A 67,121-nucleotide genomic window follows, 5' to 3' on the forward strand; every position below is an offset into this window, starting at 1 on the left:
GTAAGAAGTTCTTTTTTGTGCTCAGAAATTGTGATGTGACATATTCCGCCTTTTTTTTTTTTGAGGTTGGCGATCATTTTTTGATGGGGAAGGAGCCATAAAATGTGGTTGTTGTTCGGCCGCGGGGCCAGCCGCCAACCATGGAGCCCAACAAGGGGACGGGACAGGAACTTGGAAGCAAGTCCTGCCCACGCCCTGTACACCGCCGCTATAACCCAATCTGAAGTAACTCAGGGTAGTTACTCACACAGGGTTAACCCTCGCCGCCAGGAAGAAGGAAAAAGTAATTAACAGAGGAAAAGACAGGAGAGTTGTGAGAAAGAAGATAGGAAAGTGAAATATAGGGGGGAGGACAGGAAAAGGCGACTGCCGATTTCCCCCGGTCGGGTCAGGCCGGAGGTGCCGCTTACAGGAAGCTGGGGCCAAAGTGGTGTGTTGCCTCCGCCGAGGGGCCTTAAGGGTCCAAACGCTCGGCATCGGCTCAACCACCAGGAACCCCTTTTCCCCGGACACGGCGATGCCACGCACGGCGAAGCGCGGGTGCTCGTGTCCGTGGTGATGCACTGTTCACCATCATCCCCCTGCGGGGATGTCCCTGCGGATGCTCGGCAACCCGCGGTGTCGCCACTCACCAGCGCCTGGAAGCTGCAGACGCCCCCCTGCGGGGATTAAGCTAGTTAGGTGAAGAGCAGGCGAAATAGCAGGTAAGTGATCTAACGCCCGGGTCTATTCTGGCTGGCAGGTATAGATTTGCAGCACTCATTTGTGAGTTAACCAGTTTAGACAGGTAGTTATTCCTTTTCTAGGTGATCGGTTTTTGCAGTAGGCAGAATTTTATTTGAGCACGTGTTTGCAACAGGTTTTTTCTTCTAGCATTTCTTTCTAGTATTTTGTGGTAGCAATACTAGAGTGCTGCTAATATGGACAGGCAAATGAAGGTTAAAAGCAAGGAGTGTGAGGCGTCTGTGGATTTGAAGGAAACGCTGTTCGAATCTGTAGAGTAGGCCGAAGGCGCGGATTTTATGTGCAAATGCTGCGTATTAAGTGCACTCCCCTGGACAGGGTCGACGAAGCGAACACCAACCTAGCGTTCCGTATGGATGTTCTAGAGAGAGAGCTACAGGTAGAGAGGGAAGACACGCGCAAACTTCAAGAACAGCTTAGTAAATTGTTGGAAGCAAAAATGGCTGACACCTCCAAGCGAAGCCACATTGGGGGACATTCCAGCGCCAGCCACGTGGATGGGGCCTGCACTGGCATGGACCGCGACAAGGAAGTAGGTCAGGCAGGTTCAGACAGGAACAGCTACGCAGACGTGGCAGCTAGGAAGTCTGGAAATGATGGAGAAAGGGGAGCAAGCTAACCACAAGGAATGAGGTCATAGTCAGTGATAAGAGGCAGCAAATCCAGAAGTTAAGAGGGAGGAGAGAATACCCTAGTTCTTATCGCTGGCGACTCAAACATGAGGAGGTACGTGCAAAAGAACTATAATGGAGCGTGTGAACGTTGATAAGCGGCTAGCAGTCGAGTAATTCCCAAGCGGGACAATGGACGCAGTACTGAGAGAGACAAGACGCGAACTTTCTAAAAATGTTGCAGAGCGCAATTTGGTAGTGGTAGCGGCGGGGCTAAATGATGTCCTGAATGGTGAAGCCGCAAAAGTAGTGGAAAGGTTAGCGGATGGAGTTGACGATATAAAGGCGACAGTACAGCATGTTCAGAACGTAGTGTGCAGAGTGCCGGAGGTGCAAGGACGGAACGGAGAGGTTGCCAAGGACGTTGTAGCTGTTAATCGAGAGATACGGAAGTCAAGCCAGGAGAAAGGCTTTGAAGTGGCAGACATAAACACGTAAGTGCATAGAGCAGGCTTTGGCAGAGGCTTTACACAAGATGGCATCCATTTTAATGGAAGGCTATAGGAGCAGCGATCGGCTGGCACCTGTTAGGCCGAGCAGTAGCTTCTTTAGGGGGTCGCTGGGGCTGAGAACGTAGGGGTAGGTAGAAGCGAAGTAGGAAGTGTAACAATGGCGGCTGAGCCCAACAAAATTACCACTAGGAGGTCTAGGAAGAAAACTACTAAAAAGAAATTTAACACCAGGATCAGATACATATAAATATGCAAGGCGGTAGAAAGAACGAAATTGTCAGAAATAGAGCAGCAGTCACGGGACGAAGAAGTAGGTGTGTACGCGCTATGCGGGGGAGGGGGCACATCTCAGGGATCTAGAAGATCTACCGTTTATTGATGGCTACATCTGGGAAGGGAGCAACAGAACAGCAACGAAGAGGAAGGGAGAAGAGGCGCGTATGCTGACACATCAAGGAACAAATTGGCAAAGAATGAAGTCAAGTTGCAACGAACATGTCTGGGTATCAGGTACAATTGCCGGTAAAAAGACATGGCTAGTGGTACTTTATTTAGGGATAGGGGAGGAATGGAGGCAAGAAAACAAGGATCTAGTTAAGTGTCTCAATGACGATATAAAGAAGTTTGGAGGCGGTGCCGATATTATTCTGGTGGCTGAAATGAATGGCCACATCGAGGATCTGGATGGGTGCACAGATTGTAACGGGAAGTTAATGCTAGACTTCTGTGAGTGACACAACCTAGTTATTGTAAGTAGAGAAACTAAGTATGAGGGACAAATCGCGTGGGAATCCCGTAACAGGCAGACGACCATTGACTACTGCTTAATGCCGCAGGGTATTTATAGCAAGCTCGCAATAATGGAAATAGACGAAGAGGGGATGCACAACCTAGAAAGGGATCATAAGCGCATTAGTCTACAGTTGGTTTAGAAGAACAGTTGCAAGCCCTGAACAAAAGAGAAATGCAAAGAAGTCAAAAGAGAACGCAAAATTATATGACGAACAAATAGCGCTAAGAGCGGCCGGAATACAGGAAGCAATAGAGAAACATCCCATGGACAAGTGGGATTATAATTAGTTAGAACAACTCATTAGTATAAAAGAAATAAAAGAGTAAACCGCTTGACCGGAAAGAGGAAGCCACGAAGTTGGTGGAATAAGGAAATTCGGGAGGTCATCGAAATGCGACGGTTGGCATCATGGAAATAGAGAGAAGCAAAGAGGGCGCAGTTATATGTAGAGGAAATAGGCCAAAAATGGGAATCGTATCGAAAAAAAAACAGCAAGTGCAGCTCCTCGTCCACGCTAAAAGAAAACAGTCCTCTCATCGCTGGCTGGCTGAAGTTCGCAATGCAACTTGAGGGGGGTCAAGAAAATTCTGGAATCGTATAAGCTGGCTGGGTAAAGCGAATCAAAGAAAGCAGGAGCAGATTCATGAGGCCGAGGGAAAATATTTAGAGGGAGACGACGCTGTGAACTACATTGCATCAGTTATAGCAGAGTCATTTAGGAAAGACGATAGGGTAATCTCCCCAAATGAGAGTGCCACACAGGACAGTACAACAGGAAACAGCTTAGAACTGGCCAATCTTAACTAGAAAAAGGCGGAACCAAACATTCCAAAATGCACGTCCGCAGAGATAGACGAAATTTAAATAAAGTTAATTAATGAACTTGGCCCAAGAGGGAAGGAAACGCTGATAAAAGCATTGGAGACAGTCATAAGAAATGAGCAAATTCCGCACAGCTGGAAACAGAGTAAAATGAATTTGATGTGTAAAGGAAAAGGCGATAAGACGAACGTAGAATCCTTCCGACCGATTACGATAACATCAGTTATATACAGGCTGGTGATGCAGGCGGTGAAATTAAAAATGCAGCCATGGGTAGAAGGTAATAGAATACTCGGAGAACTTCAGAACAGGTTAAGAAGTGGTAGGCGCTTAGATGATAGCCTGTTTGGGCTTACCCACTGCACAGAAATAGCTAAGGAGGAAAACAGACCTTTGTATTTAGCCTTCCTGGATACAAGCGGTGCATACGTCAACGCGAACAGGGAACTCCTGTGGAACACATAAAAAGATGAAGGTATACGTTATGAGGTAATTGATTTTCCACAGGAAATATATCGAGAAAATAAAGTTGAAATAACATCGGAAGAAACTAGGAGTACGACAACTGTCGAGGTACACAAAGGATTAAGGCAAGGTTGTCCTGTATCACCGCTGCTGTTCATGCTTTATATGATAAGTATGGAAAGAAGGCTACAGGGAAGCAATCTCGGTTATAATCTGTCGTACAGATTAGGCGGAAAGGTTGTTGAGCAACGACTACCGGGTTTAATGTATGCGGACGATATTGTACTGTTAGTAGAAAGCCAGGAAGAAGTGCAAACTCTGGTTAATTGCTGTGGAGATGGAGGAGACACTCTAGGTTTCGATTTCATTTCATTTAATTTCATTTTATTACCTTAAAGGCCCCAAAAGAGGGGTGTTACATAAGGGGTGGCAACAATTAAAAGCGCGTATTCACAATAACAGGAAAGTTTTTACATTTTCAGCGAAAAGACTTGGGCAAGTGATGATGGCAACGTTGTTTGGAAGGCCGTTCCAGTCTGCGGCTGCGCGAGGAAAGAAGGAATTAGAAAAGGTGACGGTGCGTGAGCGTGGACGGGCAACTTGTAGGTGATGGCTGGTGCGATGAGATAAGCGTGCTGGGGGATGAATATAAGGTGCGATGGGCATTGGGCTGTGGAAGAATTTGTGAAATAAAGACAGGTTGGCAATGCGACGGCGGAGCGATAAGGGTGATAATCCGAGTGCTGTCTTTAAGGAGGAAACGCTGATGTCATAAGAGTAGGATGAATGAATGAAGCGAGCAACGTGATTTTGAACAGATTCGAGGGCATTAATGAGGTAAGCTTGATGAGGATTCCAAATGGGCGATGCAAATTCTAGTTTGGACCTAACGAATGATTTGTAAGCTAATAACTTTACATGTTTTGGAGCATGGTGAAGATGGCGCTTGAGGAAACCTAGCGTCTTGTTTGCTGACGATATTATGTTAGTAACATGCAAGCTCCAAGAAAGATCGCTAAAAATTGTTATGCCTAGGTACTTGTATGACTGAACTAGTTGTACGGGAACTTCTGATATTTTGTAAGAGAAAAATAGAGGATTACGGTGGCGGCTGATGGACAAAAGATTACATTTACGTGGGTTAAGTTCCATTAGCCACTTATTACACCACTCCTGAACAGCATTGAGATCATTTTGAAGAGAAGATTGGTCAGCAGTGGTGAGAATAGCACGATAAACACTGTCGTCAGCGAACATGCGTATGTTAGATGTTACGTTTGAAGGCAGATCATTAATGTATATGAGAAACAGTAGTGGGCCAAGCACAGATCCCTGTGGAACGCCCGACGTTACTAGGAGTGAGTTAGAGTCTTATTGTTAACGGAGACAAACTGCGAACGATTAGTTAAAAACTCTTCAATCCACTTCAAAATATGGGTGGTGCAAATTTAATTGGGAAAGTTTTATCAGCAGGCGTTTATGGGGTACTTTATCAAAGGCTTTTGCAAAATCTAAAAATACGATGTCAGTCTGTAGACTACAATCATGGTTAGCATGCAGATCATGAATGAACGTAGCAAGTTGGGTCTCGCAGGAATAACCCAGGCGAAACCCGTGCTCTGCAGGTTGAAAAAAGTTGTTCGAATCAAGGAATGCTATGATATGGGTATAGATGACGTGTTCCATGATTTTGCAGGGAATAATAGTTAGAGAGATGGGGCGGTAATTAAGAGGGGGGGGGGGGGGTTCTTGTTACCTGATTTGCAGACTGGAACGACATTACCAATTTTCCAGTCTATGGGCAGTTGACCTGTGAATAGTGACTGAGCGAATAACAAGCACAACAGAGATGAACATATATCCTTGGTATTAATCATTATTTTAGCGTTGATATTGTCAGTTCTTGCAGAGGATGAAAGTTAAATGTTTTCAATTAGTGACGAAATTCCTGCTGAAGAAAATGTAAGAGAAGGCATAGTATCTTGAATAGCTGGGGCGTTTGGAGGAAATGACGGATCTGTTTCATTAGTAAACACGGAAGAAAAGGCTGCGTTGAACATATTGGCGCATTCTGTTTCGCATACAGTTTCACCCGAACCATCGGTGAGGGAAATAGTGCGTGTGTGCTGGGGGTTAATGACTTGCCAGAACCTACGGGGGTTAGCTGACAACATTTTAGGCAGATCGGAGTTGCAAAAGGTGCGCTTGGCTTCTCGAATACATGATAAGTACGTTTTTTCGGCTGCGTAATATTTGTTCCAAGCGTTCTGACTAGAAAGCAACTTGGCCGATCGGAAGAGGCGTCTGAGTGTATTTGTGAACCATGGGTTTTGAGGGATAGTTCGCATATTTATGTTCGGAATAAACCTGTCGACCAAATCGTCGATTTTCCTCTTAAACAAGGACCAGTTATCATGCATGGATCTTTGATTAAAGTTAGATTGAAATGCTGGCAAAAATGCGCGAAGTTCATTATTTATTGCTGTATAGTTTCCTTTATCGTATAATCGGATAGTTCTTTTAGTTGTTGCGCGTAAGGATGGTTTAATCGTGAAGCCAGCATGTATGACGTGATGATCGCTGACGCCTGGTAGATACGTGATAGAATGAACGCATTCAGGGTTATCCGATAATAATAGATCTAGAATATTTGCGCAGTCTTCGGTTACACGAGTTGGCTCGGATACAGTTTGAATGAGGTTAAAATTAAGGCAAACGTCTAGAAATTCATTAGCATCCTTATTACCTGTAGCGGTTAGATTATTCCAGTCGATACTCGGAAAATTGAAGTCTCCGAATAGGAGAGTGCATGTGTTAGGGTGTTTAGCTTTAATTCCATTCAATGCGTTATTAAGTTTTCGAGGGAAATCCGGGCTGTTAGGATGCCTGTAGCAAACGCCGATCACAACTGATTTGGGTGAAGCGTGGCATAAAACCCATATTATTTCTATATCTGATGAAATGTTAATGGCTGAGCATGATAGGTCTCGAGCGGTGGCAATCAGCACCCCTCCTCCCCTTCGATCTGGGCGATCTTTGCGAAAAACGCAGAAATTGTGCAAGTCAGCAAGCACTTCACGATCGGAAATATCGCTGTTAAGCCACGTTTCTGTCAAGACTAGTATGTTACTGGCAGATGAAGTGACGACATGTGAAACGATGTCGCGCTTTAAAATGAAACTTCGCACGTTAGTAAAGATTGCTGACAATGAAAGGGCTTCTTGGTGTACGTACATGCCTAGAACGATCTGTCGACAGGGGCTGAGATGGTTGCTATTTTATCTCTTTGACTGTTTGTGATGATTCATCGGATATGTAGCGTTTAGGACCAATATGTAACGCTTTGAAGCGCAAAGAGAACTCATCGGATACCGATTTGGCAAAGGTTACAAGATGTTTGCGGGCGTTACGGACGGGAAGGGATAAGTCTTCGCCAATACTGTAGTTGGTGCCTTTCGGCTTATTGCCTAAGGAAAGGATGCTTTATTTGGTTTTCGATGACGTGAATTTAACGATGATTGGCCTGGTGCGATCAGTAGAGCGGCGCCCGAGGCGGTGAGCACGCTCGATTAGATTGGGTTTGATGGCAAGACCTAGTTGAGTGGAGCAATGGCGAATGATTGTTTCTTCCGAGTCTGCATACGTTTCAGTGGGGTTAGTGTCAGGAATATTGTAAAAAATGAGATTGTTACGTCGAGACCGATTTTCTGCATCGTCCATACGTGCTTCCACTTTATCGACCTTGCAGGTAAGTTCAGTGTTTAACGTTTTCAGGGCGTCCATTTCAGTATGCAGAGTAGAAAGTGTGGCGCAGTGTGATTCTAGAGTGTCCATGCGCTTGTTTAAGTCAGTCATGGTTGTTTCGGTAGTTTTCAGTTGGTGTTTAATGTCCTGCAGATCTTAAATTATTGTAGCTTGTCCGGTAGTTAGTTTCTGGAGCTCGGAAAGTATGCTGTCGTAACGGTCGGGGCCTAGGTTAGTGTCAACATCGCCTTACAATAGTAAAAGAAAACGAGAAGACGAAGAACACGTGAACACCCGGCAGCAATACTACAGCAGCACTGAGGGCTCGGCAGCTGCATTAAAAATTAGTTACTGGTTTTTTTTAGCAAATAGGGAAAACTTATTACTAACCTGCATTGTGAAAAGTATCGGATTAGTAGCCTGCGCTGATGCACAGCTACCGAGCCCACAGAGCGGCGGCGATGACAGCAGGGGCTTTATATGGCTGATAGAATTATCAGATGATGTTCTTGATGATGGGACTGGCCACTGATGGTCCAAGATGACGTCCTCTGGCGGCGATGAGGGTAGGCGATGGGGCAGCAACGGTGATGGGGCAGGCGGATGAAAAACGCCTTTTTCAAGGAACTTCGGGGCGGCGGTCAAAACTGATGAACAGGAGGCAGATGGTAGAGCGGTGAAAAGCAGTTGCACAGCGAAGGCAAACACCTGCATTGTGCAAAGTATCGGATTAGTAACCTGCGCTGATGCACAGCTATCGAGCCCACCTTTAGCGCAACTAAGTCAGGTGCGATGATTTTGAACTGTACAACTAATGAGGTGCTTGCAATACAAGGCCATGGAATACCCCGAGTAGCCTAATACAAATATCTCGGGGTATGGGTATACGACGGGCAGATGTACACGGAAAAGCATGAACAGTCTCTTATAGCGAAAGGGCGAAGAGATGCAGGGATAATGAACATAGAGCATTATGGGGGTAGAAAAAATATGAGCTACTGAGATGTATTTGGAAAGGATTAACTGTGCCGGGGCTTACTTTAGAGAATGCGGTTCTGTGCTTAAGGCCAGAAGCTCAGTCGATATTAGAAGTAAATCAGAGAGCTGTTGGAAGATTAGAACAAGGTGCCCACGGGAAAAACACAAACGAGGCAGTACAGTGGAATATGGGCTAGGCATAGTTCGAAGCCCGGGAAGCTCAGAGTAAAATTCTATATGAAGAACGCCTGAGGAAATTGGACAACAGGTGGGCAGTTACGGTATTTAAATACCTATACAGAAAGAGCATTGACTCCCAATGGCAGGAAAGAACAAGGAAGCTAACCACTAAGTGTGCCAGACATGAGGACGGAGAAAGAAAGAGCATTAAACAACATGTTAAAAACGCGTAAGGTAAAAATGGGATAAATTCAATGGAAAAGAAGCATAATGTACAACTATATCGATACTGGAAAAGGCAGATCAGAAAGGAATTGTTTTATGGTAACTCAAGAGGCCATGCCCTACTCTTTCAGGGTGTCTTAGAACGCACTGCTACAAAAAGAAATTTAATGAAGAAGATGACACATGTGCTGTGTGTGGTAAATCTGTAGAAACAATGCAAAAACCTCACACTCAAATGTGATGGTATTCATCCCGATTTCGATGCACGCACAGTCACTCATCCTGAGGCACAAGAGTTTAGAGATAATTATAGCCATGTAAATAAATCTATGCTGGAAATTATCAAAAAGCGATTGGAAGATTGGTGGCTAAAAAGCAGAGCGGTTACATAAGGCTATAAGGGTAGTGAGACATATTTATAGAAAAAGGCGAGTTTTTTTAATAACAACTTACAGCACAGTTGAACAAATAAAAGGGAAAAAACTGAGCATGGCGGCAACTGCCATCACCCCGTTTCAAAGGGGACGCTCCATCCATCCATCCATCCATCCACCCCAGATATTTCAACTTGGTCGCGTTGGATCAAAATCGATGTCAAACCATAATTGAACGTGCCCGACTTGATGGCAACCTCCAAATTATGCCCTGCCATTGCCATGCTTTGTCCCAACCCACCCCAGAAATTTTACCTTGGCCCATTTGAACTAAAACCGAAGTCCAACCTTAATTGTGCGCGCCTGACACGATGGCCACCTCAAAATTTTGCACTGCCATTGCCAAAATTTGTCCTGAAATTTTAAATTGGCCCATTTGAACTGAAACTGATGTCTAACCACAATTGTGCGTGCCCGACACGATGGCAACCTCCAAATTTTGCCCGGCCATTGCCAAACTTTGTCCGAACCCACCCCCAAAATCTTACCTTGGCCGATTTGGACCAAAATCGATGTGCAACGATAATTGGGCATGCCCAACGTGATGGCGACCTCTAAATTTTACACGGGCTACCCTCAAATTTGACCTCAGCCAAGTTGAACCAATATCAATGTACAACCATAATTGCGCGTGCCAAACACGATAGCAACCTCCAAACTTGGCATGGGCCATTGCCAAAATTTGGCCCAAACTACCCCCAAAATTTTACCTACTCAGATTTGGACGAAAATCGATGTACAACCATAACTGGGCATGCCCGACGCGATGGCGACCTCCAAATTTTGCCCAAGCCACAACCTAAATTTTACCTTGACCGATTTGAACCAAAATCGATGTTCAACCATAGATTATCATGCCCGACATGATTTTGACCTCCAAATTTGACCCGGGTCGTTTCGAAAAATTTGGTCAGGGCCACCCAAGAAAAGTTGGTCACAGCTTTGAGATTTGCACCATCTTGCTGCTGGCTTAGGGGGCTTAACATCACAAACCGGCTCAGGTTATGAGGGACGCCGTGTGAAGGGCTCCGGAAATTACGAACACCTGGGATTCTGCACTGGCATCGTACAGCACACGGGCCTCTGGCATTTCGCCTGCATCAAAATGTGACCAGCGCGGCCGAGATTGAACCCGCGTATTTTGGGTCAGCAGCCGAGCGCCATAACCACTGAGCCACAGCGGCGGCTCCAACTCATTGCTATGGTGACGCTTGTGCATCACCATTTGCGTCACTTCGCTTTCACACCTCACACATCAGTTTAAGCGGAGTTAAACGTGGGCATTTTTTTTTTCTGAATTACCATTCACCTACTGGTCGATACGTCCGATAGGCCGACCTCGTAACTTCAATTAGCGCAAAATAAAAACAAAAATGTCGGGATAAAGTTTGCATCGAGGACGCAGCGGCCGCCATCTTTGGGCCCAGAAATCGCAGTTAAAACCTGGCTGCTTTTCTAATCCGCTTCTCGCCAACCGAGTACTTTGTATAGCAATGAGGCAGAGGCTATGCAGGAAAGGGGAGATGTTGTTTTCTGTCCTGTGCTTGGGGTGTGCAATGTTAATAGTACTGACTAGTGGTGCCCAGGAGTGAATGGCAGTGAATGGATGATGATGGAGAGGTGTGCAAGGCCGCTCCGAATGCCTCGGCGCATGTGACGTCATGACACAACTACCTATAGTCTGGTCCCAGTCCGAGGCGCAGCTGGCGCCGTGAGAGAGAGTGTACACCGGTGACGAAGTCTCGCTGCTTTCCTTACGTATATGCCACACACGAAACTAGCGTGCTGTTGATTACATTTTAACGCCCGCGCATGCAACTAGTTGACGGCACCCTGCTGAGAATGGCATCCCGTGTTTGGGAATCGGGAGACGTGACTCGATCCCCGCGTGATTGAGCCAGTGGGACAAGTTTTGTTTTCATGATGCCTAAAGTGTGCACGCGCTCTCATCAGCTTTTCTTTTATTTGTTTAGCGACGCCCCAATTCTCTGCGGTATTTTCTTTGCAAAAATTGACAACCTCAATTGCACATCTTTCGTCGATGATCGCGTGGTCGGTCTGTTTAGATATGCATGAGGATTCATAGCGCACAGAATACACAGGACACAACACAAGCTCCTAACTTCAAGGAGTGTTCAGTATTAGGAAAAAATAGCAATCAGAAAACAAGGGAAATAATTGAAGCGGCAGAGATGGAAAAAGAGGGACTGGGAAATCGTATCAGTGATCCTTCGGTGTTTTTATCAATGAAAGACTTAGCTTTCTTAGGTGCAAGGCAGAGGGCGAAAGTGTGAAACTTGTGCACTGTTTGGTAGGTTTTTATTGTTTTTGTTTTTTATTTTTTATTTTTTATAATTTTAAATGTTTTTATTGTTTTGGTTTTCTTCTTTCCTTGACACATCATGACCTTGAGAAGATAATCATTGTTAGTTGTGTGTACGTGCGCAATACCTGACCTTTATAAGGCTGTCAGCGCCAAATAAAGACCATTCAGTGGAAGTAAGCGCTTGTGTTGTGCCCTGTGTATTCTGTGCGCTATGAATCCTCATGCTGATTACCCACTAGCCCGAACCCTGACCCTTCTGTTTAGATACGTTGATATTTTTATCTTACTAAGACTTCGCCAAGGGAAGGCGTAAAGAGAGCTGCATCTGTTTTCAAGTCCCGTTGTCGCGGTTAAAAGTTCATTTATGGACTGCCAAATGGCAAAGCCATTAGGTTCTTCGACTTACAACTAACCTTTCATGACAGTGGCCATGAATGCTGGATGAATCACCCTGAGCTGGTCGACAAGGGGCGTAGCATTCGGACGCCTTCTGGACGCAGAGCTGCCGCCGCCACATAGTCTGACCCAGCAGGTCGAGAGCACGGAGCTGCTGCGATACATTCGGCCGGCGCGATTGTGCTGCACGAACACCCTCCCGGCGCGCTTCCGGCGGCGCTCAGCGTTTGGCTGTCTCTCCCTCCCCTCGTGTTCGCTGGTCGACGTGCTTTTATGCATGCTTTCTCCAACGTTTTTAGATGGGGACAGCTCGTAAACTGCGTTGACGCTCCGGGCAGCAGAGTGGACCCGCCGCCTAGGTGGTTGGCGCTGCGGTCGCTTTAGGACGGGCACATCGTCTGCTACTCCCAACTTGAAGAGTGTCTAGCAGGCGTTGGCTCGCGTGCTTACAAAAACGTATTTAAGGAATAGAAACGTAGCTTTCGCCTTCATCTCTTTGGTATTAATTAAACAAGACTGTTTAGCAGCATTTATAACCATAACTTTAGCCGGGCACGTTAAAGACGCGTTGCAAATGCCCTCATTTTTTTTTTCCTCCCTCACCCTCACTTTTGAATCGATAGCCCTCCCTCACCCTCGCCCTCATTTTGAAAAATTATCTGGCCCTCCCTTACCCTCATCCTCGCTTCGCAAAACTTGCTGGTCCTCCCTCACCCTCGCCCTCATTTTGAAAAATTACCTGGCCCTCCCTCACCCTCACTTTTTCGCAAAACTTGCTGGCCCTCCCTCACCCGCACGTCGTCGACCCTCCCTCACGCTAACTGCTAGTTATTTTAAATCTCGTGTTATTTTTTCCAGCCAACAACTTCTGACCATATCGCTGAGTAATAAACATATAACAAAATCCCCTCAAGGCACTAAAGTAAATGTTTACGTGTAGCGAGGCCTTCCCGACCTGAAAAACGAAACCCGAGATGAGGTTAACGCATGCTTCAACAGTGGAGCAATCAAGCGTTTTTCCGCTCCACCGAATTCGTTAGTCATCCTTCTTTGAGGGGTCTTGATATCCGTCCAGCTTTGAATGTGCGTATTTTCACTCGGAAAATGTAATCAACGAAGAAGACTCCTCAGGCATTCGCAAAAAGAGGACATGGCATTGCTCCTCCAAGGCAGCAGGCAAGCGCAGTGGCCGATGCAGTTAAGAAAGATGGCGCTATTTACTTAAGGTATTTTTTTGCCCTGGAATAGTGAGAAAATTCGCTTTCCGCGGTTCATACGAAATTTTCGCAGCGCAATATGTGCCGACCTTTTCAATACAGTGGAGCCTGGATAAATCGAACCCTTATATATCAAATTTTTCGCACTATTGAAGACACACATTATTCCCTTGAAAATTCAATGTAAATGCATAGGAAAGCCTCGTCGTATATAGATCTGCAATTTCCGGAATCACAGGTCGTTCCATATACTATATGAAACGCGCACAGCACCCGTCCCAGGACCGCATCTCATAGCGACGCTGTTGCGTCCCTTTTTGAGCGCGAAGCCGGGCAGACTGCGGCGCCTCTGGTACTGTGGAACTGCGTTAAGAGGTGAACGTGGGGGGTGCCTAAGGGGGGTGTCGGGTCTTAAAATGCGAAAAAGAATAGCGAAAACGTCGGTTTTCCAAAATCACATTTTCGGCTTGCTTACGCGTTCAACCTGTGTCCAGAAAAGATCAGCTGATAATGTAATCTAGCAATACAAAAAAAAAACAAGTTCTATGCGCCCACGCGACCAAAAAACGATTCAGGATGGCGGGGCGAAGGCGTGCACTGCTCGGTCAGCTGCTCCGCTTTCACAAGCCGCCAATTTTGACTGCTTGGGAGTGCACCACCGACCACGGCTGTGTGTGAACGCAGTGCTCCTCCTCCGGTCTCGCGCAGTCCCCGTGCGTGGGATTCCGCGTCGTCCGCCTCGTTCCCTCCGTTGATTCGCGGGCTTTGGTAGCGAGAGCTACACTGGGCTACCAGTCGGGCATTTCGCGGTGCATGGGAGAGGCCAGCTGTGCGCATGTACCGTTACCATGGCAACCGGAGAGGAGCCGCGCGCCCGCTCCACCGTCAGAGCCGAGCGTGACGTCACGCGGATGAGCATTTGTGCACATGCGCCGATACCATGGTAACCAGAGAGACCCCACAGTTGCGCTGCGTTCTTCGTCACCGCCTCGCCGCATGCCGCTCTATCACCCGAACCGTGCGTCGCATGCGCAGCATTGTGTATAGACCGTTTCAGTGTTTGCAAACAAACAGCGCTTGACGCTGATTGGTTGCCCTCCGGCAACTTCCAGCAAGAGATCTGTGCTTCCGGCTGTGCATTTTCAAGGAGTGTGCGACGTGAGACCAGTGTGTTGGTGTTTCTGAGCGCTGCTGTGGGCTGATTCTGAGCGTTGAATGTAATTATCGACATGTCGAGCGACTACTTCAAGGCACTCAGCACCGAAGCGAAGGATCGGTATCTCCAGAAGCTAGTATTTAGAAGCGCAGAGCTGCCCGACTCGCTGGACGATGATGTGGTGCGCTTCCCGTTTTCATACGGCTCCAAAAACCTTCCGCCAGTCACTGCCGCGGACATTTTTGTCTATCTTGTGGAAGGTGTGTGCTTTTACACAAGAGAGCAGTTTAAAAACTACAAGATCACCGAACTTTACAATGCATTTATCGGCGTAAAAGTGAAGTGTCTTGCGTCTTTCAAGTCCGGCAAGCGTGGGGAAGGCATCGTCGTCGTAGTGGCAACTGTAGAAGCGAGCCAAGCTGTGTCCAAAACTTATCGCCCACGGTGCGTTGTCAACGACGACGGAACCGTGGTCAGCGCTCACTGCACCTGCATGGCTGGGCAATGAGTAAACGATAATCGCAAAGGCAACCGTTAACTGCTTGCATGTGTTAACCTTTGTAGAGCGCTCGTGCGATCTGCTGCGAAGCTAAATAATCGAACTAATCCAAGAATTGATCTCCTGTCTTTTCTTCCTATCTCTCTCACCTTTATTTCCTTCTGTCCTCTTGCTGTCCGTTTTCCGTCAGCCATAGCTCGCGTGTGGCAAGTGCAGATGGCAATTACCGCGGCTGCCGGCAGTCGTTTTCTTTCGTACGTGTTGTGAAAAATAAATAACCCCCACAGAGAGACAACGGATGGCAGCTCCTTTCAGAGCTTGCGCATAACAAGCAAGGGAGTTGAGGGACTCTAATTCCCAGCTACTAAACATGTGACATCAATTAGTTTCCCACATTAACTAAAAATCCCCTTTCACATCCATGGCATCAGATTTGTTTCTTTGATTTTCGCTTTCAACGGCTTAGGCATAACAGCGATGCAAAGCCCAGTATTCTGGCTATTAGCAGAGCAGGTGCGTTAATACTTGTCCATTTTTAATGTAGTACAGCACTCTCGACAATCTTTGCAATGGCTACTTGAATTATGGACTAGAACAGTAGTGCTGTTACACCACACCGCTTGAAACTTTGTGTTTACGGTGTAAATGTGAGCAATGAGTGTTGGTGTACATAAACATAGTTTTCAACTATCGAGGGATGTTTCAGTACAATTAAATTGTTGTGACTGCACTCTTGAAAATTTCAGACTAGGAGAATGCTGCACTCACATTTGCTTCCACACTGCTATTCAGTGTGGAAGCAAATGTGCAATATGGACTACACAATCCATCGCCAACTGATGTTGCGTGCAAGTGGATCGAGGTATCAAGGAAAAGCACAGTAAGCCCGAACAGTTTATTTTTTTTCTTTTGTCATCCTGTCATACCATGTAAGTCCTCATCGTAAACTGAGTTGTCAAAATTTGATGCTGGCGGCACCAGTCAGCGACATGATATCTTTCCAGCCGAAGACAGGTCAGCCAGTGCCCCAACCTGTCCCCAGAGCCGAAAATAGTGCACCAACCTGGACCGATCAACGAGTTCAAGCTTCTTGCAGCAAGCCAAGGTAAAAAAAATCTTACTGAAGCACATGCAGGCAGCTTGCACACATTTACCTATGAGTTGTACCTTGACAAAGGTACACGCAAATAGGGCTTGTGTGTTCACTTTGACACTTGTTGTAATACAAGGAGAATGCATTTATGCACGCCTTCTGTTATTTTTTTCAGGTACTATTATAAATAAATGCTAAATGATGTTTGTATTACTGTGTTACCCAGTTTACGCTGCGTGCCATGAATATGCTTTAGCATTTATTTTACTTCCATGTCAACAGGCATTCGCACCTAACACCCTGCTGCCATCATCAGTAACAGGCATCGAAGACACAGATTCTTCACCAGAAGCAGCTGTCCAAGAAGAGCAGATCAACGAGTCCCCCTCGAGTGAACAAGTGCCACAGTTTCCACTTCAGTCTATGTATGAAGGCATGGATATACAAGCAGCTACAAAAGTACAGCTAGCAGATGCATGCTGCAATGATATCGAAAAAGCAACACGGGGGCAGTCAAAATCATTGACGTGGGCGTCAGAACGAAAGGGACGAATAACAGCATCATTAATGCATCGTGCGGTGTCATGCAGGAGTGGCGCAGATGGACTCGTAGCCGAGATTATGGGGTACATAAAACCACCTCATACTTTTAACCTTCGCTGGGGCTGTAAAATGGAGCCAAAAGCTAAACAAGCATTCTTGGCTCACGAGTCAGCAGCACATCAAGACTTTCAGATCCACGAGTGTGGTTTGTGCATCATTGGGAAACAGCCATATCTAGCTGCATCTCCTGACGGCATTGTATCTTGTACATGCTGTGGAAAAGCTGTACTGGAGGTGAAGTGTCCTGCCTCTGTGAAAGGACAACCACTGAAATCTGCTTTAAAGCAGTTGCCATATTTAAACGAAAGTATGCAGCTAAGGAAGTAGCATGCCTACTTCAATCAAGTGCAGGCCCAAATGACAGTAACTCAGCTCTCTCGAGCGTACTTTGTGGTATTTACAGGTTGTGCTCTAACTGTTGAAGTTATTTCTTTTGATGAGAGCTTCCGGTCTCTTGTGAAATCAAAAGCATAAAGCTTTTTTCTAATGCATTTTCTTGAGCTCGAAAACATGAACATCCTGAAACAAATGCAACATGCCATGACGACATGTATCTGCCGAGGTGCCAAATCTGACGGCGTTGTGGACCGCTCACAGTGCAACGACACTTTTCACCTCAAATGTGCAAAACTGAAGCGCACTCCTGCATCCTGGGTTTGCATAAAATGCCAAATAAACACTCAATCTGCTAGCAACTGAGTTGAAGTGCACATCCAGTCATAGACAGACAATCTGACAAAATGGAAAGCAAAAAATTTTATTGTTAATGATAGGAAATAATGATATTAGATTTACAAACTAATAATTAGGTATAAAAAAACTCTGCTACATACAAAACTACTTATTTGCTTGGTTGCATCTGTCTTTTGTTACAATTCGTAAGACACGGATCACTGTGTACTATCCTTCTACAGAACCTCATTTATTTTTTTCTCTTGTGCTGCTGTGGTTTGAACCACCAAACACCTGTGACGACATTGGTCAGCATAGGTCATGCGAAGCAAGGAGGAAATACTTTATAGTAGACATTTTTTAATAGCTGTCATTGTGGCTATTGAGAGAGCCTGCTTTAGTGTTGTAATAAAATTAAATGGAGCATCAGTACCAACAATGACTTTTGATGTAAGTTATTGTATGGCTGCTCAAACTGAATTCATTATGAATGACTTATCTGTTGTAGACAGATATCATCTGACGACCCATGTGTACCAATTTCTTGTGTACCTTTACAAGCATTAAAATAGGCAAACAAAAATTGCATTTTTGCAGGCATTGAAAAAAGCACAGTACATATCGAACCAAAGGCATATGCTAATAAATTTTTGTTTACGCCAGCATGGTCTCATTCCATACAACGAATGGTATCACTTCGCATTCAACTGTGCAATGCTTATGCATGCAAAAACGAGCCATCTTTCTAGCACGCAGTTACTCATGCTGGCTCTTATCTATAGGAGTTTGGAGGTTGATGAGTGCACTACGCGCAATGAGGATTTTGTCAATGGTTGCTTGATCACTATCTCCAGCTCTCTTCACAAAGCTCACTGGAAGTACTGTCTGGAAGACCATGAAGACTTTCAGCCGCTGTAAGGCCCGTTCCACATGTATTCGTACACTGGAAGTCTTTCTGGATGCAGTAACTTCAGCCCCTGGTAGCTGTGTCCTTCGCTTAGTCAGGGAAGGTGTGGCGACACACTCTGCGCGTATTTCCGCGCAGCCTCCACCTTGTCATCATCCGGCCCAGCGTAACACGGCCACGCGCTGGACTGCGTTACCGATAAAGCACAGCGCCACCGCTGCGTCACCCGAGGCACGCGTCACCAACGGCGGCTACAAAAAAAGCTGCCCGGCTTTGAAGAGCGGCTGTTTTCCTTCCGCTACCCGGACGAGCGTAGCGTGGCATGCTCGTCCGCTGCCGTCGCTAATAAACAGTTGTTGCGTTTTATGTTGGGATTCGTCCTCCGACAGAATATCATCCCACAAAGGCATCCGAATTGCGGCACCACATGCAGCAAACATTTCTGTTTCTGGTGTTTACCGCGCCCAGAAAATTAGTGAGCCTTTGTCACGAAATGAATAAGTCGAAGAAAAAATCGGCTAACACTTGTGGTATCGCACACCAAGAAAAGTTCGTGGAATGTGCCACCGGTATAGTGCACAAAATTCCCCTGTCATGTGGCATGAGCTACATAGGTCAATCAGGGTGATGTCTGAACACCAGGTTGAAAGAGCACAGTAATAACTTAGGAAGAATAACGAATCCTGGAAATCTCGCCCCCCATTGCGCAAATCACAAATGTTCACCGTACTTTGATCAGACAGCAATTTTAGGTCGGGCAAAGGAAAAGAAAGAAAGGGAAATAAAAGAAGCCTTTGAGATATTGGAGGCCGGAGAAGAGTGCGTAAGCGCACCTTCGGTGTTGTTATCAAGTGAGGAGGTGCATCTAATCAAAAAACGAAGGAGCGTGCGACACAGCCGTTGGCAATGAATTGATTGTTTCAGCATGTTCGTGGAATGTATTTATGTACCCTCGTACCAGAAAAAATTTTAGTTGTTAGTGCGCACTTGTCCTGTGTCCTTCGCTCCGGTGTCGTTTTGTTAGTGTGTAGCGCGTTATTCAAACCAAAATTTCTTCACATCGGAACCCCCTGTCTACTAAAAACTAGTCTCCTTCTTCGAGCTTGTTATTTAGTCCACTTTTCAAGGTCAACTCTTTGTCAGAAACTCTACCTCCCCATGCTTTCGAAACAAAACATATGGCTCCTTAAGGTGTGATAGCGACAAGCACTGTCACAGTGTTGTGGTGCTTACAGTTCGAACAAGTCTTGCTTCTGGCATCCATGTTTGTGGGCCTCTGAATAAACAAACACCTCGGTGCAGTCAATTATCCCTCTCAGGTGATCAAATATTTTGTCTTTGAACGCTTTAGGCAGGTGTGATTCGAGTGCACGTCGAGATGGCCAAATGACAAATTTCTGCATGTTTGCTGCCAGCACGTCGATCCATGAGTGAAAAATGACACTTACACTGCTGACAGAAATTCGAAAATCGAGAAGCCAGGTCATTAGTCCCAAGACCGAGCCGTACACGCATCAGCACAAGAATGAGCTGCTGTTCGGCGTCAAGTGAAGTCCTGTGGGTTGGCGTCCAGACGGACAGCGCCAGCTTAAGCAGTGCTTTCAACATCTCTATTGAAACAAGGCCTGTATGAAATTTCACATTCTCATCCGACTGCATGATTGTATCCCTTGTCATATTCGAAATGATTGGTTGTCCGTGGCTTTCCAGTTGGAAAATTTTTTGTTTGGCTTTTGCAACTTCCAGCTCTGAACAGGCTACCCGGTCCTTTAGAGACCTGTTTTCATCGATGAGATATGCAATGTCCTGCATGGAGAGTACTGTCTTGGTATCGATGTCGCACGTTCTGTGAGCAGTGTCCTCATCCGTGACAGCTTCACTTGAACCAATGGAGAGGCCAGGATCAGCTGCTGCAGATACTTCTGCCTTTAAATCCTGCTTCTTTTGAGCACGCTCGTATCTTGCCAGCTTCTGCTGCGCATTTCTTTGCACTCGGTACGGAAACACCGTCGGAATGTAGTCCTGATGGTTCGGGTAAGACGAAGGCTTGCCTAAAAAAAAACTGACATTAGATGGAACATACCCAATCATCATGTGCACTCTAAACACAAAAACGCGGACAAGGGGCACTGGTACAGTCTCGGTCTGCTAGTCCATACACAGCGGTCCTTGTTCTGAAAAACAAACTGCGCACAACGTAGGCTCCGCTCGAGGTTCCATTGGGCTACAGCTAAAACTTGCAGGAAGCTTGTCGCACCATTCGTAATCCTTCACGAGGTACCCCCCTTGGAGTGGAAACTAAATCGCAAAAAAAAATAAAGCTTCGCGCGGCGTTAGCACAGAAGTGACGTATGATACGCTGCCTTCAATTAACCGGCAAGTGCTGCATGCTTTTCCGGGCGGTCGCGTACGCGTGTAGGCGGAAGCTAATCACAAGCTGGTAGAAATTCCCGGAGACCACAACTACAACGTCTCTCATAGCCTCAGTCGCTTTGGGACGTTAAACCCTGCAAACCAAACCTAATCACACGCTCCGGCAGATTTCATTTCTGCTGCATTGGCGTGGCTGTTGCATGCGCAGCAATAAGTCACTCGAAGGCCACACACACTTGCCAATAGTTACAGGCTCGCTGAAGCAGCGAAAATTTTACAGTTGTAGCATTGCATTTTACAACAGCGTCATAGCTACAAAAAGATACTTGCCTTGAACGAAGTGCGCCGAACAAATCTGCGAGCTTTTTGTAGGCTGCCATTTGTCCCGTCTAACCGCAGCGATCCAGGCTTTTCTTCGTTCGTCTTCTACAGGGAACATGTACGTTCGTATTTCGGAAAGAAGATTTGTTCCGGACCGTAGACTGCAGCCTGGCACAGCACAGAAGCTTCCACGTCGTGTCCGCTTCACGGGAGATAATTTTTTGGCAGAAAACATCGCGTAGCGAAGAGCGAACACAGCACGCACGGAAGCATCCAAAATACGGAGAGACCGAGAGACCGGAAGTTTTCTAGAGGAGCATCCGGTTTGAGGCTCGCTGGCGCACTCTGGCGGCACGGGGCCGTCAAAACCGTCATTAAAAGGCGGAGATGCAATGGGCGTCTGTATCAAAACGTTTGACATTTCTTTGAAACAGGTCAGCGCTAAAACAGACGAACACAATGCGAGAGCACGACGACACCACACAGATGAGCGCTGTCGTCATTCTCTCGCCTTGTGCTCGTCTGTTTTAGTGCTGACCTGTTTCAAAGAAATGTTTAAGCAACTAGCACAGCACTAAGTTTTACTAAACGTTTGACATGCATGCAGAGAAGGAGAGTCCAGTCGCTGCTAAACGGCGGTATAGCGAGAGAAGATTAACTCTTCCGATCCTGAGGTTGCCGCCTGGCACTTGGCTACTCAACAAAAGCAGAATGAGCGTAAGAAGGCGAAGAGAGCAGCGTATACGCCCCAACAGAGAGAGGAACAGCTTGCCAAATGGAGATGTCAGACTGTCGAGCGTAATAGACGGCGCATGACCGGCGAGATGGAGCCTATTGAAGGCGTAAGTCAACGGGAACCAACAGAAGAGGATGTGAAGGCCCGTCGTGTGACTGAAGACACCATTCGAGTTTCCGAAAAACAAGCTCAGCCAGGGAAACGTACCTCTCGCTACGTATATCCTGGCATAGCCGAGCTAAGCCACTGCCCTTTTTTTTTCACAATCAGAACGTTTATTCACACAGCAAATATCGAAAAAAATGCTGCATAGTCATTTAGATCCTCGCTATGGCTAGTGTTGGATACATTAGACATTATCAAACATTAAACAATCACTGTATGGAGCAATGGTACAAACAACAACATGTATTTAGTTTGGTGTGTTTAATTCCTTGCTGAGATATTACCGTTTTAGTGAGAACACAAAGTTCAGCGTTTTTTTTTTTTTCATGTTACACGGAACGTTATTCCATATTTTAGCCACGATGAAAGATATTCCATCCCAGCGCTCGCTTAGCTAAGTTTCTGTTTATGTTTTTTACGGCTTCTATGGCTTCCTACGTCGCGTACCTTAGTGAGCAGGAAGTAACTGATGCCGGGGCTGTTTTCAAGACTTACGGTGCGTCAATACATACGGGGAGAGAAGGCGCCGCACGCTCCACCGAAATTGGCGTGGTACGATGAAGGGTTGTTGAATGACTCTGGTAGCGCCGCCTGACCCATCGGCTGATCAGCCTCATCTAATATTAATAATGAATTGTCATCGCGTTGACTAGATTTGAAGCCGAAAATTTTTGGTGAGTTCCTAATGACACACCATTTCGAACTCGGCAGTCTGTAATATCTTCAGTTTCAGTTGATATCTTCGAAATACAGTTTTGAAAATGGGAAGAACATGTGAATTTCAGTGGGAGATATCCCAGTTTCAATGGGCCGCATTTTATCGCCTTTTGGGTCGCGCGATCACGCTGTTTCGGAGGACGCCGTCATTGCGTTTAGAGTCGAAGCCCTTGGAGGTGGCCACTGGAGACCGCATGCTTGAAACAGGCACAATTCTTCACGTCCGGTCGAAGAACGAGTTTTTGTTGTACCACCATTCGGAGTTAAGATACAGAAATCCCAGCACGTGTGTGGCACCTCGGGTCCGCCAGCGGCCGTGCCCCGTGGCTCAAGCCTAGCAGTGCAAAAAAAAAAAAATGTTTCTTTAAGCGAAGCAGTGCAAAAACCTTTTTTTTTATTTTCTTAACGCCGATTGGTGGAAGCGGCTCGTGAGTAGCTGTGATTTTGCCTTGTCTTTGTAATGCTTACTTTCTTCGGCAGAGAGCGGGAAGATCAGTGATTAGAAGTGCGAAATTGGACGGAATGCGCGCGCCCGAGAGAGAGCTCGGGACCGAACGAGACGGTCCGATCCGGTCGTGACTGTGACTGAGCGGAAGGCAGACACGTCGCCTCGTGGAGGGTTCTGGCACTGTTAAGTTTGTAGTTTGTGAGTTTGACTCTCGAATAGTCGAAGCTCCCGCTTGGTATGGACTCCGGCCTGCTTGATAGTTTGAATTTGTCGGTTTTATTGGGGCACACCTGCCGACCACTTTGTAACATAACTGCGAATAAGCGGGTACAGTTGAAGAAAGTGTTGCCCTCTCCGCTCGTCGCAACGTGTCGCTGGGTCAGCAGACAAGCGGGACCATCATCAATGAAGGACAGCATCATTGCACCGTCTAACCTCACCATTTGTTGCAGCGAATTTCTTCCAACAAAAGCTGCTTCCAATAACACTGATACGAGTTTTGCAGTCTTAGCACACACAGCTCCCATTCAAGAGACCGAATGGCGAGGAGTATTGCCAGATATTGCATAACCAGCGGCGGCGACGCCGAGGCGCGACCGTGATCACAAGGTGAGACGCTCCATCCGCGCCGCGATGGTTCGAACCCGAGACAGCCATCCCATGATCCACTTTCGCCTTAAGCGCACTGGTTCGAGCAGACATGACCGAATTTATTACCACACCGTTGAATGATTGCCGCGCGTCGGCACACGTTTTCTCATCAACGCGCACTTCTTCCCTCAGTGTGGCGCAGTCCGCTGGCTCGGTTATTCCCGACTGCGTAACCCTTCGTTGACCAAGTGTGCCGACTGTTTTATGACTTTCGTTCCCGCTTCTTTGACGTTTCTTGCGTTTTTCCTCCGCCATCCAAGCCTTGCTGTGGCTGTTTGTGCGCGCTTCCTCTGTTTTGTTTACAGCGCAGGCGCGGCGACGGAGAAGGCTCGCCCCCTTCCGTGTGCGCCTCACCTCATGAGGTGAGGGTGAGGATGCCCGCCTACGGTCGTGACTTCCTAGCTCGGCAAACTTGCAAGGATCTGATATAGTAAGGGAATGCCGTGTTTCGTCATGGAAGCTTAAAAGCTTGCTGTTCGGGCTTCTTTCACCGTATCTGCGTGCATGCTGGTGCAAGTAAGTTTCTTTAGCCTTCTAGAAGGCGGTATTGGTGGCTTCTAAGCCTCAGATTTCGTATTTAAAGACGTGATGTTACCAAGCAAAGGGGAGTGTGCACCCAGGCAGAGGCTGCGAATTTCAATATGCGTTTAAATTACTTGGGACAGTGTCACTCAGTCAATCTTCTATTCCTTAGAAGAACTGTTAAAAGAAGCCAAGCGAAAAATCTGCTTAATACGGTGCCTTTCTGCTGGAGTCGGCTCTGCAAGGTGAGTGCTGTTCCTGCGACTTGAGCCGCAGTTTTAGAGGGGTTCTAAGCGAAGTATAAGAGTTATGGCGCTTCGCATCGCCAGTAAGGCAGGGAAGGCCAGCATTAACGGTCAACAGAGATGCGGCCTGCACAGTGCTCACGAAGTAGCCCTGAAAACTACTTTGCCCAACCGCATAATGCCCACGTGAATAATTTGTCAGCCAAGCTACGAGGATGCGAGCTGCACTTCGTGTTTTTTCGACTTTACCGTGTGGAACAACGGAAAAGGGTTTTCAGTTTCGGCCAAGATCTACGCCCAAAAGCTCAGCCCCGAGCATCCTGCTGTCTCGTACCCAAGGCGCACGCGAAATTTGCTACACGCAGACGAAATCCAAGCAGTGAACATCAATAACGACCCGCGGCTATAAGCAGCCGCGCCCTGCGCAGACGATGCGAGCCGCGAGCCAGCATAGACAGCGTCCACCATTTATACAGCAAACTGACCGCAGAGGCAAAGAGAAAACCAAGAAAACTAAAGCAGTACTGTCGCCACCCTAGAGGGGGACGAAAGTTGGGAAGAGAGCGAATATGTAATAAAAATGTGCTCTGAAAGTGATGCATCAGCACTGACTTTCCAAGAATAGCCGTGTGTAAGTAGATTATATAGGAGACGCGAAGCTAAGGTCAATACAACTTGAAGCATACGGAGTTTCGTAGGTTGGTAAAGAGCCGGGATTATTAAGAACGACCGGGGCATTAGAGGCCGCAAAAGCTTCAACATGAGTTCCTCTAGTTTCAGCGATATTTCCTCCCCATAAAACGTTTTTTCCATTAAAATCTGCGCAAATGATTATTTTATCAGTGGGTGAAGTCTGTACACAAGTGGTAAGCAAAGCAAGAGTCGCTTAAATATCTGCACGAGGCGGTGTATATACTGCTATAAAAAGAAAATTATCAGTCAGTGTAGAGCATAAGATAGCAACTTCAGGAGAAATAAAAGTTGGAAAGATATCAAAAGTAGGATTATGGAGCAATATGGCACACCTAGGGTCTTGAGGTGCGCAGAATTTGTGAAAAGTAAAGGGAAATCCTACAAATTCATTATTGGTGGAAATGTATGGGTCGCCCACAGCCGTTATTGTGTTATTGTTGTCCTGAATAAATTTAACCATCGGGGAAGTCGCGCAACGGTGGGACCTAAACTGACTTGGAGAAGCAAAATGTGATGGGATAAGGAACGCGGGGTCACATGAGGGCTAAGGCCCATCATGAGTGCGGGCGCGGATCCTATCTGCACGTTCACGCCAAAGTGAACAAGACACATGCTCCACAGGATGACCGGACGGGCGACAGAAGCAGCACGAGGAGCCGCCGCGGTGGTCCAGTGGTTATGGCGCCTGTCTGGTGACCCGAAAGAAGAGGGTTCGATGCGGTGGTCGAATTTCGATGGAGGCGAAATTCTATAGGCCCGTGCACTGTGCGATGTCAGTGCACGTTAAGGAACCCCAGGTGGCCTGGAGCCCTTCACTGCGGCGTCCCTCTTAGTCTGAGTCCCTTTGGGACGTTAAAACCCCATTAAAACCATAGAACCGTATATGGCAACACGTTGCCGCTATTCGTAAAGTGAACATGCCGCGGCACAGCGCCGCCAAATGCCTCGACCGAATAATGCCGTTGTGAATTGCTGAGCTTTGGAGCGCGTTACACGACTGTATCGCGGTCTACTTTAACATGATACTTTAAAACATTCACGGGATAGCGTTAAAGGCCCCATTGTTCCCAAACTGTGGTGTCGGGGTTGCCGGCCTTGCGAGCGAAAAATCGCGTGAATGGCTCTGGCAGGTGGTAGCTGACATGGCCGGCCAGAGATTGGACGTCACGTGACATCTCTCAAGTCAGGCTGTGGCAGAGAATGGAACCATCAATCTGCGTTACATTCCGAGCCGCACATGCCCGCCCTTCGGCCACACTGGCACGGTCCAATGGCATTTTATTAACGCTTTATATCAGCCCATTGACTCTGTCGCGTTCTACTCTTAAAGGCGCAGCTCAAGCTTCCCCTCATTTTTCTTCGACACTTGCCCGTCACCGGCCGCCTTCAGCGGTATACACGCGCAAAGTGATCCGGCCTTAACTGAGAGCTTATTTTGTTCACATCTAGTGCAGAAAGCAGAAACACAAGTGTCAACATATGAGCTGTCATTGGCTGTACTTTTTTTTTGCACTGGCTGGTAATTTCGCACGCGCACTAGCTAAGCTTCTCTGCACGTGCTGCGACTTTAGCAAGATTCTGATGACACTCGTGGAGCTGGTACGTGGTCTTGAGAACCTGCAATTTTAGTTTGTGCTGTTCGGGATTGCGGGTGGGCTTTGATACTTGACAGGCTTTGTCCGAACTTTGCACAATATCTAAAAAAAAACGGAAAGGTGTCATTCCAGGAAGTGCTTTTTTCACTGTTTCACGCGCTGACGTACAGACACTACAACGAGCGATATGTGCTGACATTGAGGCTCATCGTCATAAGCTGCGTCGGTATATTGTCGTCGATGGCTGCATGGTAGTTGGGGCAGGCGAAATGATGACCACTTTCACGTGGTCATCCTTGCATGGTCATCAAGACGTATAGCGTCTCGTTCCTTGATCGCCCTTCTCCTGTGATTCTGCGCACTTGCTTCGCGACATTGGTGAGCGTGGTGATCGTGTGGTCGCGTTTCCTACTTTTTGTAACCACAGGCCTCTCATCTTGTCTGTTTGTCGGATCGGGTGGTGGCTGCGCCAACGTCCGCTGGTTTGCGTCCGGGACAGTGTAGCCGTATGCATTCCGACTTCTCCAATGAGCACTGCATTCCGCTAGAGCGAGCAAGTGTTTCCATATCTTGCGCAGCTAGCTGTAGCCGGTCTTCTTTTTTCCCCGGTATACAACCCTGGGTCTGACCGCCAGCGGCTAACCAGCGACGAACGCTGCAAAGAAACGACCCTGCCGACTCGCTTTGCGGTCCCCCTCTCCGAGGGGTGCAGCCAACAAAAGGCGCGGGGAAAGGCAGTGCGCTGAAAGACGCTTTTTGTTCACCTCCCCGACACGATAGCAGCGGTGGTGCGAGTATTGTACTGTCTATTTACTACTCGCCAGGCATTTCATCAGCTGACATATTTGCTGTTGTAATCGTTACGCCAGTAGAATTTATTGAAATCATTAGAAATCTTTGAAAGCTGCAAACGGAACGGTGAAGACAGCACACGGACGAGGCGCTGTTCACCGTCCAGTGCCTTTTTTTTTCTCTTTTGCGCTCCTCTATTACAACTGGAAATGATCCGACCTATGTCTTCTTGGTAAACTTCATCCCGGCACCCGATGCAGCCAACAAAATCTGTCCAATCAAAGCACCGAATTGACGGCAGCGTTAGTCTGCTGCTCCTGTCAAACAAAAGGTTGGCGAGAGAAAATTCTATCGCATTTGGGACCGCCTTCGAATCGGCCACTGGAATTGGCTTTGAATCGATTATTTGTTGGATAAAAAAGTGAGATCCGAAATTGCGCATAAGTCTCATTTTAATGCAATGAATTCAGGTTTTTCTATTTCTGTAGGCGTTACGAACGCATGAACACAACATATTGACCCATTGTAAATTATATATTCCAAGTAACAGCACCTCACGCCCACTTGGGTTGGCACTGTATGACAAGAAAGAATATTACAAGCTCGACAACAGGACAACAGTGAGATATAAAGGAGTAATTGCATGAAACGATAGCAGCCATAAACCACATCCGTGCTGATATAAGTACAAAAATTAATATATCAGCCAAAACAGTAGATGCGTACAAATTCAAGCAGACGAAGCTAAAAATGGGTGTTTTTCCTACCATTCCGTTCTTTAGAGGGATCAAGTCTGTAATCCGGTGTCGAAAAATCTTTCATATCGCATCTGAATAATGCGTTGATTTTCGATTTCAGGGCAAAACCGCGCTTAATGAAAGCATCCGGATACGCTGTCGGTTTTCTGAGGAAAAAAAAACAGGCTATAAGGTGGACGAAGCTATTATGTTTGATATTTCTAATTAGCGGCAGTACAATATATGATTTTCGTGTTTTCGGGCAGTTGTACCGGGCAGCTTCATAAGTGTTGGGACAGCTGAAGAGAAACGCCCAGCAGCGTGCAGGGCGCTTTCAAACTGATTCGCCCGCACGTGTACTTACGTGAATGGTGACCGTGCAGTTGCGTTCACTGCATACAGCGAATAAACATTTCTAATATTATTCAGTGCCGAGCTGCGGCCCAACGCAGCGTCGTTCGCGGAATGGCTTCATCTCACTCCCTGCTCCGCGCTGGGCAACATTCTGCCCACACTAATACATGCCCCTGTTCCACGGCAAATGAACACGAAGGCGAGTAAGAGAGCTTCGTGGGGAGCAGCCCCCTTCAGCCCTGCGGGCAACGCAGCTACGTCCGAGCTCGTGAAGAGCGGCTCTTCAGACGCGCAAGTACAGAAAGGAACACACATGTTGGAAGCCTTTTCGGCAGACAGGTTGTAGGGGGAACCTGCAGTCATTTCACTGCACGCGACAAACGCATTCTGAATACTCCGATCACCTCGACGTAGCCCAGTTAGCTGACGCTCGCCCGTCGACGACTGCAGGTGGAGAAGCCTCGGGCACGCTTCATGCTGTACTTAATAATAATAATAATAATAATAATAATAATAATAATGATAATAATAATAATAATAATAATAATAATAATAATAATAATAATTCGTTTTGGGGGGAAAGGAAATGGCGCAGTATCTGTCTCATATATCGTTGGACACCTGAACCGCGCCGTAAGGGAAGGGATAAAGGAGGGAGTTAACGAAGAAAGAAAGAAAGAGGTGCCGTACTGGAGGGCTCCCGAATAATTTCGACCCCCTGGGGATCTTTAACGTGCACTGACATCGCACAGCACACGGGTGCCTTAGCGTTTTGCCTCCATAAAAATGCAGCCGCAGCTTTTTTATGGAGGAAAAACGCTAAGGCGCCCGTGTGCTGTGCGATGTCAGTGCACGTTAAAGATCCCCAGGTGGTCGAAATGTTCTACTGTAAATCTGAAAATCTGCGTGTGCCTCATTTCCCAAAAACAAAGGCAACTTTATTATCTTTCTGTCAAACGCATTTACACGCAGGTAATTGCTTTCCTTTTAATCCGAAGCCATTTCTGCCAGCAGTAAAAGATGCCACCGCGGCAGAGAAGAATCACGCGACAGCATCAGGCAGCACACGCGCGCCGTACAACTTGGCGACATCCATATATTTTTCTCAGGCAGGGACCTGGTTGTATGCAGACGCTACCAGTGGCTTGGTGGAAAGAATCCGCTTGGAGAGAATTTTTGCAGTGCCGCATGCAGGAACGCAAAGTGCCGCGCCTAGGCCGCGAAATGACGAAGCAAGAAAGAAACACGCAACCACGTGCATTACTCTGACACATGATAAAGGCAGTAGAGATTCTGGCTGGGAACAAGTCTGTTTACCCTGGACGTAGGAAGAGCACCGCTTGTACACCAGCTTCCTTCAAGTTACGCGCTCCGTGATACAAAGCTGCATTGTTCTTTCTTAAAAGCGTCTGTAGCACAAATGTCGCGAAGCCATATTTACGCAAGCCGTTATCACCAACCGCTTCCTATCGTAGACGCCTTGTAAAGCATCGCGAAAGAGTCTCACATGCGTCTCAATTACGCCATTTTTTGCGCGACAGAAAAAAGCGAATGAGCTGTATGGCCCAAGTTGTGAAACTCTCTCTGCAGGCGGCAAAACGGGAGAAGTGCATTCCTCGGGAAAAGTGCGACCCTGTGCTGCGTTCTAAAGCAATGCGTAGAACAAGGGCAGGTGGAACACCTCCCGTGGGATCCCTCCGCCCGCGCTGTTGCGCCAGCTTTTCTTACGCAAGGCCACCCATTCAGCAGCGGCCGTCCATTCAGCGGCCCCGTGAGAACGCGGGTCCCGCACAAAGGCGCGCTTCCGCCGCCGGCAGATGTCGCTCCTTCCCACGGCGAGGCTCTCACGCTTCGAGCGCCCCTTGCTCATCGGGCTTCGTAATCGGCATCCCGCGAGAAATGCCAGCTGTGCCTGCTTGGCGCTGTTGGCCCGCTGTCATATGTAGGTGCCCAATAGGCTCCCTTCGACCGCCAGCAACTAGCCTGAGCAAGAAGTCCACCCCTTCTTCGATATCCAAAATCGAGGCGTGCCATCACTGGATTCCTTGGTCGGGGCTCCATGCTGTTTCTTTACTTCCACAGTGACAGACGGCGGAGCCCACTTTACGCCCCCATTTATTTGCGCTGTGAGGAAGACACCGTCGGCAGACAGCCCACACCCTCGAAACACGTAGCCTGGTTGCTTTTCTGTCGCGGCCCGCCAAGAAGTGGACACCATGCCAGCACGGCTTCTAATGTTTTGCCCACCTTGGTGGCGCCGCGAGTAGTAGAGACCTGACAATACCAGAGGGCCACTTTGAAAAAAAAAAAATGCGCCATTTGAGAGTAGTTTAAAAATTTGCAATCATGGTGGCCCCGATGGTCACAAAACGACTGCCAACAGTATAACATGCGCTAACAAACTTTTAATTTTGCATCCTAGGCGTTTGGTTTTAATTAGAAAATTGTACCGGGCCATCAGCGCATCCAGTTTAGCCGCCGCAGTGCCTCAGTCATTATGGTGTTCTGCTCCTGACCCGAAAGCGGCGGCCGCTTTGCGATGGAGGCGAATGCTAGAGACTCGAGTACTGCGCGTTGTCAGTGCACGTTAAAGAACCCCAAGTGGTCGAAATTATTCGGAGCTCTCCACTACGGTGTCCCTTATAGCCTGAGTCGCTTTGGAACGTTAAATCCCATGAAAACAAGCATCCAGTGTAAATCTCGAAACATGTAAATGCCCCAGAATAACGGCCTGAGGGGCGAGTTGGTGCATGATGAAATGAACGGCGGCGCAAATCAGGAGACAGACAAGAAAGAGACACCACATGCGCACACTACCAACTGTGTATTGCGCGGAAAGGTGGCATATTTAAACATTCAGCTCAAGCATGTGACATACGCATTATTGCTCCGAACCCAACACGTGGAAAAAAAAGCATCAACACCAGGAAAACGAACAAGAAAATTTAACCCTTGCAGAAAAAAGTAACAGATTCTGATAAAAGGAATTAAAAAACTAAAAGGAGGGGGCCATCTCTTAGCAAAATCAGTGTCACAGAATCGTAGCAATAGCAGAGTCATACATGAGAAGCAAAAGCAGTCAGACCGTAAAAAAACCAATAACAAATAACAATCGGAGCAAAAGCAGAGTCAAACAAAACAAGCAAAAGCAGCCAGAAACCGAAAAAAACAACAAACACTAAAAAGATAAGCTAAATAAAAAGATAAACAGACGGCCGGTAGAAAAGGAGAGCTGAAAAGTCGCACTGAGCATGATGTCACAAAAAACTATTAAGAAATGAAACTTCATTTCTACGGAGGGATATCGAAGAGTCGCTAACGCAAGTGCTTCCTAACACAAGTGCTTCTTGAGGCTTTTGTGATTAAAAAGAAGGGAAGCACTTGTGTTAGCGACTCTTCGATATCCCTCCGCTGAAACGGAGTTTCATTTCTTGATAGTTTTTTGTTACATCATGCTCAGTGCGACTTTTCAGCTCTCCTTTTCTACCGGCCGTCTGTTTATCTTTTTAGTGTTTGTTGGTTTTTCGTTTTCTGACTGCTTTTGCTTCTTTTGTTTGACTCTGCTTTTTGCTACGATTGTCATTTGTTACTGTTTTTTTACTGTCTGACTGCTTTTCCTTGTCATGTATGACATACTATTGTTACGATTGTGTGTCACTACTTTTGCTAAGAGATGGCTCCCTCCTTTTAGTTTTTTAATTCCTTTTATCAGAATCTGTTACTTTTTTATGCAGGGGTTAAATTTTCTTGTTCGTTTTCCTGATGTTGATGCTTTTTTTTTTCACGTGTTGGGGGTTCGGAGCGATAATGCGATGTCACATGCTTGAGCTGAATGTTTAAATATCCCACCTTTCCGCGCAATAAACAGTTGGCAGTGTGCGCATGCGGTGTCTTTCTTGTTAGTGTCCTTGTTTGCGCCGCCGTTCATCTCATTTTTTCATGTAATTGCCCTCTGAACCCTTCTTGCCTGGAAGCATGAAACAGACGCGCCGTGTTTTGACAAAGCATGAACGGGCCAACCATTTTAGCCTTTGAGCATGAGCAAGTGAAAACGCTGGGAGCGCGCGACATTCTGTTGCGTGATTTATTCGCAGATGCTGACGAACGGAGATGCCCGGAAGCAGCTTCTTCAGCGTCATCACTCCTTCCATGTCAGTCATTCTATGCTGGCGCACATTAGGCGATTTAGCCTCCTTTGAAGCAATGGCTGCTCTGACGTCGCGGCGACAGGCGTGAGTGTTTATTCCGCACTCCAAGGGGCTCGGTGCAAACAGAGCCGTGGGAATGAAAGATAGTACTCTTTCATCTCTCAGGATACGCAGACTTGAAGCGCTGGCTCGCAAGCGTCGCTCGCAGCCAGTCGCGCTACGACGGTTTCGCTGCGCCGGCCGGAGTGCCACCCCTCGATACTTGGACGCGCCCGAACACCGCCCACCACTCCCTTCGGAGCATGCGCAGAACGACCACCAATTCGCGCGCCACTTGAACAGCCGTCCGCGAAGTCCCGTTGGCGCCTTTTCCTGCACGTCTTTTCCTGCACATTGGGAAAGTTGGTTATGATGCATCGCAGAAAGCACGTGATGACGATGACAGAACAAGGAGCACAACGACAAATGCTAACGCACAATTACATACTTTATTCACCTTCAGGAAAAAAACCTTTAGCTGTGGGTCAACGCTCGTCCTTGTCCTCCTTGGTCTGTTGTCGCCTTCTGTGCCTTGTGGCTAGGTTATTAAAAGAAACAGAGCGGATGACTTTGTTGCCGTCGCCAACAGTGACAGAGGAATACCTCGGCCTCGCCCTCATCGAGTTCAGCTATCAGTTCCATAATTTTTACCTCACATCGAGAGGCAACTCCTTCGGCATTCTGTCATGCCAACAGACTCGGCAAATGCCTCATTTTCAGTCAACTGTTTCCCAAGATGGGAAAGGAGCTCCTGTTCAAAGTGGTCGCAACTGGTTTTGTTTTTTTTTTAGTTTTGAGGGCGGCTCCCCTACCGTGCGCTCTCCCTGAAGAACAGGTTCAGCAGGACTGGCTGCGGTCTAATCTAGGCCTCGATCGCTGCCAGTGGGAGACGGTGGCGACGGACCAGATTGCATGGTATTGAAAATTGCCTCTGCAGTTGAGGCGTTGTCATCCTCGCCTGGCATTGACAGGGTCCCTGATCCCACGTTGCAGGCTGTCCTAAAAGCACAGGTTCGATTCAGTGTACTTAATTTGCGTCTTGTATTTTCACTTTTACTTGTTTCACTGTGAAAACTGCACAAGTATCTTATCAGTCGAGTGGAAACCGGTACACACAGGGACGAAGCCTGAAGCAAGACACGCCTATCCTGCTTTCAACTGCATTATGTATTAAATTCAGTTGAAAATCAGCGCTCATGCCTTTGCCTTCGTCTTCTTGCCTGTGTGTAGCGTTTTCCACTTAACAAAATGTTGAACCAACTGGCCCCGTCATTCACGTCAATACCTTTGCACAATGTCACAATGCCAAAAAGCCATTGCTGTTTGCGAGAAGCCTCGGTGAGTAGAGCCTCCATCTTCGACAAGCACCGGCTGCCCCCACCTTCCTAAGCAGGGAGCTTCCCACCCGCCCATCGCGGCCCTCGAACCACCCTCGGCACAGACAGCAAAGCCACGAGCGTAACAACCAACCAAAAGCCCATGCAGAAGCCCTGCTAGCTCAAAGAAAACTTGGCACAAGTCTCAACAATATCGCTGAGCAAACACGCAAAAGCCAAACGCGCCCCGGCGGCACCGACGCGCAGATGTAACAGAAGCCATGCCGGCGCGTTGCCAGCCGCCGATTACGTCGGACTATCAACGGGGTTCCTTTGGCCAACGTGCTTTGGCCACTTTCAACGAGTGACATCCGCCTAATGCGTCATTCGCGCAGTGTCACACGACGAGCTTTAGCGACACTCGCTGTAGAAGGCACTTTCCCCGTAGTGAGTTTGGCGAACTCACACCGCTTGGTCCCGCAAAGCGAGTGTGTATTCTCAACAGCGGTGCTCCGACATTGAGCAAAATTGTTTTGAGAATTCAAAGGGTCTTGAAATCTCCGTCTTACTTTCTCTATTGTGCCTTCCGACGAGTAAATCAACGGCAACTAAAAATAATGCGCACCACTTGAATAGCCACTCTCGCTCCGCCGAGTGACGACGACCCGCGACAACGGGCCCGTTGGGTTCGTGTGTGCGGCTCTGGAGAGCAAATTCACCAGTTCTAGCGAACGCAAAAGTGGCCCGAAATGGACCGTTGTCTGACACGCTACAGGACGCGCATGCTCTGCACGGGAGGCGCCGGTGGGACCGAGACTGCCGCTCAGTGCTTTAGGCTGCAGCCATCAGCCGTCGTCGCTTGGGGACAACGAATAAGGCCGCTTGAATGAATGCGAGCGGAAGTGTGCTTCACGTCGGAGAAAGCAGGGATGATTAGCGAGACGCACCGGTCCTACGCGATGTCAGCAACCCGGCTACTAAGTGTTCCCCATGCAGGCGCGCTATCACATCGGAGCTTCCTACAGAGTTGTCGCACTGGGTAAACAAGCAAGGGTACAACCGGTACAAAAATGAGCTTGTTTAAGATAACCAATGCGCCCCTTGCGTTTTATGTCACACAAACGAGCACTAGCTCTCTGTATACATCGATATCTAAATAAGAGTACTGGAGTACAGTCGTCCTCATCGGTGCAATCTTGGGGAAATTTTGCGCTTATGCGGTGAATGCACACTTGTGTATTATGATCTGCACGCACTAATTTAACGAGCGCGCGAATTATTTGTTAAAAAGGCAGCAGAAAAAGCGAGCAACACATGAAAATCAACATGCACAGAACCGAAGCAGACCGGCGTTGCTGTGGACGGGGCGAAGCGGTGGTGATGGCTGTTGGTCAGTGCGGGTAGTGCTGGGTTTTTCGAATCTCGGAGGCTGCCCAAAATCTCGATTGGGCCGCGAAGCTCCGTTGGCAGGAATGTATCTCAGCCGAATGCTGTTAAAAAATTCCCCTAGCAGCACAAGACGGCCGTCGAGTCGAATGACATTCGGGTTGAAAGGCATTCGAAACACCAGCGCAGCAGGGCTATTTCCTGTCTCGGATCGTGATGCCTTTTGTATAGTTAACAATACGCATTCAGATGTGGAAGCAAAGCTGAAAATTAACTCAGAGTAATTAGATTTCCGATAAAATCGTATTTTCCGCGAAAACGAATTAATTTCTCAAAGCTGCTGCAACATCCATCGCCACTGCTATCATATCCAAATGACACTTATTTTTGCAGTCTGGCAGCGTACACCGAAAGTGTCATTTGTTCAGGGGAAGTGCACTTCGTGAAAGTGTCACTAAAGTTGCCCGTGTGAATGGGTTATTATGGTGTATCAGGTGGTCTAGTATGCCTATCGAGGTATGCTAATAAGCATGTGTAATTAGAAAGGAGCCCTAATTAAGGAAAATCACCATTAAGGCTGCCGTGTCATACCCTTGATGAGGAGCTTGAATGTTCGTCTAATTTTCATTTCCTGAGCAACCTGCTGACTGTCCACTTGGGCTTCTTGAGTTTGCTGGACAAAGATTGGCACACACAGCGCAGGAACGTTTCAGGGAAACCAGCAGACGCGATGCTAGCACTGCAAAGCCATTTTATGTGCGCACAACCTCGAGAGGGAAGCGCCCAGGCCTGACGTTGACTACTTTGCAGTTGGAAATTTAGTATTGGCATCACTCATCTGGAATTGGAACGCCACAGACGTGAGCATCCCGAAACAAGAGATTAATATCAATGTACCGGAGTGCATCAGCGGACGGAAATTCCACCATGAAATTGAAGCTCTATCTTTGAAAGCGTTTAGCACACACGGAAAATATATTTGATTCGTTTTTTGTTGTTGTTTTTTTTGTGCGTATGCGCAGTGAGATGCTTTTCATTTCTTTAATGAACGCGAGTCAGCGCTCGTCACGTGTTGTCTGCCTTGTCCTTGTGCTTTTTGCGCTATCACCCAACTAGCCCCGCTCGCAGTTGTTGCTCGAGAAAAGTAAGCTTCTAAGCAGTGCTCCATGGAAGTAGGCGACAGCTCTCATCTTCAAAGGCACACACAGCCCGTATGCCGTCTGTTATGTCAGCCCAGACATTTCTTCCCGTCGCACAGCGCCGTGTTATACCAGGCAGCCCACACTGCCCTGCACAGCAGGCATGTTGCGCTCTGTGTCGTCCCTTCCTGCCACTGCGTGCATGCAAGCGGAGCTCCCCACGACTCGCTAGGAAACTGTTCTTCCTCTACGCGCTGCTCAGTTCCCCGACACCCGGCTCGCGACTGGCGTTCCAGCTGCAGTTCGGCTCCAGCCTAGCGCCGGGATTTTGCCGCTTATCAGCAAAGCAGGTCAAACGAGAGGGCGCCGCACATGGCAGCTGCCACACGTGCAGCATTCAAAAGCAAAGGGGTGGACAGTTCATTGAGTGCCGTGCCGGACATATGCGGGATTGTTGTCCTTTCCTCTAGCTTTAATTTATTTATAACCTTGTGTACAAGGTCATACCAGGTGGTAAACGTTTGAAAATACAAAACTACCGGCACATACCAAACAAAAAGCAACACTGCAAATACAAGCTCAAAAACAGAAAGAAACGTTAATAGCAGGTGAGAGGGAAAAAAATACCGTGGCAAGCTTAGTAACATGAAGGAGTTTAGGGGTTTTTCAAATAAACACAACGATTTCTGCATGACTACATCACCGGTGAGATTATTTCAGCCAGTGATGGTCCTAGGAAAAAAGGAATATCTAAAACAATTAACTCGCGAGCTTAATGGTGTCATAGCATAAAGAATGGCGATTTTTATTTCGATACCCCGTGGAATAAGTAAGGGTGTTGGAGATGTTCACATTAAAATGATTAATAATTAACTGAAAGAGGAATTTGAACTGATGTGTGCGATTTATATTAGCAATATAGGGAAAGCTTAGATCACTGACTGATGTTCGCCCATATGAGTTATATATAAACCTTACTCCTTTTGTTCTTAATTCTCTCCAGTTTATTAATGTTTGCCTTTGTGGATGGGTCCCAGATAATTACTGCGTATTCCAAGATAGGTTTAAGAACACTGTTATAAGAGAGGAGGCGTGCACCAGGGGTAGCCTCTTTGAGCGAGCGTCGAAAGAAAGAAAACTTTCGGAAAGCGTCTGCTGAAACATGATCAATATGCTTGGTCCAAGAGAGATTATTAGATATCCATATATTCTGCAACCTCATGAAGAAAATTATTAGTAGCAACGTGGCGATAAAAAAGCGGGATCTTTGTTAGCGTCATTCGCATGAACACGGTTTTTTCAAAGCTAATTCACATTTGCCACCGCTCACACCCAGAAACTATTTTAGAAAAATCATTATTTAGTCTCATTTGGCCTTGAGTTGAACCTATTTTCTAATAAAGGACGCAGTCGTCCGCATATAACTTAATACTTAAATTTGAATGGCGCAAAGGAACGAACACAGGAAGACACGGAGACAGAAAGAGCGCCTACTACCAACTGAGTTAATAACTGAAAACACCGCCTTTATACTCCAGTATATTATCACCATCAGTGCTTTATCATAGCTAGGACAAGCTAACAAGAAAAAAAAAATATATGTAGAGAAAAAGATCATATTTACGCGTTAAAGCCAGGGAATTGCTACTCACAGAACAAGGCATGAAAAATTTACGAACACGACAACAAGATGAAATCACATGATCTACACACGACCATCTAAAAAATCCAGTTCCCGGCCGCTGAGTATAACGGACGAAGTGCTTATGCACGTAGGCCCACCTTTCTGTATGTCGTCGTCGGTTAAACTCAACACTTCGTCGGTTAAACTCAGCGGCCGGGAACTGGATTTTTTAGATGGTCATGTATAGATCATGTCATTCCATCTTGTTGTCGTGTTCGTAAATTTTTCATGCCTTGTTCTGCGAGTAGAAATTCACGGGCTTTAATGCATAAAATGATATTTTTCTGTACACATTTTTTTCTTCTTAGTTTGTCCTGGCTGTGATTACGCACTAATGGTGATAATGTACTGGCGTATAAAGGTGGTGTCTTCTGTAATAAACTCAGCTGGTAGTAGGCGCTCTTTCTGTCTCCGTGTCTTCCTGTGCCTGTTTCTTTGCGCCATTCAAATTTATGATCAACCAACTAGCCCAACAGCAAGTACTTCTGTAACTTAATACGTACGGACAAGTGTTTAACAATATCAATAATCAGTATCAAAAATATTAGCCGACCGAGAACAGCTCCTCGGGGAACACCAGAATCGACAGGAACGCGATCCGAGCAGACTTCATGAAGTGATACAAACTGACGGCGATTAGAGGTACGATCAAATCCATGCTGATAATTTTTCATTTCTTATAACTTGCCCGAGTTTATAGAGTAATTTCTTATGTGAAACCTTGTCAAAAGCTTTACGCAAGTCCATGAATACAGCATCTGTTTGCTCTCCTTCATTGATTGCTGTTGCGAAATCGTGCAATGTTTCTGCCAAGTGAGTGCATGTTGAGTACCCTCCTACGTCTGAACCCATGTTGAACGTCGGTTAGTACTTTATGTTTATCATAGGAAATTCGTCAGATGCTTAAGAATGATATGTTCTACTAATATGCATGTCATTGAAGTGATGAAATAGGGCGATAGCTTTCAATAGATGTCCTGTCCCCACCTTTATGCAAAAGCTTAATTTTAGCAGTTTTCCAATCACATGGTAAAACACTTTCTTGTAATTATCGAGTAAATAGAACACACAAATACATTGAACACCACTCTGCATAGTGCTTAAGAAAGGCATTCGAAATATCATCCGGTCCACGAGATTTCCTTACATCAAGTTCGAACATTACATTTAAGACACCTTGCTCAGTAATTATAACATCAGGCACAGAAGGGACATTCTAAAGGGCGGAAGAAGTCCGTCATCTTTAGTGAAAACTTTCTGAAAGTGCTTGCTCAATGCTGAGGAAGCATGGGCGTTATCACTTACAGGTTGCCCATTTATTGTAAACATAACGGTACGACGAGAAACCGCTGCAGTTGTTCGCCATAACTTTTCAGGTGAAGTTTCTATAAAAGCCCGTAGTTGCGTATTGTAGTATTTTTCTTTATTCTTGATAAGAAATTAGACAAGTTAAGTTTATAAAAAATTATCCTATTTTCCCGATTCTAACGTTGCTTTTGTCATGAAAATCCAGCCTCGAAACGAAACGCACTTTACAACCGGATACAAAACCGAAACCACGCTAAGAACGGGTGCGCGTTAGACACGTGGGCCTTTTGGAACCTTTAACGTTAGAAGCCGTGGCAGCAGAACCTCGCCATAAGAAAAAGACAACATTCCCCCTCAGCATATCGTTAAGAGCATTCTCTGGTGAGCTCATTGTTGCCCAAGCATCCTCTCACAAAGGGTAGCTGCCTGAATGGTTGCGCAACGACACTTGTGAGCGCTCAGCCGGACTTTCATGGGGAAGGTACGCTGAAAAGGAAGCCTGCTTCTCCGGTCTCGGAATAATTTCCAATTGGTGCACCTTTCCAGCTCGTGCCTGCGAGCGGACAGATTGAGAAAAGGGGACTGTCAGGTATTCTGCACTACAGGCAGTAGCTGCTTCAGTTCCAGCTGTCCACTTTATTTGATTGCGATGATCAGAAGCCCTTGCAGAGTCTTTCACTGACGTCCTCAGGCCTTGAACAGGCTGTACGGGCAGGATCGAAATTCGTGGGAGCAATTGACGCCGTCCACCGACTCGTTGGCGCCATCGCAGCGGGGCCCCCTGCATTGTGGTCAGAAGGTGGCATACCATCAACTCGAGGAAATTATTCCCCGAAAGACGGGCAAGCAAAACACGTTCGTCCTCAATGATTACAGCCCCCCTCCCTTATCTACCCCACCTGCTACATCGCCTGAGCTTGCCGAGTCGAAACAGGCTAGGGAGCCACTCTCCTGGATGCCGCAGACGCCACACACCTTGCCATAATAACCCATTTCTCAGCCCCGACAAGACTAGGTAATAGTGCCTCTTGTGACACCTCTCCGGATCTCACTTTCACTAAGAATGTCCCGCGTCCTATCTGGACTAACCTAGGCAAAACCCTCGGAAGCGATCATTACGTACTGTCAGTCAGCATCCTCCCCCACCGCACTAGATGCCCCTCGGTGCCATCAATATCACCAACTGGGAAGTCTACAGAGCCGCTGTTCCCCCTTCCTGCTCTGTTACTGATATCACGATATGGACCTAGGTCCTCTGTGACACCTATCAATCGCACACGCAAACAGTCCAACACAACGCTGACAATACCGCAGTCGACCCCCCCCCCTCCCCCCCTCTGAGAGGCCCCTCATTGCCTGCTCAAGAGATGGCGCCGACAACGACATAATCACGCCCTCAAAAAGCGCATAGCGCTTTTTACCCTAAAAGCCCGGGACAACGCAGCGCTACTCTGCCAAAACTGGCTTAAATTTTCCGACTCCCTCTGTGGCATCCTGAATACTTCCAAAACGTGGGCCATACTCCACAGCCTCCTATATCTTGAAGCTACAAAAGCCTCTACCAATAGAACATTGCAAGCAGTAGCCCATCACTCCACCGGTACTGACCAATAACTTCTCTTGACACCCGCCGCTCCCAATAGTTTGGTACTCAAAAGCCGCTTACCTCAACTATTACTCACACCGGCCGCTCCAACCTGGAACTATAGACATGCCCATCCCTTACGAAGATTTCTTCGCACCGGCCCGCACTCACACCCACTCTAGTGCCCCAGGTGCCGACCAAATCATTCACGCAACGCTATGCAACCTCTCCAGTGACTCTCGTCAAGCCATTACCCAATACATCAACGATGAACTGTGGACCCAAAGCACCATACCTTCTCAGTGGAAACATGCAGGAGTGATACTTTATGCAGTTGTGTCGTGTGTGCGTGTTGTCTTCTTGTGTCGAGTATAGCGCGTACGTTCGCATAATGATACTTATCCCCGGCCCAACAAACCGCCCTCCCTCTCTGCTCTCAGGCCCATATCGCTTACCTCCTGCTCAGGCAATCTATACGAATCATCCAAACAAGCCTGCAAAACTATATTGAACACCGGGATCTCTTTCCCCTTTTTATGCTCGGTTTTCGCACACGTCTCTCTTCGCAAGAGGCCTTTCTTCTCCTCCAACACAGTCCACACTGGGATACCCCCCGCGAAGATCACCTTCTTCTCACACTTGATATCACGAGCGCCTTTGACAACATTTCCCACTCTGCCATCCTAGAAGGTCTCAGATACATTGCGGCTCTCTCATGTTTCAATATATCTCGACCTTCCTCACCGCCCGAACAGACACGATAGGCATCGGGTCTACCAGATCGTCTCCCCTCCCAACACCTCATAAAGGTACTCCACAAGGTGCTGTCCTATCGCCACTACTGTTCAATATATCAATAGCCCCTCTCGCCCACAAGCTCTCCAGCTCTCCGACATCGGATAGAACATCTATGCGAATCACATTACCATCTGGTCCACCCGAGGACCCATCGCCGCCATAGAGCAGCCCGTATAAACATTCTGTTCAGGCCAGCGGTATGAAACGTGCTCCAAATTCACGACTACCCACAGAGGAAAAATCAATTATCCGAGTGTTTGGCCTATGGGCCCAGCATGATGACAAACCCACCCACACCATTGCTACTCTGTGCACGTCCGTGCTTAGTATCACCAGTACAGTACGACATGCCGCTGGACATCGCAAGGGCATGCGCGAGGACGGCACTATCCGCCTAATCACGGACCTAGCCATGAGTCGAATCCACTATGGTCTCCCCTACGACAATGTTGATCGCACCGCAAGAGTAGGATATAATGCATACCCTCTTTAAAATAGCTCCGGGCCTCCCCATGTGTGCTATCATGAGCAATATGAGCAAGAGGCGCATTGCGAAACCCTACGATGATTAAGCGTTATCACGTTCAGGTGCAGATGTAATGTTCCACGTTTTCAGAAATATGCGCGCGGCATGGGGTGCAGGCAGAATTCCCAACCGGGTTTGAGGCTATTGGCCACGCGCTCCCGCGTTCTTGCTCATAATGCTCATGATGGTACATCCACCACTGGACTCGTTGCTTTCTGGGTTCAGAACACGTTTTCGGAAATCTAGGATGCTGTCCTGAACTCCCAACGGACTCGTGTCTTCACCACCTCGGCGGGTGGAGCCATCCTTTTAAGAATAGGCGACCTGCAAACCACCGACACCCTGGCCCTGAACGGGATTCTCGGTACCACTATCGCTCTCGCCTTCACGACCATGTGCAACTTTTGTCCGTAAAGTTCCAAGACTGAGTCCATTAAAAAAAATACGTTCAACATTGAAATCATTTGTGCAGCAGCCCTTCGAAGTAGGCTCCCTTGAAGACTATACACAGCTTCCAACGCTTGAGGTCTTGGAAACAGTTGGAAAGCGCTTCTTTTGGCAGGGCTGTCAGCTCCTTTGTCGTGGCGTCTTGAATGGCCTCCACGCTCCCCATCCAGCGATCTTTCAGGGCTCTCTTCACACGAGGAAACAGGAAAAAACCGCATGGGGAGAGGTCAGGCGAGTATGGCGGGTGGGGAAGTACAGTAGTTCTGTGCTTGGCGAGAAATTTTATCACCCTAAGAGCAGTGTGCGGCCTTGCGTTATCGTGGAGAAGGCTCCATTGTCCAGATGCCCATAAGTCAGGGTGACGGCGCCGCAGTACATCACGCATGTGTTGGAGCACGCGGATATAATAAAACTCCTGATTCATCGTCCGCCCTTGTGCGACGAACTCGTGGTGTATGACACCTCTGGCATCGAAAAAAACTATAAGCATCGTCTTTGTTTTGGTCTTCTGTCGCCGCACATTTCTCGACGCCGGAGAGCTTGTGGATCGCCATTCGGCGTTCTGCCTCTTTGTTTGAGGATCGTATTGAAAACATCATGTTTCGTCTTCAGCAATGATGCTGTCGACGAATGCAGCACCCTTCTCTGCCTCGCAGAGCAAATCAGCGCTCACTGATGCCCGCGTGTCCTTCAGGTCCAGTGTGAGGGAGTGCGGCACAAGTCTGGCATTCATCTTTCGTTTCCCCAAGTTCTCACGCAAAATTTGGTGGCATGTTGTCTTACTAATTTCGAGAGCCTCTGATAGTATGCGGACTGTAATGGTGCCGTCTTGCTGTACGATTTTCCTGATCCGAGCCACGTTGTTTTATTTCCGTGAGGTTGAAGGGCGCCCCTATCCTATGTCGTCTTTCAACGACGTTCTTCCCGAAACGAACCTCTTGTGCCAATCGAAAACTCGCGTCCGCGAAAATGTCTCGTTGCCGTAAACGTCATGAAGGAGCTGATAGGTCTGTGTGGCTGTCTTGCCAAGCTTCAGATAGAATTTTATGTTTACACGCTGTTCGAGGTGGACGTCCATCTCTCCACATTCACCAACAGTAGAATGCGCAGACAACCATTGACAATGTATTTTTCTACATGTAGTGCCATCTAGCGGCTGCCACAGCAATTAACTTAAATAGCTCAGGTTAGCCCGAAAAGATGGCGCTACACATACGCAGCAACATTTGTTTTGGGGAATCATTTCTAGAGAAAACAAATCAGTCTCGAAACTTTACGGACAAATGTATGTAGATGTGGCTTCGTATATATATATATATATATATATATATATATATATATATATATATATATATATATATATATATATATATATATATATATATATATATATATATATATATATATATATATATGTTGCGAACGTAGGTTGCGTTGGCTCCGCAGAAAAAAGATTTAAGAGAAGTGGGCACTTCTCTTAAATATATATATATATATATATATATATATATATATATATATATATATATATATATATATGCACAGCGTCATAGATAAGCCCGTGCTGCTGTGATGCGCTTGTGATGCGCTCGCAGCGGATAGTTAAGACTGGCAAAGAAAATCAATGGGGTGTGCGTTTTTGACAGTCCTTGTGAGGCAGTTGTGGAATATTTAAAATACTGTTATGCAGCGGGCAGTTAACACTTCCACCGAAAGCCAATGGGGTGCGTTTTTGACAGTATTTGTGAGGCAGCTGTGGAATATGGTGAAATACACTTACGAACATATTCATGGAAATCATACGATCTTCGATGCGCAGCAGAATCTTCCTTTTAAAGTATGTCATGCGCTCACAGCGGGCAGTTAAGGCTTGCTCAGAAAGCCAATGGGGTGCATTTTTTGAAGGTGTCTGTGAGGCAGCTGCAGAGTATTTTAAAATACTGATATGAACATATTCATGGGAACCGTGCGACCTTCCGATGCGCCGCAAAATCTTCATTTTAAATTTTCTCATGCGCTCGCAGCGGGCAGTTAAGATTTGCATAGAAAGCCAATAGGGTTCGTTTTTAACGGTATTTGTGCGACAGCTGTGAAGTATTGTAAAATACTCTTATGAACGTATTCATGGGAACCGTCCGAATTTCCGATCTGCAGCAAAATCTTCATTTCAAAGTTTGTCATGCGCTCGCAGCGGTCAGTTAAGACTTGCATAGAGAGCCAATGGGGTGCGTTTTTAGCAACACTTGTGAGACAGCTGTGCAGCATTGTAAAATACTCTAATAAACATATTCATGGGAACCGCCCGATCTTCCGATGCGCAGCAAATTCTTCATTTTAAAGTTTGTCATGCGCTCGCAGCGGGCAGTTAAGACTTGCAAGAAAGCCAATGGGTTACGTTTTTGACGGTATTTGTGAGGCAGGTGTGGAGTACTCTGGACTACTCTTATGAACATATTCATCGGAACTGTCCGATCTTCCGATATGCAGCAAAATCTTCATTTCAAACTTTGTCATGCGCTCGCAGCGGTCAGTTAAGATTAGCATAGAAAGCCAATGGGGTGCGTTTTTAGCGGCACTTGTGAGGCAGCTGTGGAGCATTGTAAAATAATACTATAATGAACATATTCCTGGAAACCGCACGATCTTCCGATGCGCAGTAAATTCTACATTTTAAAGTTTGTCATGCGCTCGCAGCGGGCAGTTAAGACTTGCAAGAAAGCCAATAGATTGCGTTTTTGACGGTATTTGTGAGGCAGCTGTGGAATATGGTGAAATACACTTGCGAACATATTCATGGGAACTGTCCGATCTTCCGATGCAAAGCAAAATCTTCCTTTTAAAATTTGGCATGCGCTCGCAGCGGGTAGTTAAGACTTGCATAGAAAAAAAACAATTGGGTTTCGTTTTTGACAGTATGTGTGAGGCAGTTGTGGAATATTGTAAAATACTGCTACGCATTGGCCAGTTCAGACTTCCTTAGAATGCCAATGGGGTGCGAGTTTGACAGTATTTGTGAGGCAGTTGTGGAATATTGTAAAATACTATTATCCAGCGGGCAGTTAAGACTTTCATAGAGAGCCAATGGGGTGCGTTTGTGACAGTATTTCTGAGGCAGTTGTGGAATATTGTAAAATGCTGGTAAATCTACTTAATTCCCTAGTTTGAAGCCTTGTTTCCCGGAATAAAATCTGATTTGAGCAGAGGTTTCAAAGAACTGGCTGCAGCGCAAAAATACGTCTACAAAATTCCACTGTCAAATCGGTCTGTTGGCTGCGTTGGTGTGGAATTTTTTTTTTTAGTCACTAGTTCAGTACAGTCGTATCTCCTTTCTATATATACTATGGGAAAACGGTGCCGCAATGTGGTGGGCAAAGCCAACCACTATAGCCTTACCACGAGAATAAAGCAGCAGATCATCAAGAACAAATCACCAAGTGAGAGTGCCACTCCGGTTTGATGTCCGTCGGTTCATAGATTCCCCTCAGATGAACAATCATTTTGCAGAAATCTTAACACCCTGCCAGGTCGAACTGCCAGGCTCTCGAGCTGTGCTTGTAATGTCGTCGTCTTCGTCACCTACCCGCGTTCTCTGGCGCTGCGGTTGAAAAACATGGACTTCAGCATCTTCTATTCGTGCGCGTGTAAGCGCGATCAGGCGAGCATGCATCAAGCCGCACAAAATGACAGGAGATTAGAAGCAGTGAAATTCAGTTATAAGACCAAATGCTATGACAATTTCATCGGCGAATGGTAACTAAGCGGCCTACAAACTTTAATTGTTCTGAGTCTATTCTGTGCTTAGTGCTTATTGTAATTGTCGTGGTAAATACTACTGCATTGTTGGCGTTCATTAGTTTTTGCACACAGCTACAGCAAAGCGCTGACTCATTTGAGCAGTGCATATAGATTACAATGAAATGTTCTAAGTGCAGAGCACATGCATGCTTTCAGTGCGTGCCAGTGAAATTCCGGAGCTCTACTCGCAGCTGTCTCGGTTTTGTCACACGTATTAGCTCAAACAACGCACGCACGCACGCACACACACACGCACGCGCACACACACACACACACACACACACACACACACACACACACACACACACACACACACACACACACACACACACACACACACACACACACACACACACACACACACACACACACACACACACACACACACACACACACACACACACACACACACACACACACACACACACACACACACACACACACACACACACACACACACACACACACACACACACACACACACACACACACACACACACACACACACACACACACACACACACACACACACACACACACACACACACACACACACACACACACACACACACACACACACACACACACACACACACACACACACACACACACACACACACACACACACACACACACACACACACACACACACACACACACACACACACACACACACACACACACACACACACACACACACACACACACACACACACACACACACACACACACACACACACACACACACACACACACACACACACACACACACACACACACACACACACACACACACACACACACACACACACACACACACACACACACACACACACACAGATTGCGCGTTCAGATTGCACAACGTGGAATCGTGGGAAGCTGGTTGGAGGATTTTCTGGGGAGAATGTTGCTGTCTCGGTGCGCCTTCTCTTGCGAGGGGGACTGGTGTTAAAAAAAATGAGAAGCCATAAAAAATGTTTAGTGTTCGGCAACGGTGCCAGCCGCTCACCACGGAGTCCAACAAGGGGACGGGACAGGAACTTGAAAGCAAGTCCTGCCCACGCCAGCTGTACACCTGAACTATAACCAAATATGACGCAACTCAGCGTAGTTGGTCACACAAGGTTAACCCGCGCCGCCAGGAAAAAAGGAAAAAGCAAGAACAGAGTAAGAGATAGGACGCTTGTCAGAAAGGGGATAGGAAAATGAAAGTTGAAGGAGAGGATAGGACAAGGCGACTGCCGATTTCCCCCGGGCGGGTCAGGCCGGAGGTGCCGTCTACAGGAAGCTGGGGCCAAAGTGGTTTGTTGCCTCCGCCGAGGGGCCTTAAAGGTCCAAACACTCGGCATCGGCTCAACCACCAGGATCCCCTTTTCCCCGGACACGGCGATGCCACGCACGGCTAGGCGCGGGTGCTCGGGTCCGTGGTGATGCACTGTTCACCATCATCCCCCTGCATGGATGTCCCTGCGGATGCTCAAAGCCCGTGGTGTCGCCACTCGCCAACGCCTGCACGCTGCAGACGCCCCCCTGCGGGGATCTATTAGCGATTACCTTAGTGGATACCTCATAGGCAGCGGACAGCAAGCTGATAGGGCTGTAGTTTTTTCAAGCCTTTGACGTCTCCTTACTTATGAATTAAGATGATGTTAACGTTCTTTGAAGTTACCAGTACAATCGAGTTCTTAAGGCATTCGGTATACAGGGTGGCTAGTTTTTCGGTCACAATCTCCCCTCCGTCCTTTAAAAGATCTGCTGTTACCTGATACTCACCAGCGGTTTTCCCCATTTTCATTTCGCCTAAGCCTTTCCTTACTCCCTTTTTTGTTACTGGCGGGATGTCCCTTTGATATGCGCCACTGCCTCTCTTATTAACGTTCTGATTACATTGGCTGCTGTATATATTTGTGTAGAACTCGTCGGCTACTTTAGTATCTTATCCATATTGCTATTGACATTGCCCTCTTTGTACTTAACACAAACATCTGATTTTTCCTCATGCCTAGCTCCCTATTCACGGCTTTCACGCCACCTGCATTCTTGAGACCTTCCTCAATTCTCTCCATAATAGTTCCCTTGAGCTTAATGATTAGCGCTCGAGGGGATGCTTGCAGCGCGACAAAAAACACAAGGGACAGAGACGAACAGGACAAGCGCCACTCTCAACTGGTTTTATTCAAAAAAACGATCGCAACATTTATACATTTCCCCTTCTTCTTCAAGAGCATAATCACCCGATCCCACATGCGAATGACACGCAAATATCACGCTTGAATCAAATCAGCTTATCTAAAAACCTGTACTCGTTAGAAAACATCGTCACCGAAGGGCTGCTGACGCATTCCCACCCTTTCTTTTTGATATGGAACGCCTCAATTAGTTCACGCGTCAGCGCATCTTTGCTTCTGCCAATGACCTCTGTTCTGTTTAAAAATGGTGAGCATTTGCATGACTTGCAGTGAACTACCATATTTGTTCCGCTCCCATTTTCGAGGCATTTTTCATGCTCGCGCAGGCGCTTGTTCAGGCATCGTCCGGACTGGCCAATATACACTTTGCCACATGAAAGTGGAATCTGATAGACAATTCCCACCTTGCAATCAACATATCGGTGTTTATGCCTCGTTTCGCAATCCTTTTTTGTTTTTTTCCTCATTCACCTTAGGACAAAGGCTTTTGAGCTTGCAGGGCGCTGAAAAAACCACAGGAATTTTGTATTTATTCGCCACTTTTTTCATGTTGTGGGCCACGCGATGCAAATACGGAATCACCTGTGGCCTTACGTTATTCACCTTTTCTCTTCTAACTTTCTTGTTCTTTTGCAGCAATGTTTCTGCGACCATTACCAACAGGGACAAAGGAAAGCCTGCCGATAGCAGCCTAGAAACTTGGTCATCAAAACTTTCCTGGACAGCATGAATACAAGATTTGTTGATGGCTTCTTGAATGCACATGGTTGCAACGGCTCTTTTTACTGTATTGGACTGGGCTGAGTCAAACGGCATGATTTCCTTGAGGGCACGAGGCTTATAGCCCCAGCAAGCATGCACATCATTCACAGAAATCTGTAGATCTAAAAACTGCAACTTGTTGTCTATGGCAACCTCATGAATGAAGTTAAGCCCCCTTCCAAACTTTCTAAAAACAGATAAAATTTCCACCACAGTCTCGTGGTAGGTCACAGTTTCTAGTTTTTCTAAAAACACTAAAAAATCGTCAACGTACCTAAAAACTTTAATTACTTTTTTCTTGTCTAAAACTTGGTCTAAATCGCGGTCAATGGAAGAGAGAAAAATCTTGCACAACACAGGCGCCACACATGAACCAATACATATGCCACTCTTTTGCTCATACGCTCTGCCTTCGAAATTAACCACCGTTGCACCCAGATAAAATTCAAGAAGTGACATGAAGTTTCCAACATTTATAGCTTCCATTTATACTTTCCATTTATAGCTTCCATTTATAGCTTCCATTTATAGCTTCCAACATTTATAGTTTCCAACATTTATAGCACTGCCAGTTCTATTCTGTCTTTTGGATTAGAAGGTTTCATTCTTTGGCGCTTCTTAATGAGATCTTTCGTCTCCTGAGAGAACTTGCCGGTATCCAGTCTAACCAGCCTATCACCTACTTCTACTGACATTACTGTTCATTCTTTGAACAGTAAGATCGTCATCCTCAGTTAAAACCGAATATGTTTCGAAGCGAGATTATAAATTCCTCTACTTTCCCTGTTACCTTCAATTCGTTAATGGGCTTCTGCTTCATTACTTTCTTCCGCTCCCTCTTCAGGTCTAAGCTAGTTCGAAACCTTACCATATTGTGGTCGCTACATCATGGCCGGATTAAGAAAAATGGGGGCCCTGGGCTAATGCACATGCAGGCCCCCTTTCCCTATACTGACCCCCCCCCCCCCTCCTGCCACCTGCTACGCTACTGGAAATATTCCATGTTTCATTTTAATTCCACCAAATTAAGAAGAACGAAGTGCAATCAACGGGATTATTACTATTGTTATTGTTATAAGCAAAAACAATAAAACTTGCTTGAAACGCGTGCTGTTGTAAACACCAACACATATGTTCACTTTGTGATTAATCTGCATTCTGCTTTCAGCAAAAGCTAGGCTTTAAGGAAAAGTTTAGTGCACTCAAGACGAACAAGAACGTAGAAAAGACACCACAACCCAGATGTCGACCCTTCTGAAGCTAGGCTTTGTTTGCATCACTAAGTTTAATCCCGTGACCAGACGCATGGTTGTATCCGAAACATTCTTTATAAAATTCAAGCATCAGACTGCAGTAATCGTTATACACGTTACTCTATAAATATGCAATAGATATATACAATACTTAAGGCAATACAAACACCATAAAAATGCACTAGAATACAGATGAAAATTACCAACTGTAATTCCAAAATATTATTTGAAAATATTTTCGTTAAACGTAAAACAAGCAAGGACGACACCAAATAAACGTGGCACTATCAAAAACAACAAAAATACAGTTCTTTATAAGCACGCTAATTATCACAAGAACAATCAAGAGACGAACAAAGAAGATTTGCATATCTTGAATTACACTGCTCAGCGTTTCATTGCCAACGTGGAGGCTGGGAGGCGACACCTCGAGCTTATTGGAACTATTCATGTATAGTGCAAACATTCCTCTTTTAAATGGCATCTTTCGCGCCTTCGCTTTGGTGAAATCAGATGTAGTCTGTTCGAAGGATAGATCGCGGAGGAGGTCGCTTTCAATGGACATGATAGCAAGCGAGTTCCCCTAATTGTCGTCAAGGAGGCTCGAACGAAGGCGATTTTTTATCAGCGACAACTTGAAAAACGATCGTTCGATCTCACAATTTGCCACGGGTATGCTTAAGTACATTCGCAAAACAATATAAAAGTTAGGAAACACATCAATAAGCTTTCTTTCGTGCAGCAACTTCATTATTCCCAGGGGACTCGTGTCCTGGCACACAGAGTTGTGCAGAAAGTTCGCAAACTGAACAATTTAAGCGGAAAATGCTGGCTCCAAATCATTTTTGTAGGTTTTCACCAACTTCTCAGCCTGATGTGCCAGAAAGGCCTCGCTGCCAACTTCTGTCAGCAATTTTAAGAATCCGAACCTTTCGCAGAGTTCAGTGTAGGCAGTCTTTCGCACTCGCAAAGCAGAGCCTAGACTGCCAAGTACAACGTTTTAGGTCTCTACGATAAACATTTTTCTACCTTGTAGCGCACTATCGCTTTTTCCGTCCGGGTGCTTACTCAAGACGATGCGTTTGCCCTCATCCTAATAACATTGATTGGTACTTAGCGTGCGTGCTCTCTCTTCGAAGGTATCAAAGAAAGGTCGCAAAGAATTAACAAAGCCTTCTAGAGAGCTCAGCAGGTCTACAGCAGTTGAAATGTCTAGGCCTGGTTTCTGAAGTGCTACGTTCGTTTTGTCAAAGCGCTCGAAGATTTCACTCCAAAAAATCGCCATGAATGCAGTCTCTAGTTTTGTCATTTTCTTGAAGAGAGAGTGCGCTTCGCTCCTAGTGTCACCGTTTTCTTCCTCGTTCTTTGATATAGCTTCAAGGCAACGCAAGACTGCATTGAAATTTTTCAGAATGGCCTTGCATGATTCAGCGTGTCTTGACCACCTGGTCTCAGAGAGCCTTTTCAAAACAAGCTGCTGGCCAGTTCCGCCCATGCTGTCCAAAAGATACCTCCATCGCTTAGGTGAGGAAAGAACACATACAGTCTCTGAATTAAAGTGAAAAATTTGACTGCTTCAAGGCAACCGTCAGCGCTACACGCGCCAACTAAGTTCAGTGAATGGCCAGCACACGGGACGTAGACTGCCAATTCGTTCAGGTGTTTTATTTGAGCTTGCAGTCCTTTGTATTTTCCTGACATATTACTCGCATTATAATAAGCTTGGCCCGTACAATCATCAATTGAGATGCCATTGGTCGTCAAGAGGGACATCACGGTATCGAAAAGATACAAACCGGTATGCGATTCGATTGGAACAAATTCAAGAAAGCGTTCGTACACTTTCCTATTTAAATAGTATCGTAAAACAATTGACAGCTGATCAACGTGAGTAAGGTCTGGAGTCGAATCAACAATTAAAGAGAAATATTTTGCGCGTTTCACTTCGTCAACGAGACGTTCCTTGACAGCCTTTGCCATATACTCGATAAATTCATCACAAATTGTTTTTGACAGATGCGATGGGTGACCTTTTCCTTTGTTCCCGTAGCGTTTGATGTGCTCCTCTAGAAAGGGATCAAACATGGCCTCAAGCACTGCCATATAATTGCCATTTCTCGGTGAACCAAAAATCTCGTCACTGCCCCTAAACGCCAGGTTGCGTTCAGCTAGAAGCTTAACTACAACGACTACGCGCTTCAACACCTCTGTCCAGTAAGCGGTCTCAGTGAAAAAATGCTTAACCAGCTCCTTGTCAGTTGTGATGCTCGAGTTAGAGCGGGTGAGCCATGCTGCCACGCAGTTCCGGTGCTCGACGATATTTTCATGTGCGCAAACCTTTTCTTGTGCTCTTTTCCAATCAGAAAAGCCGTGCGTTGTGAAAGCATTGGGGTTGCTTGAAATCGAATAGCTTGCACATGAAACAGTAAACGGAACCTTTTGACTCCGAGTACATTAAACAGTGTCGCTCGTACGCCACCCCATTTACAGCCTTTCGCACGAAAAGATGAGGTGACATACAGCGTTTCTGAGTTTTGTTTTGCCTTTCGGAAGACGGAGAATTTTCTGCCTGATTTTGAAAATACAATGGCCCTTTCTCAAGGCATACACTCCGAAAGCTGTCAGTAATAACGTCCGGCCAGCAGGGTCACTTCGGAGAATCTCGCAACGTACCTCTTGCTTCGGGGGTGTCTGTACTTCTCTGTTGCCGCAACGAGAAGCCGTCTCATTCGTCCACTCGAGGCACACTTTGTGGGTGGGAACATGATTATTTGAAACCAAACTAAGGGGAAACAACTGAGTCGGTTCTTGGAGTGTTGTTGCCTGGCGCTCGTCAGTAGAAGGAGGCTCATCGGGGAGGTTTGGCACCTTTTGATCAGCAGTAGTAGAAATCGGGCGTGGCGGACCGTACACCTGGAGCTCTGTGGCAGGGGCCCGGCCGATTAGCATAGACGCTGCTGACTCAGGAACAGGAGAGGGCTCGGTTAGCATCGGTTGCTCAGAAATATGGACGACCGAGGTTGGCGCCGTTTTCACAGGATCCAGACAACCAAGATGAGTCAAACCTTGCTTCTTGCCAGGAAACCGTGGTGATGGAGTTGGCAAGTCCTCCACAGAAGCACAGTCGGTACTATAGGGAGTTTGACACGGACTCTGGGTAGAGCGATCATACTGCTCCGCGGAAAGTGCTTTCAGTAGGTACTTTGGCATCTTTGGTAGCTCCTTTTCACGCTCTTCTCTTTCTAACTTCGCCTTTCGTTTAGACGCACCACTTTGATGCTTCCGGCCGAGCATTTTCGCATGAATGGATGCTAATTGTTCACCGCACCGGGTACTTCGTCAGTCCGACGCGACCGCAGGTGTCCAATGGTGGCCGCCTCGATGACTGGCGCACGCTGCCTGGATGGTCCGTGGCTGGCCGAGAGTGTTGCGTCCCCCGGGAGCTCCTAAGCGGGCGGGCTTATGCAAGCTTAACCGGCGGCTCGGGGCTGAATCGCAGCCCGCGATCAACTTCCTTTCATAGACGCGCGCCGCGTCTGTCTGTTACTAGCGCCAAAGCAGGCGTTCACATACGCATAGAATTCCTTGTACAAATTCCCTCCTTCTCCGAACAAACTAACTCCTTCTCCCGTTCCGGTCTCGTCTTCCTATTGGCTAGGAGCAATCGTCTGTTCTGGAAGGTTCTCGATTTTTCTTTCGCCCCGTCGACGCCAAGCGCGAGAACGAAGGGGAGAGGGCGACTCCTAGCGCGGGCGAAGTTACACGCCCTCCGTCGCCTCTGTGTCATTTTTTTCTACTTCTTTCTGGAAAGTTCGGCGGCCAGTCTGACCTACTTTTTCCGTCGAGCGCGCGCGAGGGTACGCAGCCACTAGGCAGGAATGGGCCCTGGAGACAGGCCTTTGTGTCCAGCTCTCCAACTTCCCCTTCACTCTTCCACAACCCTAGCCCGAACAGTGAACATTCCATGCCCCACGGCACGCGGACAAAAGCACGTGTGATGTCTTCTTTTCTTTCCGGCCTAGACTCTGCCATCAGACTTATCATCATCTGCTCTCGGACTCATCCTCCCACGCCCAAATTACCATCACGCTAAAGAAAAGTCGAATGGGAGGCACTGTTGGGTACTGCAGCACATCCTTTCTATGAGAAGGACAGCGGCGGAACTATTTGACAGGTGGAGGGTGGCGTGGTAGTGACGAGGGACAAGGGAGATTTAGGTCCTCATCCCACATTACATGTTTTAGGTGTTTCCCCTTGCCCCTCCTCTCCAGACAGCACTGGACAGACGGATTGAGAGGAAACCACGAAAACTCTTCCAAGCAAACGCACCTCGCTTCGTAATAAAGAGGGCCCCGCCGGGGTGGCGGGGGATTCCTGTTTTTGCAGCTCGACAAGCTCTCCCCAAATGATCAAGCTAAACGCATGCTGTTACATTAGGCGGGGGGCCCCGTCTGCTCGTTCGCGTTTTCTCGCTTCAAACATGTCGCTCGAAGTTCCGTTGCCCCTGGTTCCATATACTAAGCAGGTTAGAATAAATGGGCCCCCTTGTCCTACTGCCCGAGGTGAGGCCCTGGGCTGCAGCTTCCTTAGCCCCCCCCCCCCCCCCCGTTAATCCAGCACTGGCTACAACGCAACTTCCCGGGGACCTCCACATCCTGCATGATACCGGGTGAGCGCATACTATGAAAGCTATTTCATTTTTAGTCTCACCATTGGGGATCTTCCACGTCCACTTCCTGTTCCCTAGTTTGCGGAAAAAGGCACCCATGATCCCTAAGTTGCTTCTCTCTGCGAACTCTACAGTAAGTACCCCCCAGATAGAGACTATGCCATAGTCGCCCACTGCCTGGCCGAAAGCTTGCATCTTGCCAACCTTCAACAAAGCGGACATTTGGGCCGCTTGAGGCATGTCGACGAAGTGAGAACAGAGCAGCGAAGGGTCAGGACAGAGAGAGCAGACAGTGTCTGCGCTGCTCTAGCCTCACTTCTACCTTGGCATTATTGTACGAGAAATCAATTTCGCTGTATACGTCAAGAAAATTGCCCGGCAGCTTACCCGCATTCGACACCCTGACAACGCTGACCGTAGCTGTCTTCCTGCCGGCGCTCTTTCCTTCACGACCGCCAACAAGAGTTGAAGAGAACTGCGACCATGAAGTGCGAACCGGCGCGTTCGAAAACATTAAGTGAAAGTAGCTAAAGCAACAAAATTTTAAAATTAGCGCCTTCAATAAGCGCGCCAAATATTGCGCCGTGATGACACGTTTCACAGACTGAATGGTACTCCTCTTACACGCAGCGCCCTGAGCTTTCATCGCTGAAACGGCGGCTCATGCACGGCACGCTTGCCAATGTTGCATCCCCGCCTTAATCTTAGCCTGGCGACTTTGTGCAACATCTTGCTGCGCAAGGTGCCTTGCTTCACGGCAGAGGCGAGGAAGCCACCGCCATCACCTGTTAACAGGCAGCTCCCGCCAGGCGCTAGAAGGCGCCAAAAAACCAGTGTTTAAATTTACTTTAGTACATTGGTATGAAAGCTGATTGTATTCTGCGATTTCCTCACATTTGCCTCTTACTGCTGGCTTCAGTATATTACGGAGTTCAAAAGGCAGCCATTCATACTGGCACAGCAGCGAAAAAGACATGACAGCAACCCCTGTAGCCCTCCTTTCTCCGCAGCTGTGAAACACGGGGGCTGAGCTGGTCCTTCCGGTGGCAGTGAGACCTCATCCGCTGATGGCTTGCCTGTATTCATATATAGTGTGGTGTAGGAACAGCGCTAAGAACAGGACAGAAGTCAAACATGGAAGCACAGGGACGGGCGCCCGTCCCTGTGCTTCCATGTTTGACTTCTGTCCTGTTCTTAGCGCTGTTCCTACACCATGCAATACCAACTAGCCCGTCAACTCGCTCTCCTAAACTTCATATATAGTGTTTCATTGGTCCAGATATGCCGTATTTACTCGATTCTAACGCGCTTCTTTTTAAAAAAAAAAATCGCCTAAAAATAGCATGCGCATTAGAATCGCGTATGAAAATGAAACTGCGCCAGCAGCAACCTAATGTCACCGGCTTGGTACTTGTTGCGCATCGATATTACCGATATCACCTACCGCAGTCTTGGATACCTCTAAAGTGTCCGGTCATAAAGGCGCCTACATGGTATTAGCCAATATGGGCTGCGTTTACTACGACGTCAGGTTCAAAAGAAGGGCTACCTGTCACACGGAGGCTTCCGCCGCTGACGCCCAGGGCGCGCCTTGGCACCGTGCTGCTGATGATGATGTGATGGCTAGCCCCTTCGCAGCGGGTGGACACCAGAGTGGCGTCCCAGCCGGTAAGCGAGAGAAATTAAAAGAGAAAGGAAAGGCGCATAGAAATAGCAGAAAATGATCGAAAAAGCGGTCCAGCCTTGTACGCACACAGACACCCTACCAATCTGAGAAGTCAGGACCGACACACAGAGGCCCCCACTCAGTCGGTCGCTGTCTGGTAGCCGTTACAGCAGAGCTTTCTTCTGTAATGTCCGCTGCCATGGAGAGCTCCCGTCAAAACATAAACGCCCCCTGATGTTATCCCGTTGCGTTGCCAAGGCGGACGCCGATGAGCGAGTGAGCTAAAACAAGCTAACGCTTTAAAATAAGGTGGAAAATGAGAGGCCTCACGGGCGCATTTTTTTTTTCGAAACGTGTGCGTTGCAATCCAAGTCATTGCACATTCTTTTTCTGACCATGAAAAATGCATGCGCGTTACAATCGAAGGCATGTTAGAATCGAGTAAATACAGTATTTCAAAATATACATTATAGTGACTCACGTGCCGGACAAAACGCGCCATAAAAGAAAGATTTAGCACAGACCTTCCGCTACCGTGATCCGCGCTCGCGGGAACCCCGCTGCACCTGCGCAGTGGCAGGTGCGCACCCCTGCTGGCCACGTGCGCATGCGCGCATAGCTCCCTGCGGATCACAGTATGCTAAAACTCTATAACACCCCCCTACGGTGTGAATGCAGTCGTTATAAGCGTCGCCAAATACTAGGTTGCGTGCCAGTGGGCAGGCGAGAAAGCATAAAAGAAGCAGACCGGGGTCATGGAGTCGCCATTTGTGACGTCATTTAGGCAACGCCAATATTCCGCACGATCTACTGCCCTTAAAAACGAGTTGCACAGACATAAAAGACAACGGGAAAACACAGGAAGACGCTCTTTCCGTCTTCCTGTGTTCTCTCTCTGTCTGTCTGCCTGTCTGTCTGCGCCACTCTTCTTTATGAACAACCATGTTCCAACTAGCCCAAAAATAAGTTCTACACTACCGGTCTGCTCTCCGTTTGTCCTTGGTGTAGATAGAATGTTAGCGCTCTCGAAGTGAGCGCCAACTCTGCCACCCTTGTGGCCTCTGAAAGTTCTGATCAGACAGCCACCATTGTCGGCCAGCGAGCCTGACTTGATTAATGTGTTGCCAACGCTTTTGAACCCACCTGAGGAGCAGGTCCAGCAGCTCGCCGAGAAGGCCCTGGCGGCGTCCCCCGGCCGCGGCCTCGCACTGGGCGCGGCGCACGCAGGCGGCGCCGTCCAGGCCCGCTCGCTCCATGGCCTCCTGGGCGGCGCGCAGCAGTGCCCGTCGGTCGGCAGTCGGCCCGGAGAGCTCCAGCTCGAGCGGGAACGAGACGCCGTACGTGGCCGTCACGGGCCCCGCCGATGCCAGCTTGGCCTTGAAGGTGGGGCTCAGCGTGACGCTGGACACCAGGTCCGACAGGTCCCCCCGCGCCACCGCCAGCAGCAGCAGCAGCAGCAGCAGCAGCGACCTGGCCATCGGTCAGCGGCAGCTCTGCGGCCCCGTGACCACCCGTCACGCGCTCCGCTCACACTGCCATTGTCCGAGACTTCCGTGTTTGCACGCGCTTCCAGTTCCAACGGCCTCTCTTGGCGCAACCCGCAACTAATTTTATTGCTTCCGACGACAGGGCATTTCACATCTGCAATCAGCATCCCCAAGCATTGCCGTTATCATATATATTTCATCGTGCATATGAAGACAAAGCGTACACATCAAGCTGACCTGTGCCAAGCTTTAAAAGACAACACGCTCTACGACGATTCAACTAGTGTAGGCTTGTAGGCAAGAGCTTAACAAGATCAGCAGATTTTTTAAATGCTTCTCATTTGTAGAATAGCAATGAACTCGCTTTTTAATCATTACGTTTATTTCAATGTAAAAGTTGTTGAGCCAACAGAAATGCCCCTTTTCATTTTTCTTTTCCAACGTGACTATCGTGCGGTTCTTTTCCACTTCAAAATAAAGCCCACCAGATTTTCAGCTTTTCACGCGCTTCACGTGAACAGTGGATAGCGTCGTCCCGCAGCATTTCGTCGACTTGGTTCCGGACAGCTTTGCGCATTCGCGTCGATAGGCGCTCTGACGGACAGGTCATGAGCGGCGCCTGGCGACAAAGAAGAGCACGGCGCCGTACCAGGTTCTTGAGCTGACCCTATTTATGCATCAGCAGCGATGTGTTGATGTCGAAGCCCGGCTCAGGTGCTTGGGCAGATGGGGCCATTGACGACGGGCCTGGCAGGAACAACGTATTGCTCGCCTCGACAGCGTCATCCAGAAATGAGATGGTCGTGCTTTGCATGGGGTGTCAGTGTTTCTGTATCACCCAGACTATCCCAGAACTCAGGACACCCTTGGTTCCGCAACAACTACACTCTCCCATGGATGATACCTTTCGATGATGCTTGTACGGAGTGTTGAGGGACTTGCCAGGGTCGTGTTCGCAGGTGTGTGTAGAAATAAAGGTCAGCGATAGCTCGGTGCTGAATGAGGCTACCCATTCCCGTCACGAAATCGTTGCTGTAGCACAAGAGCTACTGCGCTGCGTCGCTATGTTGGCGTGCGGGCCCTTCCGAACGGTCCTCAGCTACGCGGCGAAGAATTAATAGTTTGCTCCTTCCTGCAGAGGAGTAACAAAGCGGCCGTCGCATTGCAGCCTGGTCGTCTTGGGGCGTCGTCGGTGCACGACCTTCCTCGGACGGCCGCTGCGCAGCTACTGGCTACGGGGGACAGCGGCAGCGCTAAGAGAAAGCACGGGGAGCGCCGCAGCTCGAGGATAAGCTCGTCTTTTTTTTTTTGGAAGACGAAGAAGTTGTTCTTACCAGAACGCTGCCTTCACGCCTCTGCAGCTTTTTTTTTGTAATTTGTGCTATAACCAGGGAGCCGCCACTTCCTTTAACACATGGCGATGGAAGTGGAGGCTCATGGACCTCCCTTGGAACCCGGTGAGTCGGCAGCGGTCGCCCAGAGGAAACGCCTCTGCCATCTTAGCGACGCAAGCGGCCAGGCCACCGAGGTGTACTCGGCGGCCAGTGATGACTCTTCGACGGACGATGGGCTCGTACCAGTCATCAACAAGAAGGCCAAGCGAAGACTGCGCCGACGTGAAGACTCGTCCTCATCAAGCACGTCTACGATCATCAAGACGCGAGGTACCCCGACACACACCGTCTTGTTTGTGCCTGATACGCCAACCGGAAACCTCAGCCACCTGAACAGGCAAGCCACGTCCATATACCTTGAAGGCCTCGCCCCTGGTGGGGATTAAATACGTGAGAGTCACCCCCTACAAAAACATCATCGCCGTTGATGTCACGGAGCGCACTGCTAAGTTTGACCGCCGTTAACAAGCTCGGCGACATCGGCGTATGCTCCCACGTCCTCCAAGACAGCGGCACTACAGCAGGCGTCATTTACAACGTCGGCATTTCCATCGCTGACGCTGATTTGCCTATTTTAATCCAGCTAGCGTCCAACAGCATCTCAATAATGGAAGTTCAGCGCCTTGGAAGATCTCAGTGCATCAAGCTGACATTTAAAAGCGACTGCATACCGTCGTATGTGAAGGTTGAGCATTTTCGCCACCCGGTTCGACCTTTCGTGCCCAAGCCACTTCAATGCAGAAAGTGCATGAGGATCGGACACGTGAGTGGCGTCTGCGAGAACACCATCGCGTGCCCTACTCACATAGCAGCGACGTTTGCCGCGCGACTACCCTGAAGTGTGCCAACTGCCGTGGCCCTCACGATTTCTCCTCGAAAGACTGCCCCGCCTAAAGAACGAGCAAGCAGTGCTGAAGCAAATGGTGTTATCATTCCACGCACAGAGAGGCCGCTGCTAAGGTGCGACGACGTCGTTCGCGTCGTCGAAGGACTTCTAAGAAAGCCGTTACTTTTGGTAGGGAAGCCTCTAGCACTGCTGCATCTCCTCCTCCAACTGCCGTACTAAATCAAGGGAGCCCGACGGTTGGCGAAGGCAGAATTGCTGCTTCGTACGTTATCTCGTCATCACTCCTGAAACCTTGCACGCCCACTGGGCCAGGAAAATCAATGCCATCTCCAAGTTCTGCGCCTACTATTGATCCGGAGAAAGGCCAATTCCTCGGGTATAGCCAAGAACTGCAGGTTATAGTAATGCTCAAGTTCGTCCTGAGTGCCATCCGCGCTGTGCTGGCAGGCCTGCGCACGTCAGCAGCACAGAATGCGCTGCAAGCACTGGGCGCGATAACTCCAGTTCTAACGGCTATACAGTAGCAGGAACAATGGCTCCCCCAGCATTACCATTTGAAAAGCAGCTCAAGTGGGCTTCTATATTTCAATCGAATGCCCGTGGACTCCAGACCAGAATTTCAGATATTCGGCAATATGCTTACGTAATTTCCTCATCCTTGTCATTTGTGTGCCGAATGTGCTAAAGATATTGCTACTGTCAGGCTACAAGGCGTTTGCATCTCCAACGCACCGATGGGAACAGTAGTAAACTCGTCTACATTCGGCATGAACTTGCGTATGTGCTTCATCCAGTTCCCCCCAATAACGACAACCAGTACGTCTGCCAAGAGTGAAGAGGCGTAATCTGAAGTTTACGCTTGTGGGTGCATATCTGTCGCCATCAAGTCGATTTGACGCCGCATGATTAAGTGCTTGAGTGACATCCGATGGGCACCCTTTCTTCTAAATTTCTCATTGATCAAATAGGATGCTTACCTTCTACACTTTATGAAGGTATCCCATTTTCTGTCTACTTCAGCTTCTGGTTCTCTCCTTTTCTTGGAATATTTGTGTTCCCTGGATGCTTCCTGACGTTTCTCTATGACTTAAGATCTTGACTTCCTCGTCAAAACAACTCTTTGGTTTTCGTCGTCTTTTCCCTCTTGGCCGGACTCGCACCTCAGCTAGCTCTAGTACAAATAATCGAGTTAATACCTGTTTCATTATCCTCAAAAATTACTTTCTCAATTTGTTTGGCTGCTACTTCCAATAGCTTTTCCAAGTAAAAGACACCATCTGGTTGTTCACCTTGCTTCGTTCCTGCATTGGTTTCTCTTCTGAAACTCAACTTGATATGTTTGTGATCACTACCTAGACTTCTGGAGCCATGTTCATCTATGTTCATTACCCCCAGCCTATTATACGTCCTGTGACATAAGTGCATAATCTATCATCGAGTGCAGACTCCCTGCCTCCCATGTTACGAGCCCCTCACACTTCTCAGTACTGCTGCATACAACTAAATCATGCCTGTCACACATATCCAGCAGCATGCTTCCTGTCAAATCTGTCAAATCCAGATCTTCTACGAGTGCATTCAGGTCACCTAATATAATTACCTCGCCCTCTACTACCTCATCAATGTCGCTTAATTGTGATACATTCTACCATTACCTATTATGTTTTCCTCTTTGGCATTAGCTCCAGTCCATACATATACAAAGCCAAGGAGTGTTTGCTCCCCTGTCACTTTTCCTTTTAGCCATGTTACTTGCATTACTGTTTGACCCTCCGACAATTCATACATTTATGAATGAATGCCCCAGTTCCACCCCCACCCCCCCTTTCTGTTGCCCTGTTCTATTGTAATATTCCCATGCATAGTGAGGATTACCGGGTGGTTGCTCCATGTCCCTAAGATGTATTTTCCACTACCCCATATACGATTAAATCCTCCTGACTTAACTATTCTATTTCCACCCAATTCAGCCTATTCCTGCTGCCTTGCATGTTAATGTGCCCAATACCTTAATTAACTTGGCCCTGGCGCTCGTGTGTATTTGTTCTCCTGCAGTTCCATCGTTTCTTTGATCTTGGCTCTTCCCTTAGTTCGTCCTTGCCTACAATGGTGCCCTCAGGGCTCTGGATCCCCCCAAAAAAGCTGTTGCCTGGCGACCTATCCTACAACCCACCATCTTGCCAGTGGCACCACCATAGTGAATGCCATCCTGTGGAAAAGGGTGGGAGCTGGCCTCGTACAAGCCTCTGTTAATGTCCATTATGCCGTATCCAAGTCGTCAACTCATTACCCTAATGGCAAGGTTAGCCTCAAAGACCCTCCTTTCCGTCCCGCTAGACTGTCTCTGCACTTCTGGGATTGTACATATGGTCACATGCACCCACTCAGAGGCCTCTCTAAGCCTCCGCATCCACGTCTGTCTCTCGAGGTTCTGGCTCCTCCCCTTCATCATATCGTTAAGACCAGCATGGATAACGACAAGGAGTTCGTTAATCATGTTGTACCCTACCACCTCCCGAGCTTTGGCCATTGCATCTACCATGCACTTCCCTGACTGGGCCTCCACTTGCACCCACCCGTTCGCCTTCTCTCTCGTTAAAATGCCTTCCTCAATCCTTGGTCTGTTCGATTCACCCACTACCAGAATCCTTCTGCTCTAACCGTTCGCTTCCTGCCTGCGACTGCTGCCCTCTGGACCACGCTAGCTGGTTCTCCTGCCACCATACGCCACTGTCGAGCGTCCCCGTGGCCGTTGTTACCTTTCCGTCTTCCCCGCTCAAAGCCTGCTGCGCTGCAGGGTCGACGAGCCTCCGCGCTACTGCTACCTCCTGCCTGAGGGACAATGGTATTTAGGTGTACCCCGCTGTCATCGGCCACTACCTGACCCTGCCCCGAACCAGGTTGACCTGCAGGCCGCGGCTTAAGCACCTCCACTTGCTCTTCTAGCTGGGCCCGCATTTCCCGCTCTCTTTTCAGCTCGCCCACAGTTCACTCCAACAGGTCGACCTTAGCCCCCTCCCTCTTATTATGCGACTCGCCGGCCTGAGTTGCTAGCTTAAACCATTCCTCTCACTCCCCCTTCAGGTCCTCTTTGAGTTCCTTAATCCTAGCTACCCATTCCACTTCAAACGTCCGAACAGCCTCCTTATAAGACGCTTACATAGCCTGCACGCGACGCTAGCCCCCTCTGCCTCGGCTAAGCTCCCGACTTCGGTCTGGTCTAAATAACACCAACGGTCGTACTCCTGGCACTGTACTAGCTCCTTGTCGACCCTGGTTTTCCTAGCTTGCCGACCCATCGTCCAGCCGACTACTTAACGTAAAAGCCCGCCAAAATTCCTACACGCTCTACAGCACACACTTCTGCTGGCCTTCCTACTCCTAACATGGTTTAAAAGTATCACCCCTACAGCAGGTACAAAAACAAGTACCAAAAGCACTTAGCTTCAGACTATACAGTATTCTAGTTCACTATACTTCAGACGAAGTCACTGTAGCTACAAAAAAGCGTCCTCCCCCGACGGTGTCACGAGCAAAAAAAAATTTACCGATCGCTGCGCCATCTCTCATGCTCTCAGCTCATGCGCCACTCTGGTGGCGGTGCAAGGACTCTTGCTCAAATCGTTTTGTTACCAGACTTAACACATGCTTTCGCACATGTACTCGGTTTTACTACGTTAAAACCCTACCACTTTTTTTCTTTGCATCGCTCGGCCCCCACTATCGAATTCTTCTGTACTATCTCAGCTATCTGCTTCTTGTCAGTTCCAGTCTATCTTAACACGCCAGCTGTGTTGTCAGCAGACACTGGAGCTTGAGCATAAAATCTTGGACAAAAGTTTCCATATCGGACAGACCATGCACATCTACTTTCATATTGGGCTCCATGCCCAGCACACAAATCCATTTTCACCCGAGGAGAGTTGATTATTTCCAGTGAGGTACAATGCTAGGACATCTGTTCTGCAGGGAAACCAAACACGGACATTAGCCTTCCCTCGAACTTTTGTTTATAGGGTTCAACGTCCCAAAGCGACTCGAGCAATGAGGGACGCCATAGTGTAGGGCTCCAGATAATTTCGACCACCTGGGGTTCTTTAACGTGCAGACATCGCACAGTACACGGGCCTCTAGCATTTCACCTCCATCGAAATGAGACCACTGAGCCACCGCGGAAGCCCCTTGACTTGCTTTAGCTTACCAGAGTAGCTAGGCAAAAAACACTGCTGATGGCTCCATCAATGCCGCAGGCAATAGTCTTTGAAAACACATTCTTTAAATGACACACTCGCCCGTGTCCACCTGCATGGTGAATTGTTTACCTTACACACACACCAACGATGGCGCTACTGACAAGCCACAGATCAAAATCAAACGTAGGTGCTTCAGCACTGCCATTATTATGACATTAACTGCCTATGGCTCCAGTGGAACACGGCTTTGAAGAATTTGTGCACTTGGCAGAGGGCATTTTTATTGTGATCGCCAGATGCGTGACAGATGGTGCTCAGATACCTGCAGTGAGGAAAGCTAGGTGTCTGTCCCCGCAGCGGTAGCAGGCGACATTCTTCAAAGACCACGATGAGTCGTCAGCAAAGTAATGGTGTTTGCCTGGGCCCGGCAAATCTTTGCTACTTCCGTGGCCAAAGTCTGCTTGTTCCAGCAGTCTGGTCTCAATTGCAGTACTGTTCATTTCATGGACAATAGGGTTTCTCAGCATATTCTCAAGCTCTTGGTCAATGTTACAGTGCTCCAACAAGCTCTTCAGGGCAGCTATGAAAGTGCTCTCAGACCATGGCAGTACGATTTACAAAAACAGTAAGCGCTTATTCCTAGGATTTATCTTGAGGACTCTATGGCTTGAGCAAGTCTTCAAGAAACCAGAAAGTTTTCTGTCTGCAGCAACTGAAGAATATTGCCTTTTGTTCACCAGGGACATTAATGGCTTGCAAAAATGCTTTGAGGTGCGAGGTGAACGCAAGCCAGCCAGTCCCTGTTGACTGGTTCAATGCCACCAAACAAAGGCATGACGTAAGAATGTGATCATGGGAACCTCGGGCAGTAACATTGCCTCAAACACCGGCGCGGGAAGTCGCTCACTAATCACATCAAAACTGGATGCATTTTCAAAGAACCACATGAAATGGTTGCCCTCGACACCACTGTTCATCGAAACCACTTGGTTTGCTTTGGCAGTTGGAATGATCCAAATTTCACCTTGCAAGGTAATCTAAGGAATGCACATGCTGCCACCCCACTTTGCGAGTAGCTATTCTGCTCGCCGCTAGAAGCAGTGAAATTTAGAGAGACCTTTCCTCATTCAAATAACAAAATGACAAATTTCTGACAGGCTGGGCTCTCCATAGCACGTGGCAAGGAGAATACGTGTGCCATTATTTCTTCTTCAAAACAGCTGATAGTTTTCCGCTGCACCTCTATACTGTCCCCTTTTTTTCGAGTCACTTCTACCAACACAGCACAAAAATGCAAGGCTGAATTAAGAACTGGCTTGTGTTATAGAATACGCGTCCGTTCCATCACGTGCTTTCAGCTGTTTGGTGCTACCATCGCCAACGCCATGCTCATAACCTTCTGAATGTTTACATGAACTAGATGAACCATAAAGAAGCACAAGTCTGGCTAACCTGCTCTTCTCTTTATCACATCCATGATTACACCTGATAGCATTCCACTCTGTGTTCCAGTGATACGCCCTTAGGCGAATTTCCTGTTCAGTCAAACCACTTGCTGGAAGTTACCTTATTCAACAAAATGCACTCCACCCACTGGGTCGAACAGCGACTGAGAAGTGCTTCTATTCACATGTACTTGTTCATATGAAGAACACATAACAGGGCCCACTGTACAAGAAAGATACTTGAGAACAACGGCCTGTGGGGCAAACTGGTGCATAATGAAATAAACAGCGGCGCAATGACACTGGTACATGAGCCGCC

General features: G+C 47.6%; 1 protein-coding gene across 2 annotated transcripts; it reads right to left on the bottom strand.

The window, feature by feature from the left end:
* Positions 1–8,284: 8,284 nt before the first annotated feature.
* On the bottom strand, positions 8,285–59,065 carry LOC144130128 (uncharacterized). 2 transcript variants are annotated; one of them, XM_077664149.1, is made up of 2 exons: positions 58,580–59,065; positions 8,285–8,399 (listed from the first exon to the last, which is right to left on the bottom strand). In XM_077664149.1, exons 1-2 carry the CDS (start codon positions 58,912–58,914, stop codon positions 8,333–8,335), a joined length of 402 nt encoding a protein of 133 aa, XP_077520275.1. In that variant the 5' UTR covers positions 58,915–59,065; the 3' UTR covers positions 8,285–8,332. The 2 variants fall into 2 exon arrangements, with proteins under 2 accessions (XP_077520275.1, XP_077520269.1); XM_077664143.1 differs by lacking the exon at positions 8,285–8,399 and adding an exon at positions 40,369–40,527 and having other exon boundaries at positions 58,580–59,059.
* Between the last annotated feature and the right edge of the window lie 8,056 nt (positions 59,066–67,121).

The sequence above is a fragment of the Amblyomma americanum genome, chromosome 1, assembly GCF_052857255.1.
Source record: "Amblyomma americanum isolate KBUSLIRL-KWMA chromosome 1, ASM5285725v1, whole genome shotgun sequence".
Lineage (NCBI taxonomy): Eukaryota > Metazoa > Arthropoda > Arachnida > Ixodida > Ixodidae > Amblyomma > Amblyomma americanum.

Bases quoted from the DNA above. Each gene is read 5' to 3' on its own strand.
- LOC144130128 (XM_077664143.1), bottom strand. From the start codon at position 58,914: ATGGCCAGGTCGCTGCTGCTGCTGCTGCTGCTGCTGCTGGCGGTGGCG. The intron at 40,528-58,579 runs GTGGGTTCAAAA...ACCACAATGCAG, and splicing joins CTGCTGGACCTGCTCCTCAG to GGGGCCCCGCTGCGATGGCG.